Source organism: Lepidochelys kempii, chromosome 3, assembly GCF_965140265.1.
Source record: "Lepidochelys kempii isolate rLepKem1 chromosome 3, rLepKem1.hap2, whole genome shotgun sequence".
In the NCBI taxonomy this organism is placed as follows: domain Eukaryota; kingdom Metazoa; phylum Chordata; order Testudines; family Cheloniidae; genus Lepidochelys; species Lepidochelys kempii.
This window is the reverse complement of record NC_133258.1, coordinates 147,911,426-147,983,001: the sequence shown is the minus strand read 5'-3', so window position 1 is coordinate 147,983,001 and position 71,576 is coordinate 147,911,426. Positions and strand designations below refer to the sequence as shown.

At 47.2% G+C, this 71,576-nt stretch overlaps 1 protein-coding gene and 1 long non-coding RNA gene across 7 annotated transcripts; one reads left to right on the top strand and one right to left on the bottom strand.

The window, feature by feature from the left end:
* Positions 1-13,948: 13,948 nt before the first annotated feature.
* VEGFA (vascular endothelial growth factor A) lies at positions 13,949-38,815 on the bottom strand. Of its 6 annotated transcripts, none has more exons than XM_073338480.1 (8): positions 37,814-38,815; positions 31,096-31,147; positions 25,766-25,962; positions 23,578-23,654; positions 23,054-23,086; positions 19,924-19,995; positions 18,688-18,819; positions 13,949-16,377 (listed from the first exon to the last, which is right to left on the bottom strand). In XM_073338480.1, the coding sequence occupies exons 1-8, from the start codon at positions 37,877-37,879 to the stop codon at positions 16,356-16,358; spliced, it is 651 nt and encodes a 216-aa protein (XP_073194581.1). In that variant the 5' UTR covers positions 37,880-38,815; the 3' UTR covers positions 13,949-16,355. The 6 variants fall into 6 exon arrangements, with proteins under 6 accessions (XP_073194581.1, XP_073194582.1, XP_073194584.1 ...); XM_073338481.1 differs by having other exon boundaries at positions 19,942-19,995; XM_073338483.1 differs by lacking the exon at positions 18,688-18,819.
* LOC140909366 (uncharacterized) lies at positions 37,839-67,083 on the top strand. Its single transcript, XR_012158187.1, has 2 exons — positions 37,839-38,264; positions 66,436-67,083. It is a non-coding gene; the product is annotated as an uncharacterized lncRNA (long non-coding RNA).
* The last annotated feature ends 4,493 nt before the right edge of the window (positions 67,084-71,576 follow it).

The window sequence follows — 71,576 nt, the reverse complement described above, 5'->3', positions numbered from 1 at the left end:
CCTACTTCAACCTTCTTTTCTGACCCTTCAGTGTGTGAGACGCACACTTTACACCTGCCAAATGCAGAGGTGATGTGTAAGTGGCGGAGGTGTAGGTTATACATTGGTAAGTTATGTGTAAGTGAATTAATCTAAGCTGGTGTAACATACTCTAACAGGGTGGAAGTAGAGCAGGGTGAAATTTTTTGGCCACAACTTTTCTCAGCAAAAAATGCAGATGTAGCAACACCAAAATGTTTCTTGAATTTGTTGTATACAGTGTTGTAGCCATGTCGCACCCAGAACAGCAGAGAGACAAGGTGGGTGAGATAATATCTTTTATTGGACCAACTTCTGTGGTCGAAGAAGAGCTCTGTGTGGCTCCAAAGCTTGTCTCCCTCCCCAACAGAAGTTGGTCCAATAAAAGATATTACCTTGCCCACCTTGTCTCTCGAAATTATGTCTGTTTTGCCCAACTGTTCCTGTTGAAAACAAAAAAATGTCAAAAAAGGTAAAACCTTTCATTTCAACATTTTCTAAAGGTTCTAATTTTTCATTTTGAAGTGACTTTTTGGTTTGAAATTTCCTTATGTTTTATCTTTTAAAAATGCAGAAATATTTTTTGAAAGCTTCAAATCTGAATGGAACATTTTGTTCAACCTGAAACAAACATTTTTTTAAAACTTTTCGATTCACCAAACGTTTACAGGTATTCATTTTCAGTTTGACCCAAAACAAAGTTTTTCTCCCCAATTTTTCAGAATTGCCAGCCAACTGAAAAAAGCATTGTTTACATAGCTCTAGTTCAGATTCCAGTACCCTGCATAAGAATTCGTGGCTCCCCGGTCAATTCAGACTAATGCCAGCTGCCTCATGACTAACATGGTTTTTGCTGCCCTAGACTAACACACCCCTGTGTAGACATGCAGAGTTATGTTGCTGACTCTTGCTAGCTGGTGGATTCTCTTAGCTCAAATGCAGAACATAAGAGTGTTTGGAGGATCTCTGTGAGGCACAGGGAATTGGGGGAAAGTGTCCCGCATGAGTCCTCTAATTTACGTTGTTGTGGAAGTTAACAATAAAGGAAACCCCAGATAACCTTGGACCACATCTAATACGTAGTTACTCTTTGCAGAGCAAGATGGGAACTCCACTTGGTACCACATACACACTGTGGGGGCTGGAGAGGGGTTACCCCAATTTAGACTCACTGCTGAATCTGGCCTTCAGTCTCTGAGTGGATCGCCATAGCAGGGCCTGGGTTCATGGTTTCATTGCTATTGTTTCATTCTCCAAAGTGAGGCTCCCCCATCTTTAGAACAAGATGCAAAGTCAGGAGACGAGCAGATGGTAGGCTCTGACCCAATGAGAGGAGCTCCCTGCTGCCAGGTGATGGTTTACAAAAGTGGCTCACCTAAGCAGTGAATACATTTTAATAGACAGGGAGGTGCCACTGACTTTGGAACGGTGACCTATGTAACATACAGTAGCTCTGTGATTAGAGGGTGGAGCACCCTCAGGCACCCAAAGGTGAGTATCTCCTTTCTTGTAATTGCCCAAGATTGTAGACTGCACCAGGATAGGATGCTGAGGGATCTTAGCCATCATTATTGAAGGACCAGCTGCTTCCTATGAGGAGTTGTGGGCCTTCCTGTAGTTGATTCTGGTCACAACGTTTCTCCTGAGACCAGCAATACTGCTGCTATTCCAACCCTGCAAATGCTTTTCACTCCTGATCTGAAGCTGCCTGCTATCCCAGCCCTGGGCTCCGCACACACAGCTCTGCCAGCGCCCCTCACCCCTGACCTGCAGCCCTCTTCATTCTCAGTCCTGGACTCCTGCTATTTCAGCCCTGGGCTCTCCACACTGCTCTGTTGATGCCCCTCTCTCCTCACTTCTGAATCCAGTTCTCCAAAAATGAAAGGCTAACCCTGAAACTCATTGCATCCTTGAACCTGTGCTTTTAAAACCCCAAAGATCCCGAAAGCCACTTTGGGCTCCATCTTGTTTCACAGGAAGAAAGTAACAATAGGATGGATATTTCATCCTGACACCACAGAGCTTGTCAGGCAGCTAGAAAAAATGTAACAGAACTGCCAAGCCTTAATCAAGGGAGAAACTTCCTTTCCAAAGCAACGTTGAGGAGAGTAATGATTCAGGAGAGTTTATTAATTCAGGCAACAGTTGCACATCACATGCATTTGAGGTCGTTATCTTACTATTCTAAGATACACCATACGTCATCTCAAAGCATTTTACAAACATTATTAATTAAGCTTTAACAATTATTCATTAATTTTCCCTTTAACCCAGTGGGGTAGATGAGTATCACCATCCCCATTTTACACTTACGGAAACAGACACAGAGTGGGGATGGCCCAGATCCTCAAAGCTAACTAGGCTTCTAACTTCCATTGAAATCTGCACCAAAGTGACCTGCCCAAGATGACACAGCAAGTCAGTGGCCAGAGCTGGGAATAGAGCTGCAGAATTCCAGTGCTGTCCCCTGCTCTAGCCACCAGCTCCTACTCCTTGCCTGAGTTAGAGGAGCCCACTGAAATCTTCTCTTTGTATCCGGAGACAGGGTCTTCTTGGTTACCTCAGGGCAAGTTTTCTTGTGCTGTTTTGCTGTCCCTAGTACCCTTTTGTGAGTGAGAGGTAGCTCAGTGTATGCACCAGGCCCAGAGCTTGCACTAGTATGTGTGTAGTCATTGAGTGGTGTAGAACAGTGGTTCTCAACCAGGGGTATGTACCCCTGGGGGCACACAGTGGTCTTCAAGGCGGTAAATCAACTCATCTAGATATTTGCCTAGTTTTACAACAGGCAACATAAAAAGCACCAGCAAAGTCAGTACAAACTAAAGTTTAATGACTTCTTTGTACTGCTCTATAGACTATACTTTGAAATGTAAGTACAATATTTATATTCTAATTGATTGATATTATAACTATATGGTAACAATGAGAAAGTAAGCCATTTTTCAGTAATCGTGTGCTTTTGTATTTTGATGTCTGATTCTGTAAGCAAGTAGTTTTTAAGTGAGGTGAAACTTGGGGTACGCAAGACAAATCAGCCTCCTGAAAGGGGTCCAGTAGTCTGGAAAGGTTGAGAGCCATTGATGTAGAGTTCGATCTGCTTTGCTACCTGGTCCCAGTTCTGAGACATCTGTGGACTGCTTTGGTCATTAACATTCTTGATGTTGTAATTTGAATGAGAATGAAGGATGCACTTCAGTCTGTGGGTGTACATGAACATATGTCCCAGAGCGAGTCTGAGCATCTCGGCAGATATATGGTGTGTGATTCCATGGACGTGGAGGCAAGAAGTATTCGTACATTCAAGAACAATATCATTTGGTAGTGATCAAATAACTTGACATTTCACACAGTGAGCTCACAGGGGACAATGCAATTAGTCTGGGAAATGTTTCGACACTGGATCTTGTGATACAGCCTATTAGCAGAGTGACTAACGTTAGGTTTATAGCTGCTTTATGTCACTGAAGAGGCACAAAACAGCCAGAGTGTGTACCTGTGAATTCTGCCTTGAATTATTTAGAGTAGAAAAATCTTGGTTCTGGTTTTCTTCTTACAGGCAATTAAAACTAACAATCAGTAAAAACAAAAACACTCTTTGTCCCTACTCTGCCTGAAGGAGTAATGAAATAGCTGTAATATTAATATGAGGTATATACACACACACATTTCCTTTTAATTAACATAACAAAAAACAGCTGTATAGATTTTTGCTGCCACACTTGCACCCAGCTGCCCCCTCTTTAAAGTGCTAATCTTACTGAAAAGACTGAATTGGCAGCCCTAAATCAGTTCCTGATTCAGCAGGGTGACATGAAGCAGCCCAGTTGGCTGAAGTAAGCCGCAGTTTCTCTCTGATGCATCATCTCCTGCGCTTCTCTAGAAACAACCCACCGCTTCCTCTGCAGCCAAAACTCCAGCTCTCAGTAGTGCTAGATGTAGCCGGGCTGCTTAACTACGCCAGCCTGAATAAGAAAGCACTTCAAGGCTTCTGATTCACCTCTTCAGTTGAGATTAATAACACATTATAGGAGCCTGTCTGTTTGCAACAAGGGCAGCTGGGCATTCCATTGGCTAGCAGCCCATGCTGGTCATGTGACAGGATATTGACCTTTGTGACTGGGGCCAGGTTATAAAGTTTAGTCTCTTAGCAGTGTTTACATGTGCCCCACCTTTAGAATCATAGAATATCAGGGTTGGAAGGGACCTCAGGAGGTCATCTAGTCCAACCCCCTGCTGAAAGCAGGACCAATCCCCAACTAAATCATCCCAGCCAGGGCTTTGTCAAGCCTGACCTTGAAAACCTCTAAGGAAGGAGATTCCACCACCTCCCTAGGTAACCCATTCCAGTGCTTCACCACCCTCCTCGTGAAAAAGTTTTTCCTAACATCCAGCCTAAACCTCCCCCACTGCACAGTCTAGATCCGTCCTCTTTGGAACCCCCTTTCAGGTAGTTGAAAGCAGCTATCAAATGCCCCCTCATTCTTCTCTTCTGCAGACTAAACAATCCCAGTTCCCTCTGCCTCTCCTTTTAAGTCATGTGTTCCAGCCCCTTAATCATTTTTGTTGCCCTCCACTGGACTCTTTCCAATTTTTCCACATCCTTCTTGTAGTGTGGGGCCCAAAACGGGACACAGTACTCCAGATGAGGCCTCATCAATGTCAAATAGAGAGAGGGGAATGATCACGTCCCTCGATCTGCTGGCAATGCCCCTACTTATACAGCCCAAAATGCCATTTGCCTTCTTGGCAACGAGGGCACACAGTTGACTCATATCCAGCTTCTCTTCCACTGTAACCCCTACGTCCTTTTCTACAGAACTGCTGCCTAGCCATTTGGTCCCTAGTCTGTAGCAGTGCATGGGATTCTTCCGTCCTAAGTGCAGGACTCTGCACTTGTCATCAGATTTCTTTGGCCCAATCCTCTAATTTGTCTAGGTCCCTCTGTATCCTATCCCTACCCTCCAGTGTATCTACCACTCCTCCCAGTTTAGTGTCATCCGCGAACTTGCTGAGGGTGCAGTCCATACCATCCTCCAGATCATTAATGAAGATATTGAACAAAACCAGCCCCAGGACCGACCCTTGGGGCACTCTGCTTGATACTGGCTGCCAACTAGACAAGGAGCCATTGATCACTACCCATTGAGCCTGATGATCTAGCCAGCTTTCTATCCACCTTATAGTCCATTCATCCAGCCCATACTTCTTTAACTTGCTGGCAAGAATACTGTGGGAGACCATATCAAAAGCTTTGCTAAAGTCAAGGAATAACATGTCCACTGATTTCCCCTCATCCACAGAGCCAGTTATCTCACCATAGAAGGCAATTAAGTTAGTCAGGCATGACTTGCCCTTGGTGAATCCATGCTGACTGTTCTGGATCCTGATCACTTTCCTCTCCTCTAAGTGTTTCCTAATTGATTCCTTGAGGACCTGCTCCATGATTTTTCCAGGGGATTAGTATGTGGAATTATAGATTTTGGCTTCTTTCTCAGCTTTAAAGCCTATATAACACTGTAAATAGCTAAAATTCGGGGAGGGAGATGCAAACTTTTTTATCTCCTCTTTCCTCCTAAGCTTTCCACACACATGATCATTAAGCATTAACCCCACTGAAATCAGTGGCAGTTTTGCCCTTGACTTCCGTGGGGCCAGGATTTCACCCGTGTGTGTAGGGATTGATTGGAAAGTATCCAGATCTGTTGAGAGTTAATTGTGCCCTGCTGTGAATGCTCCTCTCCTGTAAAGAAGAAAAGGCCGTCTAATCTTCAAGGCCCTTTGTTGGAAAAAGTTAGTCAGATAGTAAATAAAACTAACCTGATGGATGTGATTCGTTTGCATTTTCAAAAGCTTTTTTATAAGACTTGTCACAAAAGGCTGTTAAGGCTAATTAATAGCCTCTGTATGAGGGGCAAAGTCTTGTTGTACATTAAAAGCTGGCAAAGTGATTAAAGAATCCTAGTCAAAGGCTGGTCCTCAGAGCAGACAGAGCCAAACAGTCAGGTGCCCCAGAAGTCTGATGGTGCCCCAGGACTGGAGTGTGATGACGGTTATTTAAAGTTTTTATTAACGCTCTTGCGAAGGAAGGGGCAGAATCTCAAGTAGGAGCAGAGAGGTTATTGTACCTTTGGATTTGGCACTGGTGCGACTGCTGCTGGAATGCTGTGTCCCATTCTGGTGCCCACCATTCAAGAAGGATGTGGATAAATCCAAGAGGGCTGGGGGAAGAGCCACAAGAATGACTGAAAGATTAGAAACCATTATTTATAGTGATAGACTCAAGGAGCTTAAGCTATTTCGCTTAACAGAGACGTTACGGGGAGACTTGATTCCATAAGAACCTACATGGGGAAAAAACATTTGATAATTGGCTCTTCGGCCTGAGCAGAAAAAGGTGCAACACACTCCAATGGCTGGAAGTCAACACTCGACAAATTCAGACTAGAAATTAGATGTACATTTTTTGATAATGAGAGTAATTAACCACTGGAACTATTTACCAAGGGGTTGTGGTGGATCCTCCAGCACTGACAATCTTTAAACCAAGACTGGGTGTTTTTCTAACAAATCGGCTCTGGGAATTATTCTGGGGCCATTCTCTGGCCTGTGCTATACAGGAGGGCAGACTAGATGGTCACAATGGTCCCTTCTGGCCCGGGAATCTCTGAATCTGGGAACTTTATTGTTGGGATTCAGTGGTCTGAGCAGTTTGAAATGGACTGAAAAGCATGGGGGACAAAGCAACCTGATGCGCTTTGAAATGCACCACAGCTAGGTGCAAGGGGACATTCCCTGGCACAAAATAACCTATTTTTTTCCTATCCGTCAAAGTACAGTGAATCTCCTCTGAGGAAAAAATTGGTGCCTGCCCTGAGTATAGAGTCCATCCAAAAAACAAAGTAGGGGCTTGAGTGCATTAAAAACAGGACAGGAAATAAGCAAGAAATGTTTCTGATGGCACTAGGGTACATTGAACAACCCTCTTTTGTCCTTCAGAAAGCTCGAAGTGTGACGAAAGGCAAGACAGATGGTTAGAAGTGGAGCGAGATTACACATGAAGGGACACAACAGAAAAACTAGGATTTCATAGCCTGAAAAGGGTTGGATAGGATTTAGAGGAGGAATTTAAGAGTGTGACAGAAGCTAAGGATTGCGAACCCAAGCATTCAAAGAGCATGTACCAGGCCTCAAAATATTGTGGGCTTGGCTTAATCATAAAAGTTGGGTTTTTTGTTTTGGTTTTTGCCTCCTTGCTGCTGAGCCTCCAGGGCACCCTGTGGTCACATTGTCAAGCTTTTCTCTGCAACCATGAGGGCTACACACTCCCCCCCTCCACCTCAACATCTAAGATGTTCATCTAATCACATGACTCCAGGAGTCAAAGCTTTCAGAAGAACACCAAATAGCACGAGACTCACAGTAAAGTCATGAGAGTTGGCAACACTGGAAGCAGATTAGTGCCTGCTTTTATAAGTAGTACCATGAGTTAAGAACATGGGGTGACTCAGTGAAATCAATACCCAGGAGTGTGTCAGTGGAGAATCTGAGCGCATGTGGGACCTTTCCTTTGAGGACCAGGTCTTGCAGATTTTGACCCAAGATATGGTGTGCTGAGACTTCAAGGCAACTGCCCCGTGCGAGCTCAGAGGCTGGTAAATGTCACTGAGTGCCTGGGAGTTCAAACATTCCTGCAAAACCTAACTGGCAGTTTCCAGCTCTCAGAGCAATTTACTCAAATGATAGATCTCTCCATGATACTGGAAGAGATTTCATAACTGCACATGGGGTGGGGTTCCTTGTGCCCCATGGCGGACAGATTATCTCACGATCGCCACACCCTGCTTCTGAGACAGTCACCCTACGCCGTCTCCTCTCAACATCACAGGTCACCTCTCTCTCCCTTCACCTGCCCTCTTATTGTTTCTTCTGCCACCGCCCTCCCTAGCCAGGCCAGAATGGACTCTCCTGAACTGTGCGTCACACAGAGGGGTTTGTCTCCCCTGACATTTCCTCCCCTCCCTCTCCCTTTCCTGTCACCCACACTTCATTCTATCCAGGAAACCGGAGTGCAAGCGTTACCCCTGGACTCACAGTGATCACGCTAGTGGAGATTGCCCTGGCAATCATGTCTCCCCTCCCACACCTGAGTCAGGCAGCAGAGCATCACCAGATCAGGGCGCAATAGCAATACTGTACAATTCCAAGGAATCACAATGTGCTTTACAAACAAAGGCCCTAATCTGGCAAGTTACAAGACCCAGGCAGCCTGCTGCTCCTTGCGTTTCCCATCCATACATGTGCATTGCAGGATCCACTTTGCCCACCGCAGCCTCATACGGGGTGGAATGTGTAGACATTTGAAAGTGGAACAGTTGAGGACTGAAAGTGCAAGCACATCCTCTCTGCAGCATGGAATTACCTGAGCTGGACTGTGGCCACGCAATGGGAATTAACTAGTGTGAAAAGTGCTGTGGCATCTTCAGTGATTACAACTGGCCAGGAGGGCATCTCTCTTGAAATATAATAAAACCAAGAATAAGCAACACAGAGCCTTTCATCGGCACATCGAAGTGCTCGACCGAGGTGAGGATTATTCTTATTTTAAGAAAAGAGCTTCCCACAGCTAACATGCTCCAGATTTATCACACCCTTTTCCTGGTGTCAGCAGGTTCCCACAGCTTTTTACTTCCCATGTGACCCTGGATTGGTGGATTCCCAGTCACTTCTGAGTTTTCAGTCAAGACTGGTTGTCTGTCTAAAAGCTATTCTGTAACTCGCCCAGAAGTGACGGGTTTGGTGCAGAGATTACTGGGGGAAGTTCTTTGACTTGTGTTATACAGTAGGCCAGATTAGACTATCACAATGATCTCTTCAGGTCTTAACACTTATGAATCTATTAAGAGTTGATGGAACCATAACGTTTGTTGACCCAGGGACCATTGCAGGGTACAGCGTACAACTACTGAGAGGAGGGAACCTCTGCGGCCTCACGCTGCCTCTCCTGAGCTGTTCTACAGGGACTGCAGCTAAGGGGGCAGGAGCCTGCCCTTTGAGTTGCATGTGCACCTTACACTCACCTTTGAGTGAGTTCTGTCAGGAGTGTGGGGAACTGCACCTTTAAGGGACTTCTGTTGTGTAATGTAGAGGCAGTTGGTGCTGGGACACTGAATGAAGCAGACCTCTGTCAAACACTTTGTCTCTGAGTACTTACTGCACACTGCAGAGGGGTAAAGGGCCCAAGGGAGGTTTCTGAGACAGTCCCTTTATGCTCTATCAACCAGTTTGGCTGAGTCTTTGTGATGATGCCGTCTGTATCCATGTTTCTCAGCTGTATCCATGTTTCTCAGCTGCATAGGTGCAGAGTGCCCCAGAGGCAGGATTTCAACGTGTCATCATCCATAGTCCCAGAATGTTTTAAGGAAGCCCCTGCAATGTTTTAGGTGTCTCCCAAATGGTGGGAGAGCTGAATGCTCAGTCAACATCAGGTCCTGGCACCAGTTTTATGTCACTCTCTCAGCTTGGCAAATCAAGGGACCTTTGCCAAACTGGACCTTCTGTCCTCACCAAGAGGCCCAAAGCAGGTGAGGAAACTCTTCCAGTGCACATGGAAATAGTGCCAGGAAGAGCTGGGGGAGAAAGGCTTGAAATAGCAGAGCTGAGCCCTTTCCGTGTGGTCATCAGCCCTGTACCTCAACACCTGGTATCTGCAGTATGAAAAGCACAGGTTTTGCCATCAGCCCAACCCGGAGTGCGGTTGGAGTGCACCTTCCCCTGCACTGTATGCTGTATGCTGGGCGCACACCTTCAGACTGAAATCCTGGAGGTGTCTGTCTATAGCTTGTTGCACCAGGCCACTTCTGGAGTTTGCATGTGATCTGGATGCTGAGGAGTCATTCGAATCTTGTGTTTCTGATGTCACATCCAAAAGGGCAGGGTTCACATTGTCAAAATAGACTCTTAAAGAGTTTCAACCAATAAGATTACATCATGCAGGTAGAGTTGTGTAACTCAACCCAAGAGCACGGGTACTTCATAGTAAGTCCCCATGTGATGCAGGTGTGTTATGTACCCGGAACTACATACACACCACAATCATCAATCAGAACTGAACACTTCTGCTACCACTCTGTTAGCTGTAAGTGGTAGGCTTTTATAATCCCTGGGGCAAGCCCCTAGCAGTGACATGTGCTAAGGCAGTATATTAGCCAGTTTTGCCTGCATAACCTCATAAGCAGTACAGGTATCCTTACATAGGTGGGCCGCAGCTTGAGAAGGTGTCATAGCATCCACCATGCCAATGCGTGAACCCTGCAATATTGACAAAGCATCAGAGGGGCCATTAGCACACAGCCTCAGAGTGCATGAAAATCCCTGAGGAACCTCAGTATCCACACAAAAAGAAAAGGAGGACTTGTGGCACCTTAGAGACTAACCAATTTATTTGAGCATAAGCTTTCTTGAGCTACAGCTCACTTCATCGGATGCATACTGTGGAAAGTGTAGAAGATCTTTTTATATACACACAAAGCATGAAAAAATACCTCCTCCCACCCCACTCTCCTGCTGGTAATAGCTTATCTAAAGTGATCACTCTCCTTACAATGTGTATGATAATCAAGTTGGGCCATTTCCAGCACAAATCCAGGTTTTCTCACACACACCCCTCCTAACACACACACACAAACCCACTCTCCTGCTGGTAATAGCTTATCTAAAGTGACCACTCTCCTTACAATGTGTATGATAATCAAGGTGGGCCATTTCCAGCACAAATCCAGGGTTTAACAAGAACGTCTGAGGAGGTGGGGGGTAGGAAAAAACAAGGGGAAATAGGTTACCTTGCATCATACACATTGTAAGGAGAGAGATCATTTTAGATAAGCTATTACCAGCAGGAGAGTGGGGTGGGAGGAGGTATTTTTTCATGCTTTGTGTGTATATAAAAAGATCTTCTACATTTTCCACAGTATGCATCCGATGAAGTGAACTGTAGCTCACAAAAGCTTATGCTCAAATAAATTGGGTAGTCTCTTAGGTGCCACAAGTCCTCCTTTTCTTTTTGCGAATACAGACTAACACGGCTGCTACTCTGAAACCTGTCAGTATCCACACACAGTTCCTTAGTCCTACAGCATAGCATCAGATCCCGATCCATGTCCCCTCCATGGTGCAAAGCCCTCAGGACCCTCTCAGTCGAACCAAGGTCCATGCTCATTGAACAGGAAGCAAATCCTGAAGGAGGGTCATTCAAAATACTACTGCTAGGATCACCATCACTCTGACCTCATCCTCTGCCCCTCTGAGGATCCCTCCCTCATCTCTTCACCGTTCTCTGCATGGTACACCAACTTCTTGTTCTTATCTTCTAGGCCTTTCACATTTTAGCCCATCATGTCTATTTCTCCTATTACCTTATGGTAAGGCACTGGACTGGGACACTTGGCAGGCATTCAGTCCTGAAAACTCCCTCTGTGACCTCAGGAAAATCACTCATCTCTTCACCTCAGTTCCCAATTCTTTGTCTGGCTTGTTTATTTAGACTGTAAGATCTTCAGGGCCTGGACTGTCTCTTCCTCTGGGTTTGTACAGTGTTTAGTGCAATGGGATCCTGAATTCGGGGGGAGGGTCTAGGTGCTACTCTAAGACAAATAAATAGTAATAATAAATTTATTACCATGCAGAGGACCAGCATAACGCCTATGAACTACTTAAATCCTAATGCTTACATGGGACTGTAGTGCATAGGTCTTGTGCCTATGCACTAAATTTACCCACAGTGAATAGGAATTTGCCCATGGGCCTGATCCCTTTCTCAGCAGCACAGTGGAGGGGCAGGGATCACTTGTGCTATAACATCCATCCTAAATCTGGTAGCATGGTCCTAGCTGAGCTCGGTTCAAGGTCATCCCAATCTAACCTTTCACCAACACACCAAAGCTCTCTCCTTCCTTCCATTCATGGGTGGGCAAGCTGCCCCCAAAGCGCCAGGTGTTAGCAAAGTCTAGTAACTGTCCAGTGGTTAAAGCAGCTGCAGGGTGGCAACCAAAGGAAGATTGTGAATGAGTTTAAAACATCTTGGCATGAGCTTGATTTTTATCACAAGTCCTATGCTGAATGTGCCCTTCCTACCTTCTTCAGGTACCTCAGCTCATTTAATACTGCCGCGTAAATGAAAGGGGCATCAAATGCATGGACGAGCTCCATGATGCTGCACAAAGGCAGCCTTTAATTTACTAGTGAGCACCATACGGAATCCTCACGACAAAATCCCATTGTGGGGAATGAAATATTGTACTCCTAAATTTGAGTGCAAACCCTCAAATCCAGCCTCCCAATCATAGTCTTTACTTAGGGAGTCACCCGATTGAGCTGCGTGGGATCAGGCTTGTACCGATGGGGATAAGCCATCCCAGGGAACGGGAACTTTAGCTGCCCTCCAAAGGGCGCTCTGATGGCACCATTCCCTCAGGGGTCTCTTATCTCATGAAGGGATCATTCCTCAGCCACACTATGGCTGCGGCATAGTCTCTGAACATGTGTGCATCTGAGGCAGCTGCAAAAGTTCTTTTGCACCCAGACTCGGAGAAGACGCAAAGGAGACCTCCAATGATCAGAAAACCTTGGTGGGAAGACATGGGATCTTGCCAAACAGAGCCGGTTCGCTCAAAGAGCAGCAGGACACCAGCATTCCCTAGCTTTGTAAATGTGCTAGTTCTCCAGTCCCCTAGTGAAGTTTAACATTAGGGGCACGTTCCCATTCCCCTCCTCACCAAGCCCCGCACACAGCCAATGGCTAATGAAGAGCAGAGTGGGTAATAGTCTGGGTTTGTCATGCAGCTTCCCTAAGCAGGGCTTTGGTTCTTCATCTTGGAGAAAGCCAGTTGGGTTCCTTCATGCTGAGATTTCACTTTCCAAAGTGCCCCTAGAAGCAGCGTGGAAGCATGGCAGAGGGCACCTTCTTGGTAGCCAGGTGGGCAGTCTCCGCATCTTACACATATGGGAGCATCCACCCCATTGCTGAACGTACAAGATGCTTGTGAATGAAATCAGTGCAGCCTCCTAAAATAATTGCTCCCCTTCCCCTCCCCATCTGCAGCCCAATTTATGTTCAGTGAGCTCCGTTAATACCCTCAGTGCTAGCATGTCATGTCAAATATGCCCACACTCATGGGTGACAACCCACATCCAATACACTCACCTCCAGGACAACCAGAGGATTAAGTTCATCTGATATGCCCACCTCCATGGCTGAGGAAGAATGGAAGAAGGACGCTGGTGGTTTAGCACATTACTTGGCATGTGCTAAGTGCTTTTAATCGGTGGATACCAAAGGTGTGTCAGTATCATTCTCCCATTTTACAAAGGGATAAAGTGAGACACTGAGAGGTGCCAGAACATCACGACCATGGCTTGGCTGAGCCATTGCTGATAGTGTTGTGTTGATGTAATACAATAAAACGTTTATTAAAATGTGCACAATGATCGTCTCCCTCTCTCCTCATCTTCTTAAATAGTAAGTTCATTGAGGACCATTAGGATCACATCTGCCTCTGTGTTTCTACTCCACCAGTACAATGGGGCTTCAATCCTGATACTAGTGGCAGAGTTAGAAGTAGACTGCTGGGCTCCTGACTCCCAGTCCTGTGCTCTAACCATTTAGACAACTCTCCTCTACCAGAGCCCGGAAGAGAATCCAAGAGTCCTGACCCCTAGTCTCCTTTGCTCAAACCCACCAGACAACAGTCTCCTCTTAAAGCTGGGAACAAAATCACAGAATCCAACCATTGAATCCCAGGTGCTCTCTCACCTCGAGGCAACACGAGAGGGTCTGTTTACACACTAGAAGAACAATAGGATGCAAAGCAGAAGGAGAAGCCAAAGAAAATCAAGATCAGAATTAAATTCTTTAATACAAAAAAAAGTTTGTTTATCATCGTTGTAGCTGTTTTTTAAGATATATCTGTACTTTTGTGTTGGTTTGTTTAAAAATAAATATGTACTACGGAATATCTTGAAAAAATTCACTAGACACAATATGTATTGTTAATATCTTTTTCCCCGCAATTATTACAGATAAACAGTAGCACCAATAAATAAAATGATAACAAATATTAAAATTAAAAAAGGAGAAATTCAGGATGTAGAATTTTCTATTGTTCCTTTTTTTTTTACATATATAAAAAAAATCGTAGCGTCTATTTAATCCGAATCACACATATACATAGACATATATATATATATATACACACACACACAGCCAAATATATATATAGTATGTAGATGTATATCTAACCCTTGTCTCAATAGGAATGTGTAGGGGTGTCTGTTAGAGAAACTCAATTAAATAACTACCTAGAACATGCTACTGAGTCTGCCAACAATTGGGGAGATGGGTTGGGGCATAGAAGGGTTAAACTTATACACAATCAGTTAAAAAAAAAGGAGGTATGGTTTATAAATAGTTGAAATTAAATATTAACAAGAAATACTGAAAAATCCCTACTCTTTAATTAAATTATGTTTAATTTCTAATTTAAAAAGGGATATTAAATAAGTATATAAAACACTTTCTCTTCCCGCCTCAGAAGCTTCTGTCTTGAGCACGACGCAGCGTGACTATATACATGATGGATGCAGGCACACCCGCGTGTCTTCCTCCTCCTGAAAGCCATCAGCGGGCCGGGGAATTCCTAGTGGTTAGTAGTCACTTGTGGGGAGTCTGTTTTTATACCGCCTTGTCTCTTGGGACGCTTTCATTTGGTACATTATTAGGCGTTGAAAGTTCAATTGCAGGTGGTGGCTGGCAGCATTCTAACACAAACCAAGTATCCTTTTGATTATTGTTTTTTTAATCACAGAACTGGATTATATATATCCACATAGACATACAAACACTCATTGGTGTGCGGGGGGGGTGTGTGTGTGTGTGCATACTGGTGCATATTACAGATATAGAGAGAGATGGCCAAGATTTCAAAAGAGACTAGTGATTTGAGGTGATGGGTACCCAACGTGAGCCTCCTTAAAGAGGCCTGGTGTTTTGAGAAGAGGTGAAAAATCAGGCCTCAGATGAAGCACCCAAAAAATGAAAGCACCCCAAATCACTAGGCACGTTTGAAAATCTTTACTGTATATATATAATAAGTACAGATAATTAGATATACAGACACACACACACACACACACACCCCTACTGTGTATATACTTTTGATTAATATCCCTTTCCAGAAATGTTCCATCCGCATCTTGGACGCTCTTCAGTGGCAGCACTGTGCATGAGGAGAGCAGACCGTGCTGTCTGGCTATGCACGGGTCCCCATTCTTGCTTCAGCGCCCTGCAGGCCCATCTGTCGTTTTGCAGCCATCAGGGTGAGAAATCTAGTTTCTTGGGATACTTCCTCAAGGGGAACGGTTCGTGCGTCAGCTGCCCACCATCCTTAAGGCCAGGCTCTACCCTCGGCAGAGTTCCTACAGCAAGTCAAATCAACGCAAAACGTACACTGACATCCCGTGTCCCAGCAAGGCAGGTCGTGAGACGAGTAGGGGCGAAGGTTGGAGGGAAGGAGGGGGAAAAGAATCCTCAACCACGTAGAGGGCCCAGCGTGCCAATCCGTTTCCTTGACCTTTGACCCATAAAACCCCAAGGCACCGCTCTCTGGAATCCCCTGCCCCTCCTCTCTGGCTCTTCTCCTCCTCGGCACAAGGGAAGAGAAGGGGCTTTGTGGAACGGCCCACGCAACACAGAAACAGCGGCGGCCGCACGAGTCAGTCAGAGTTAAGAAGGCTACACCCAGCGCTTTCGTTAAAGTCCCGTCTCAGCTTGTTTCTTATGCCCCAAGTAGCCCGCTTGTGTCCACAGCAGTCGAGTATATCCAGTGAAGACACCAATAACATTAGCAATGTTAAAAAAATTCAGTGTGTGTACGTACACACACACACGCACACGCACACATACAGATGTGGTTAAAATATATATACATATATAGATGTATGTATGTATGTATATATATATTTATACCTACATATACGTCTGTATGGGAATCCCATAAAATACACCCCTATAGTCTTCCTGGCTCTGTTATTTAGCAGCATGAAAAGAAAAAAAAAAAATAAAATAAAACAGGTCAAAACCCAAAGGTGAATCCTGTGCGGCGGGTGCCTCGGGGAATGTTCCTTCCGGAGTCCATCGTCCGTACTGAAAGTGCTGTGCTCTACCGATCCTTCATTTTAGGGTGCATTTGGATTAGGGTTTTTGTTTTTTTCCTTTCTTTCTTTTCCCATCCAGGCAAGAAATCAAGCTCCAGAAACAGGGCTGCTCCCCCCTTCTTCTCCGCTGCTCACCGTCTCGGCTTTTCACATCTGCTGGGCAGGAGAGGGAGAAAAGAGGTTACATTTGTGTGGCAGGGAGGGCAGTGACAAGTTCAAGACCGCACTGCGGCTCTGTGGGGATAAGCCAAAGGCACCACAGGGACCCAGGTAGTGATTCGTCCCGTACTGGAAGAGGGAGAAAATCACTGAGAATATCAACCCAGCCGAATCACAGTCCCCTGGGTTCTTAGGTTGGGGGTGAGTTAGGAACAGAATTACAGCTGAAAAGCACCTTCTCCCTCCTCAGCCTTAAAACCCACCCTGCTTCCCATCTGCCCCTTCTCACACTCCCACACCAACTCATGTGCACAGAGACTGGCCGACCCATGCAGAGACACTCCCCACAGCCCAGCTCCCAACTTCGCCTGTGGTTCCTGTTGGAAGCAGTGCAGCCAAAACAGCCTCATGCAGGCAAGAAGATGAAAGGAAAGCGCGTCTCATTCCACTAGCTGCTGCGAGCAGGGGTTAGTGCCAGAGAACAGCGGCAGCCACTTGTGGAAGCAGCAGGAGAAACGAGAGCTGGCCCTGCCCCGTAGGGCCCAACTTCAGAAACTCCAGCGGGGAGAGAGGGAGGAACTTCAGCTTAACCAGCTTTAAATCCGGAAACAGCTAAATCACCCGCTCCCATGGCTCCATCCTGCGCTCCCGGCCAATGCACTGACTCTGGAAACCTCTAACCATGCCACTCACCCCACCACAGGGAGGGCTTGGCAAGAAAGACTAATAATCCCTCGAGCCAGGAAGGGTTTTTTGTTTTGTTTTTTTCACTTGGGAATATTTCCCACCCTTGAATTCTGAGGGGATGATTTCCAGCTGCTCCTGGGAGGGGGAGAGAGGTGGTGGGAGATAAAGGTCAAGGGCAGGGAGCTGTCTGGTCTCACTCTCTGTAACTCAAGAAGAGCTGGCTCAGCTCTGCCCATAGCACCAGTCACTCTCCCGCTCAGGTTACACCTCCCCCCTCAAAAAAAAATTTCCTCTGCATTCACAAGCCCTGGCAGCACCAGAAGCCTGGGCTTCCCGGGGTTTGGCACAAAGCAGGATGGCACGATGGTTTCGGGATGTAAGCACCTCACTCCCAGGGATGGCTGTAATACACGGACGCTGGTCAACCACAAAACTACCACCAGGCAGGGGACAAGATGCCTCAGCTTCCAGCCTCTAGCCACACAGGACCCTCGTTTTCATAGCCCCTTGCCCTCTTCACCCCCAACAGAAACAGCCTGACACCCTCTTATGGGAACCGAATCTTTGTGAATCGAGGCTGGAGTTTATAGCCACAGGCTGGTCCTTAGCAGTTCCTTTTACACATCTATACAAAGATTCTCTCACACACACCAGCAGGATCCTCAGCTGGTGTCAATCAGCATCGCTCCACTGAAGTCAATGAGGCGACACTGATTTGCACCAGCTGAGGATCTGGCCCACAGTTTCTATGCAGGTCTGTCTCCAGCTATAGCTATGACTGATAGAGAAGACGTAAGTAGGCTGAAGACACTCACGCAGCATAGACAGCTGGATGGACCCAGACCACACTGTCTCTCTGTAGTCCTATCATACATGCAGCCAGAAACAGTGACCCTGCCTTGTGTACACTATAGACAGGTACTCCTTTTCTTTTTGCAACTATAGACAGACACACCCACAGACACACCAGGTCTCGTGGCACAGCCTCACATGCTCTCATCTCATTGTTAGGGCAGGTAGGGAGCTGTATGCACACCACAGGCCAAGAGTTCTCTCCCTGGCATTTAGGAGCATGAGGGTCAGGAGAACTGCCGGCTCTAGGGGTGCGTGGGGGAGGGCTCAGGGGAAGGGAGGACTTCCTGGACTGTTTCCAGTCTCTCCAGAGGGGTGTGAAAGAGTCACCCTCCAGATATACCAAGGGATACATTGTCTATGCAAAAGGGGGAGTCTAATCAAAGTGCGAAAGAGGAGCCATGTGCCTTCCCTAAACCAACCAATGGGCAGTATGTACACTGGGATGTATGTGGGGTTACAGGCTCGTTCTCTGCTTAACACAGCAACACAAAATCCACCAGGGTGTCCTGCTAGTGGGTACGCTGGCCCCAAACGCCCCGTCTGTGGGAGCGTCCCATCCGATCCCTGCCAGCACATTCGAAGCTCACAGCAGGCCTGTGACAAACGGTAAACGCTGTCCCCTTTCCATTGCAAGGTGGCCCTTAGTACAGAGGAAAGGAGTGACCACAGAGCATTGGTGCCAGAAGCCAGCAGGAAGCAAGCTCCCTCTCTCTCTCTTTCTCTCTCTTTGGGTGTTTCTCTTTCATCCTTCAGGACACAAACCTGCAAGTGCGCTCGTTTAACTCAAGCTGCCTCGACTTGCAACGTGAGTCTGTGAATTTGCAGGAACATTTACAGGTCTGGGGATCTTGTACAAACAAGTGCTTTCTCCTCTCTGAGCAAGGCTCACAGTGACTGCAAAAAGGCAAAAGGAAAGAAGTCTAAGCTACAGCGCTTCAGCAGGAAGAAAATACACATGCAACACCCTACACATCCAAGCAATCCCCTGCCCCCTCCCCGCAGCTCCCACACGGCCCCATTGGAGCGTCGCTGGCTGACGGATTCGCACGGCAGCGCTCTGACAGGCCCGCAACCTAGTTGCGACAACACCCACTTGCATTAGTGTAAAGAGACAGAAAACAGGCTCTCAGCACGGTATTCACCAATCCCGCATTGGGTCCAATCCGCACGGGGGACAGGGAGGCGAGAGAACCTCCCTGACCACGGCTGTGTTAGCAACGGGCCCCTGAAATGGAATGTCCACGCTACAAAGAGGCCAGCAGCTAGTCGGTTAAACCCCTGTGGTCTCTCCTCCCCTGGAGAGGCAGGCAGGGCTCAACTGTGCAGTGAGGGGAGAGAAGACCCCTGCCCCTTGCTGCTACAGTCGAGTTTTGTCTTGTCCTTCCTTGGGGACTGGGGGATTTAATTCATTCTTTAAGCCCCCAGCCCACTCCAGACCTGCCACCTGAGAGACTATCAAGAGAAAGGGTGTGAATTTACAATGCAGAATTGTGTGAATCAGAGTGAGAGAGAGAGAGCAAGAGAGAGAGAGAAGCCACCAAATCCAGCAGATGCAGAGAGCCCCCCTAAGTTACCCAGCGCTTCCACTGCTCCCCTAGGCTCGTGTTTTCATCAGACACACACGCACATGCACAGCTGAGGCCAGCCTCCTGTTGCCCGCCTTGCCGCAGGGACTGGCGGAGGACAGAAGCCAAGGTGGGAAGGGGGATCACACAGGCGCATTATAAGGAGCGACTGCAGTGCAACGAGCCCGCCCAGCCACCACGTTCCTGTGCCCTCGGAAACGACCACAGCTGCTCGTCAAAGAGAGGAGGTGCCAAGCAAGCAAAAGCCACCTGCCCTGAGCTGTGCTACCCCTGCCCAGTGCCACCACCAGTGCTTCCCCGCAGGACTAGGAGCCCACCAGTGATTCGGAGGGGAAGGGGGGAGATTTTGAGTGTGCTGCAAGCGGGCTGATTGGTTTGGGACAGAGTCTACGAGCACATGACACAAACGTACAAGCTGAGCGGTTTGTACCGGCTTTTCTTGCGCTTTCTCTTTTGCCCCTTCCCCATTCCTCGCTTTGATTTTCTGGAAGAAAAACCAAAAAAAAAAAAAAAACCAGAAGAGAGAGAGAGAGAGAGAGAGAGAGAGAGAGAACGGAAGAAAACCGAAAGGAAAAAATACAGCCATGTGTGTCCATTGGGGGGAGGGGGAAACACCCAGGGCAGGGCTGGAGAACTGGTCTCTGGGATGATGTGCTCATCACACCATTTGCACTGGCTTTCTCACGCTCCCCACCACAACCACAGGGGCAAAGAGCCCTTCAAATCAAAGGCTGCCTGGACCCAGTCCCAGCATCCTATTGCCCTGCTGCTACCGCCTCAAGGGTAAGAGGGCTTTCCGGGCGGAGGAGGGGCGCAGAGAGACTCAGTAAGCGTGGCCCAAACTTTGGGAGGGCCGGCAACAGAGTGTCCATCACTGACTGACAAGAAGGAATCAGAACAGAGCAACTCCCCTCCTCCTTGATAAACTAAAGCACTGGGTCCAGACATGCCCAGATGTGCAAGGCAAACTGCATCGCCAGTATTCCAAAGGGAACGTCGGTGCGGCAGAGAATTCCACCGCGGTGACCAGCCGGGTCAGGGTTAATACGTGCTGGGACAGGGTGTGGAAGCTGCCCCGTGAGGGCAGGGGGGTTTCCCTGAGGGAAGGGGCCCTGTGTTAATGCTTTGCCATGCGAGCCTCGCTACTGAGGGGTAACGAGTTGGAAGTGTTTGGTCAAAGCTCTCCCAGCCCTTCGCCCCGCACCCACTGCCCTCATGGCAGCCAGGGGCAGCCTGGCATAGGCAGTAGCCTGCTTACTTGCGGGGGCAGGACCCTGCAGCACTAAGCACGTCGGGCACCCAACCTGTTTCCCTTTGCTGCGGCAGCTGCATGGGCAGATCGAGTGAGTGATTCCTGCAGGCAGGTGAGCAGCGGGGCAGGAGGAGTCAGAACCTGAGTCACTCACTTGCTCATCCTTGCTGCTGGCTGGCTCCTGACTGTCAGCCCATGGCTGGGAGCTCCAGGGCTCCCACCCACTGGCAGCTTCCTACCGGCTCTGCATGAAGGAGGAAGAGGCCTACCCTAGTTCTGACACCTGGGAGGGGAAAGAGACCTCTCTTTGCCAGCCAAGCAGTTTCCAAACCTCCCCCTCCCCATTTCACCTGGCGCTGCCCAAGAGAGGAGCGGACGGAGCCAAGAGACTGACTCATTTTACACCTTCTTCTTCGAAATCCATCCATCGCTTGTGGTTGGCAGGCGGGTCTGGGAGGAGCCGGCACCGATCGGGCTGCCGACGGCAGAGCAGGGGAACAGCCTGCTCTGCCCCTCCAGCTGCACTAGCACCAGTGCAAGGGACACATGTGACACGGAGACACTAGACAAAGTCCCAGGGTTTGTCAGTCGAGTGAGTCCTTGCACCGAAGCCCTCCTCCTCCCCAGCTCTGCCTCCTCCCTCCCTTCCCCAGCTCAGTCCACCTTGGCTGGGTGGAGAAGGGCGAGGAGAGGGGGTGGGAGGACCCTGAGGGTAACTGGCAGGGCGTTTCTTGGGCCCTGTTCAAGCCTGTTTGCTGGCACCAGCAACTGAGTGTTCATTTCCTTCCAAACTCTCTCCTAGCTGCGAGCAAAGAGAGCGTCCCAGGAACACAAGGAGAGTCGTGGGGTGGGGGGGGGTGGGGGGAGGGAAATGTCCTTTGGGGGAGATTTCCATGCCTTGCAGACTACAGAGAGACATTAAGGACAAATGTACTTGGGGGGTGGGGGGAGGGATGGAAGCATCAAGCACAACAGAGACTTCAGTCCGATCCAAACCAAACTGTCGCTAGCGTGCAGGAATGGCATAGAGAAGGGGAGGTGCTGTGGGTCAGGTTAGCGGAGAGGGAATGCTGCACAAACACAGGGGAGCAGGCCGGCTGCTTCGCCCACCCCGTACGGCACCAGCGCTCACACGGCCCCAGCTCTCTCACACCTTCAAAGCACAAAGTCACTCGGACTGAACCACCACTGCACACACTAGTCCAGAGAGAAGGAACCTCGGGAACGTCAGCCTGATGGAACCATGAGCCGAACTCCAGGGAAGGAGGGAAGCAACTCTGGCTGCACAGCTGACCAGGAGGGTGTTCTCTCTCGTTCTCTCTCTTTCTGCCTCACCTCCCCAAGCCCCAGCTCCATCACTTCCCTCGCTGGCACTGTGCAGAGCCGCTACCCCAGCCACGTGCAGTCCAGCTCTCCCGCTCCCAGGGAGGGGTCGTGCTTTCCTCTTTATGTATTGATTTGTGCTGGGTGAGCGCAGGATCGTTCATTCCTCCCTGTCTGTTATCGTCGCTGAGAGCAGATGGCGTCAGGGTAATTTTCGTGACCGTTTTTGGAAAGGTTCTACCCTGACCCCTTCTGTGCAAATCACCTGCCCAAGCAAATCCATAAGTTTGACCGAGATTCTACCTCTCGCTAAAGCCTCTGCCAGGAACATTCCCACATGCTGCTAGGCAAGCTAAAGTGGCTCCTTTCCTTCTCCCACCCGCCTTTCAATGAGCAGTGTCCAACCCCATATAGTGTTCGCCTTCCCTCCACCAGGCCTCGAGTGCAATCTCTTCCTGAGGCCAAGCGCGGCTCTTGTTCAGAGAGAGAGAGAGGCCCTGCCAGGAACCAAAGCTGAGATGGATAGTCTGGCTGCTGAAAGAGTCTCTATGCAAGCTGATGCGAAAGAAGCCAGCAAGCTCTCACCAAAACAGCGGGAAAAAGAAAGGCAGCGATTGCCAGTGACCACAGCAACACCCGGGTGCTGCACCAGAATCCATTCCTGAGTGGCACTTAACTCCATTCCAGGATTTCTCTGATGCTCTATGTAATGTGTCAGGGAGCCACTGTCATGGGGGGTCAGGCAGGGAGCAGACTCCTGCAGTCTAGAATAAGGAAGAACCACCACAACTGGATTTCTGTGCCCTCCTGGAATGGATTCAGGATACAACCCCCTAACAGCACCACTTGTTTATTAAAGAAACAGTGCCTAAATCTGAGCATCTCCTGCTGTCAAAGGAGCAAAGAGGGGGAAATAAACCACCAGCCAACCACCAAAAGAAAAAGGAGGAAAAGGCTCGTCACTTACTTTTCTTGTTTAGCTTTGACGTCTTTCTTTGGTCTGCAGGGCAAGAGAGAACAAATGCTGGCTTAGAAGGGAGCCAGTGGCAGGCCCTTACTGTACTGTCCTCCCCTTCACCATCCCAGCCCCGCCTTATCCCCCCAAGGACAGCAGTCCCACCACTGTGCCCTCGGCACATAGGCCCCATCTATCCTGACTGGCTGAGCGGCCTCCCTGGAGGGGTTTGTCCTCCATTTGCAACCCGTTGGCAGCCACGGGGCTCCATGGGACATGGGCTATCATCAGCCCTCCCCCGTACTCTCCTCCAGCCCCCCAGCAGTCTCTAGAAAGGTGGTGACGTCATTAGCGAAGGACCCTTTCCTCCCCAGCCCAGCTGCCCCTCTGCGAACCAGCTTGGAGCAGACCTGCAGCCCCAGGCCAGGGTCCCTAACCCCCAATGCCAGTAAAAAAGAAAGGCCGGCTCCCCGTGGGCAGGTGCATTCTGAGGGCAGCTGGTGCTCTGGAGATCCCCAGCGTGGCTCCATCCTCACCTGCATTCACATTTACTGTGCTGTAAGAAGCTCATGTGCACTATGTGCTGACTCTGATGGGGTTTAATTCTCATTATCTGGAAGGAAAGACACAGAGAGTCACAATCATGGGCCAGTCGGGGCGGATCGGCATCTCTGCCAAGAAGCACAGACAGAAGAAACATTCCCAGCCCCCCCCCCCCCCCCCCCGCTGTCTCTCTGAGGAGGGCACCAAAGCTCCTAATGGTGCTTCCAGGCGCATCCCCCTGGTCAGTGGAGCCCTTTGCTTGCCTGGCAGGAAGCAGCACCAAGCTCAGCCTAGGGCTTTATTTTTTCAGATGTGAAGTGGAGCTGGTGCTGGTGAAAAGTGCAGAGTGACAGCCCTGGATGCTGGTACAGGAGCAAGGGCAGCTGTGCAAGCTTCCCCCATGCTGCCCTGTCCATAGATTTCTCCCCTAGTGACACTTCTAAAGGCCGACACTTGCTTTGTCAGTACCAGGCCCCTCTAAGACCGACAAGAAAACAGCCGATTTCACAGCAGCCACAAAACTGCCCTCAGCTGGAGACAAACTTCAGTCCCTACCAACAAGAGAGGCATTTAAACCAAGATGCCACAGCCCACTCCTGAGCTCCTGCCCCATCCTGAATTCAAACTGGTGCCTTCCAGGTGTAAGGCCCTGGGAGCAAACTCTTGATCCCCTGAGTCGCCCACTCCACCCAGGCTGCTCGCGCAGAATAAAAGCCACTGCGTATCAAGACGTGAACCATTCAGTGCTGCAGAGCCAGGATTCCTGCACTCAGTACTAGAATCATCCCTGCAGGGCCAGCTTTTGAGCTGGTGTCAATCAGTGCAGCTCCAGCGAAGTCACTTAAGCCACGGATCTGACCCTCTGTATTTATACTGCACTCATCATGAACCCAGCTGGGACGCTAGCACTGGTGCTTCCGGCAGAGATCTGCTGATGTGCTCCTGCCCTCAATGCATGTGCACATCGGTCAGCTCTGGTGAGTCCAGTGTGAAGGGGCAGGAAGAAACATGCATCCCTATTTACAGCACCCAGCATAACGGGTCATCGATCCCGACTGGAACCTGAGCTGCTGCGCAAATATAAATAATAATGCAAGGTTCTCAACACACAATGTCAAATTTGGCTCAGGTCATGAGCATAATGAGTGTGTTTGGTGTCAACATAGTCCCGTATGGTCTCTTGTCCATACCACAAAGCCACTGCAATATTTACAGTCTCTGCTTGAGGGGTCCAGGGCTGGAACGGGGGTGGGGGAAGGCTGCAGGTCAGGAGTGAGGAGCTGTGTATGGGGAGCCCAGGACTGGAAGAGCAGAGGCAGTGCTGGTCAGGCTCAGGGCCTCAGCGTTGCTGCGTGGGGGAGAGGCGGGAACCCGGCCAGTGCGGAGCTGCAGTGGCTGATCGATATGGGGAATGCTTTCACAGAGAGCTTCCTGCCGTACGCCTGGCCTTCACCCACACGGCCAGCCTCTGACCTTCCTGAGCACTAAATTCAGCAGCTTCAGAACAAAAGCACAGAGACTTTTCCACTTGACACTGCAGCAGCAGCATTTCTTAGAGCCCCTTCCCACCCCTGCTGGGCCATTGGCGCTAACGGCCCAAATCCCCAGCTCCGCGGGTAAAGGCTGGCCTGACACACTCTCCAGGGGAGAGAGATCAGAGAGGGCATCCTCTTTCACACTACACGCAGCCGCCTTATGAGCAAGTGCTGCCTGATACAAATACCAAAGCAAGAGTTAATGTGGCACAAGGGGCTGGGAAGATTCCCTACCCGGCCTCCGAGATCACACCAGGAAGTCATTTGAAGCGCTCCCTTTATAATGCAGCTTCTCTGTCTGTGGCTAGCAAGTTAACTCCACTGACCCAGAAAATGGATTCTCCCCTTAACCTTAAATGGAAGCAACTCCTGTTAAATCTGCTTGGTGCGGCCATGGGAGATCAGACCCCCGAAGCAATGTCTCATCACACCAGCCTTTGGCTAAAAACGAGACTGACCACCCCCCTTTCCCCTCCCCAAGACTCCAGGGGAGGCCCATCTGCCTTCTTTGTAGAGGCCTCCCTCCCAGACAAGGCTTCTCCTCCTCGGCTGCCTCAGAGCGAGCAAGTTACAGTGACTCAGGGGATGCCCAAGGGCAGGAGGCGTCCTCCCCTCCGCTACCCCCATTCTCCAGCCATGCCCTCACCTCCATGGTGACGTTGTGCACTTCCACGGGGACACATTCTAGGCCCTCGTCACCACAGCAGCCCGCACACCTCAGCAGGGGTACGCAGGACGGCTTGAAGATGTACTCCACCTCATCAGGGTACTCCTGGAAAATGTCCACCAGGGTCTCAATTGTCCTGCAGAAGCTGCGCTCATAGACCTCCAGGAACTTGATAACTATGAGGCGGGAGGGAGGGATGGAGAGAGAGAGAGAGAGGGAATGAATTAACAGCAGCTCGGCCTGGGAACACTCACACCTTCCCCTTAAAATGAGAGAAGCAGTTGCAATTACTGATCCCTCTGCCCTTTGCTGGGGCCCCTGCTGCCCTGATCTGCCTCTGCAGTACAGAGTCCCTCATCTTCACCCCACCAAGCTGAGGGGGCCCCACACTGGTGCAAATTAACTTCCCAGATAACCTGTTAACTCAGTAGGGGAAGAGGGGCTCTTGCCTGAATTAGACGCTGCTTCTGAGTAGAAGTGGGAAGATAACTGTCTAGGCTGATCTAAGTCACCTGGCCCCGATGCCTCCTCTACCTGCCTCCCCCGTTATCTGACACATTCCATCGGATGCCCTGCCACTAAATGCCTTAGCTCAGCCAAAAAGCACCTGACACTGAAACAGATGGTTTTGGGTAGGGGTGAGTCATTGGTAGGATTTATCTTTCACCCCGTTCAAAGTGTCAAATTCTCATCCAATGGACACTGGGAATGCCATAAGCTAATGTGGGAAGTGACTCCCAAAAGGTCAGAAGAGAGGGGACAGACTCCACCCCTGACGATCTTTGGGAACAGAAGCTCCCTTGGGGTGAAGGAGAATGGGTGTGAATCATTAAAAGTGCATTCCCACTCCTCCGTGCTGTCCCTCCCCCAGTCTACCCTCCTGTCCACCCACCCAGAGCGTGCCTGTCAGATCCAGAGCATCCGTTCCAATATGCCACCTTCTGCAGCACTACACTGCCTGTTAACGACATTTGCCAGAGTGTCAGTCCCTAATTCCCCGGAACCTCTCAGCAATGCCACAGTTTCTCAGTCCAGGAAATCCAGGGTCGGCCATGGAGTGGAGGAATCAATGACTCTCAGCATCCAGGGTAATAACTGGGCCACATACCAGAATGAGGTGGAGTGTGGTGCAGATCTGCCTTTACTTCCTCCCTTTCACTCTCAGTACCCAAGCGAACTAAACATCAGGTGCTGGGACCCTCTCTGATTTCACAAGTGTTTCCCAGTGCTCCCCTATCGGGTGCCAAAGACTGATCTCATCGCTTGGTCAAGGAGTGGAGAGATTTAAAGAGATGATAGATGAATACACGTACAAAGCCCTGTTCTGCGGATAGCAAATGCACGGCACCCTATAGTCCAGCATGCATTCTAGAGAGGAAGTTTCAAAGAGCAGAGGGAGAGTGTATGCATAGGAAGACAGTGGCTGGCCTGTGCTGTTCTCCATTAGAATGATACGCCTGCACTGTATGCACACAGTCCTGTAATGGTGAGGTCGATAACCCCATGTGATAAGCACAAACTGCTTGCATCATGGAAAAAATGGTCTCTACTAAGCATTTCTGGAGTGGCCTGAACCTGTGACAAACTAGCATAAAGGTTATTTTGCCACAAAAATATAAAAGCTGCAGGGCTCTGAGCTCAGGGCCCACAGTTAATTGTTGAAAGTTAATTCTAGGTCATGCAGAGCTGAGAGTGTCACAGTACTGCTGGCAGCGGGTGCGAGTGGGAGGAGTATCTGTTTAGGAATTGAACATGTCAGAGAGCACAAGCACCTATTAAAAGGGAAAGTGGCTCAGGGAAGGGAAATGTGACCGGCAAGACAGGGACTGGTTGCTAGCATTCTTCCTCCAGAAGAGTCATTCCCCCTCTCCTTGGCAAGCCTGCCTCTCATCTCCTTCCCTGTCTTGTCTCTGTCACTTCCTTCTTCTTGTTCCCTTTCAGGGTGACCTTAACCTTAAAAAGAGACTACCTCTATACGGTAGATTTAAACAATTTAGCCCCTGGGAAATTACGCAGGCCCAGAGACAGGCATGGAGGCGCACTGCTGATTATTCACACCCTCCGAACGTTAAGGATCTGGGAACTGTCGCAATACAAATAAGTCCAGGATAAAAATGCGGATGGATCTGTGCGGGGGTGGGGGAGTGGGGGAGGGATTGGCTACATGTGCCAACCAAACACTACTGCATGTGCTAGTCTAGTCATGACAGGCAGAAACTGAAACTGACTGGAAACTAAAGTGAAACTGACCAGCCTGCTTCCATTGTCCAAACTGAGTGTGTCAGAAGGGAAAACCAACAGCATAAATGGTGAAAAAATACACTTGGCTTTTAAAAATTCATTTGTTTTTTTTATAACCTAAGGGGTTATTAGCAACATAAGGAAGGCGATTCCATTTCTAAGGCCAGGTTTATTGGTGGACTCCAAATACACTGCTTTGCCAGAACAGTACCAAGCAGCTGGATCATGCCAGTGACTGCGGTCTATAGTTTGGTTTCAGAACTGCATTTGTAGTTTCCTTTGCAGAGTCTTTTGTTTCATTTGTAAAGTCTCCAGTCCTTACACGTTCAGCAGTGCCCTGACCATAGTGCTGGGGATTCAGGGTGCTGCCAAACCCAGAATGTTCGCAGAAGAAATCTCCAATAGAAGCCGCAGCCTTTACTTGCTGCTGTTTTGGGTGTTTGAATATGAAAGATTATTTTCAGGAGCATGTGTCAGCTTCTGAAGAGGGGGAGGGGAATCTGTACCCAAATTTAAATCAGAATATCCTGCCCACAAAGGGGCTGATCTCGCTAGATGCATTGATTTATTTGAGTTTAAGGTGCTCAATACTTAGCAGGATCAAGCCCAAATTTGGAGCTGAGTGGTGGAGAGAAACATGCTAAAAAGAGGGTGGTGCTCAAAGAATGGGTCTGTGATTGGTTCACTGCTGTGCCCATCGCTGGCTGAGCAGCTATATATACATACTGTTCTTTTAAAAATAAAAAGCGCAGCCACAAGAGCTGGTGGCTTCCTTTATTTATACCAGAAAAATCTTTTCTCGTGGAGCAAACAAAGAGTGTTTGTCTGGCTTCTCTACAATGGCCTGTGCCACAAAATCATGTGGAAGGATAGCGGAGCAGCAGGGGGCTAGGTCTACCATTACGGATAGTCCCCAAATTGGATCAGGTCCCCAGATGTAATCCTGGCTGAAGTGGGTGGGTCAGTGAAGAAGCCAAAGAAACAAAATGACCTTTCGTCCCAGGACCTTTATGAAATATGAAGCTGTATGACTCCCCTTGTGGAGTAGCTGAGTATTATCACCCCATTGCATTGAGGGGGAAACAGAGGCACAGGGAGGGAGCAAGGGGGAAGGAATGGGAACTGACTTCCCAAGGTGTCGGAGCAAATCAGAAGCAGAGCTAGGAAGATAACATACGACTCATGATTTCTAGTACCCTGAGCTAACCATAGACATATTTGCATCACAGAACTAGGAATAGAACCTATGAGTCCTGATTCCTAGTCCCCCTGCTCCAATCAATAGACCAATCTCTCTTCCCTTCCCATCACCATTCTTGTGATGTGGAACCAGGAGTGGGTGGAAAGTAAGAACCCTCCAGGACAATAGGCACCGTTGAACTCCTCCTCTCACCAGTAAGATGGATGGGAGCACAAAGGGGGCACAGACCAGGGTATTAGCTGCCACTCATTTCTACTACTAGCAGAGGGTCTGGGTACGAAAATGAGCCTTGCAGTGGGCTCAATCCTGCTTCCTCTGAAGTCAATGAGACTTTCACTGTTCACGGGGCAGTCTGCCAGCAAACCAGAAATGGATGACAATGCAAAATGGACACCATGTGACAAATCCAGCCTGCTGGAAATCTCTGGCAACTCTCCTATGGCTTGTCATGCCAATAAAGTTATTGAAATTGAAACTGAGTGTGGCAGGGAGGGGTTCAGTCCCTAGGTGCACTGCTAGAGCCCCCTGCTGCCCTTCTGTGGGAATAACACCAAGGGTCACAACCTGCCAGGCCATGCCAATCAAGATGAGGATAAAGACAAACTAGGGCCATGGATGACCATTGCCAGCGTGACAGTGGCTTTCTCCAGCATGAAGGTGGAAAAGAATGGTAACCCTGTCTGAGATGTGGCACAGAAGGTCACTTCACCCTACTGCTCCAAAGTCCACAGCACTGTAATCCCCAGTCTGAATCAAGAACTACAGAGAGAAAGCTGAGCCATTAAAATATAAGGGGTCCCACAAGTCAGAAGTGGGCTACCAAAGCTTGCCATCTGATAGCTTGGTGCCTACTGCAGTTCTAGTCTATACCCAGATTTATTCAGCCCTCCGTCCAAACACCTGATTTACTGCCCATTATAGTCTTCGAGCAGCTGGAGTTATCTGAGATAGCAATGACTTGAGAAGCACCAAGGTCTCACTTCCTTTTATCTAGTACCCCCACAGGTACTAGACTGCCAGCAATGAACCCAATTGAATTAACTGGGCTATGGTACCACTAATACACTCTCTAGGCCTGCTAGCTCAAACAGAGCAAAAGGGAATGTGTTTTAGGTTTGTCACTATATAGTGCAACCCTCTCCTCCTTCCAAGAGATCTGGCTGAGAGTCTGGAAAATTAGCCCTCGCTTCTTCTTCTTCTTCTTCTTTTTTAAGATGAGCTATCTTACTGGCTCAGGAAGATCCAGGTGCTGATTGGTCCTTTGTCTGATGATCAGATCTTATCACTGAGCAGGGCACAGTGAGTGCGCATGGGAAAGAGAAGAGGGAGACAGGCAGCAAAGATGACAAACTCCTTCCTGTGACATTAGGGAACTATTCATAGCCACTCAGCTTTTGGTAAATTGTGGGGGTTTTTTTGTTTGTTTGTTTGGGGGCATTCTGGGAAATTTGCAACGGGTTCATAAGGATCTCCGCAATATGTTCCATTGGACTGATACAGCCAGTGTCCCTCTATGTCTCCAGAAAAGATGAAGGAAGGGAAAAGTCTGCTCTTCAGACAGGCCTACCTGTTTCGCAAAAGGGCTTTCCAAATTAAAGAGCAGTTCTGACTAGTATGAAGCCACAAAAGGGTTAAATCTGGGGTCTCACATTTCAAGTCCTATTCTCTCCTCCCCCCCCCCCCCCCCCCATATGCACACGTTGCTCCTGCTTTCCAGAAGGTGGCAGTATTGGTCCTCAGGATCTTCCCAGCAGCTTGGCTCAATGTCTCCCCCAAAGCACCCCATTCCCCACCTCCCAGAGCTTCTGCTCTTCCTAATTGCTTGTAAGCCCTGTAGCTGTTGAGAAGAAAGAGGCAAGCCGCTTACCTTCATTGGGTTTCCTCTCCCCATCCCCAAGGGTCGGAGCGGCCTGCGACAACTGCAAAGATAATAGAAAATTAGTCAAAACCCAAAGTAATTATCCTGTCCCCAGGGGCGGTTAGGGAGCTGAACCGCTTCCCAGGGTTCTACCCTCCAGCTCCAGAATGATGCGGTAACAATGCCACTGGAAGCAACAGTGTTTCGGAGCATTAGTGTAGCCTTTGGATGCATTCCAGCCCCCCTAGTTCCATCCCAACCCTCTTCTCCCCTCGGAAAATAAAGCAGCCACAAAGGAGCATGTCTGACTTCCCTGTTACAACCTTACAGGGAGAAGTGTTGCATGCGGAGAGAAGTTATTAGTAAAGGCTTTTGCCGGCTTTGAGGGGAAGTGTTCCCCCCCTCCCCCCACCCCATGTGACCGCAAGACAAGCACAGAGAAACCTTTGTCTTCTCTTTCCTCCAGAGCAGAAGAAAATGAAATAAAAATAACACCTTGGGCCTGGGCTTAAAAAGGAGTGTGGGGGGCAGAGACACAGCATCCAGGCAAAGGCAATTCACCCCAGCATGTGTATGCGTGAGAAAGCCAGAGAGGGCACTTGGGAGTGGAGTGGGTGGAGATCTGGTTTAGTGCAACATCACTTTAAAAAAGAACACAGAGAAATTAACTGCTCAAAGGCATTTCGAATTATTAAGGTCAAAAAACAGAGCGGGAATCTGGGCGGGGGAGAAAAACAACATTGGTGACCTTCTAACGCTGACATGACAAATACGCTAGGAGATTTGTCCACGTTCATGTTCCAAGGAAAGTTAGTGGAAGGTATTTCAAAAAGGGGCCTAGGTTACAAAGCAGGCTAGCAAGTGCAGACGGATTGGGTACTGCTTTTAAAGGGACAACAGCCCTATTTTTTCTACCTCCCCTCTCGCTCCTAAATTAGTCTCTGTTATAAAGGTAAATCATTTGAGCTGGCATTATGTGGCGGGGAGAAGGAGGGTGAGAAAAGTCTCATGGTTTGAAAGGTCATCTCTGCTCTTACCATGTTTGCCGCTGAGTGGTGGCGATGGTTGGCTGTCGATATTTGGCTTTCTGCCAGAGTGATTAACTGTTACATCACTCTCTCACATAGTAACTGCCCAAAACTACCCTTGCGCACTCCCACTCCCCCTGGCATGAAGGACATTGCACACCTCAGCACAGTGGGGGCACAGATCTGGGCCATAGCCTCTGTGCTACAGAACCAAGACTAGGCCCCTGAGCTCCCTCTGTCACACTTTCCTAATCAAAAAAATCCCCCTCCTGCTGTTTTTGTAGTGACAAGAGACACTTCTGAGTAGCTGACACAGGCACTAATGGAATTAACTAACCTGCCCCCCAACCAGAGGGAGAGCTGGAGAGAAAGCATTACAGTGTTTTATTAGAAAACCGTTTTACATTTCAGGTGAGACCTTAAAAACCCAGCTCCTGTCTGCTCCGTGTGAGCATTATAACTCTGATGGCATTTTCCATAAGGCAGACTTCACCCTGCTGTCCTTGACCAAAAACACCCACTCACTATTTGTGCAATGTGCTGCCATCTACATGTCCTCCACTCCAGAGACAGCTGCATTTCAGTGGAGCTGTATTAAAGTGCTTTGGGATGAGTGGTGGTATAGAAACGCAATATATTATTTATCACTGATCGTATTAGGCTTTTAAAAAAAATAATCACTGTCATCTCACAAATGACCAGGTACGGGACTGGAGCCAGCCAGCCCAGGACAATGTCAGGCCTGCCAAACAGATCAGCTACCTATATGCTTCCACACAGACCCACACACAACCTAGCACCACCAGCTTTAAGAGGAGGGAGGAGATGGAGCTTCCAAAGCAGGAGAAGAAGCCCCTCTGCCAATTATTCCCTAGGGCCTGTGTATAGCTCCTTCTAGCTAAGGTTCTGCTGATCTGCCTCCCAACGCCATTGAAGCACATAAGCTCCTGGCCCTAGGTATAATATGCAAATCCAGCCTTCAGTCACCCAGTTAAGGGTCTATTCCCCACTGGGGAAGAGACGCTATCTGCCCTCGCTCGGCGTTAGGGCTGTGATATCAGCTTTAAAAGAGGACTCCCAGGAACACTGTCATTCCTGAAGGGTGAAGGTCACTGCAACAGTACAAACAAAATGGAGGAGGCAGAGGCTGCAGCAGCCCTCCAGAACCAGCCCATGCCTGAAGACCAAGGGCCAAAAGGGACAGAAAAGCATCAGCTGTGCCCTAGCAAAGGAAGGAAATCACCAGCCAGATCAGTCTGTTCAATCTACAAGGCACAGAAGTACTGTTAGGGTAGGGTTTGGAATCAGGCAGAACATGACCATTGGCTGCTACTGAGAACTGCCTTGGAAACACCTTTACAGCTCAGCTGTGCCTACTCGCTTTCTGGGGCCACTGGCCTCCCCTGCCACATGCCCCCCACGTCACTGGCAGGTGTCAGGAAACAGGTGTAAGCAGCACATTTTCACTCCTCACCTGCAACACAGCCCACAGCTCGTTCTTCAGCAGAACCCACCATCCCACAACCAGCACCTGGAGCAGCAGCTATTCTACCCATTCTAGGAAGTAACCAAACTCTAACCCATGATTTTACTGTGATCAAGGTGTGGGAGCGCATGTGCAAACTGCTAGCTAACGAAGTCTGCAAACATGTTAAAAGTCATACAACAGTCTGGGAATTCACCTGAACTGGATTGCTGTGCGTGCCTGAAATCAACCCCAGATGCCACTCCTGACTACCAACTGGCCCGGAAAGAAGGTGATTTCACAGCAGGCCCTCCACTCCTTGCCTTTGGATCTAGGAGGGCTTCTGGAATTATTAATAATACAATGTCTCCCTAGAGGCCCTGCTCCACTCTCACGTATTTCTCTCACTCCTTTTCCCTTTCCAATCACTGCTACCCATGGAGACTGTCTGTTGAGGCAGCATTGCTTGGATGGAAGGCAGCTTGCCTCATATTAGACCAGGTGGCTATGTATCACAGAAGGGGCAACTGGAAAACAAAAGCAGAAGAGCCCTTCAGGGGACAACAAGGCCCAGTGCCCTTCGGTGGGAGCCTGAAGGTCATGCTGCCTGGGCTCTCTCTCCTCTACTGGCTTTTGGAACTACTCATCATTTCCGTAATATGATTGCTTTCCATGTTTTTCTGTGGCATGGATGCAGTCCCTGAGTTAGTGGCAGGTATATCGCCTTGAGGTAGGGGTTGTATAAGAAGAAGCTTCTGTGCTATTTGCAGGTTGTTGAGAACTTGTGGTCTGAAATCAGAGAAACACTCCCCAACACAGAGTCAGCTCCTGACTCACCCTGTCTGTATTTGCACCTTCTCTGTCTCCTGTCTGCTTTGCTGAGGGATCCAGTTCTAATGCGAAGCAAGTTATTCTCTTGAGGAAGAGAAAAGGTTAATTCAATCGTTCCCCCCACCACAACCCTTTCTCTTCCTTCCCCTCCCCCTAATCTCTGCAGGCTCATTAAAAGAGCTTTGTAACTGTTTGGGGCTGGAACAAACAATCCAGCCACTTTGGGAGGGACTCTGGGACGGGAGTTAAGGCACTTTCAGTCTTAGGCGCTAGAAATTCTTCTCAGAGGTTTCTACGCAAGGGGGAGGCTTTACTGCAACCTTTCCCCATTGTACATGCAGAGAGAGGTCAGTAATCCTGCAAGCTGCCGGCAGACAGCATGGGGACCTCTGAAACAGAGCAGAATGGGGCAAGAGAATCTGGGTTTGTCCAAGAATTAGAGATCCTCTGGGATGGCAGTGCGGAATCCCCCTTTTTGCTCCCAAGACTTGCTCCTGTTAGTTTGTTCTCAGAGCAAGAGCGAAAAGCAGCTTTGGGGAAGATGACCCGCTGTGGCCTGTCTACTCAGTGTGGAAGGGGCTGGGGAAGTTAGTTCTCCTGGTGTTTCCAGTGTGGCCTGGCTCATAGACACACCAAAAGCAGGAGCCTGGTCGGTGTGAGATCATTAACAGTCTAGTCACAGGCTCTCTTTCCCTCCCTCCCTCAGTGTCTGATCACTGCCGGACCCCTATGGCAACACAGCTGGTGTACCCAAGGCTCTCCACATTCCACGACAGGAAGGGAAGAGCTCGGGCTCCCAGGATATTCTCTCCCTGGGGTCACTCCTAGGAGGCTGCAGTTTAGAATCAAACCCATCGAACAAAGAAATGATGGGGCCGGTCTGTGCTTCCCTGTTTTCAAGGGGAAAGGGGCTGTGGGGAAGTCAGTGTACCCTCTCCCAAAACCCACTGGCCACACCTGACCCTGAGAGCAGTGGGGACAGGGTGGCAGGGCCAGGGCTGGCTAACATTTGAGGAGGGTGGTATTCTAACTGCATTCTCCCCCCCCCCCCCCCCCATTACAAAGGATACTCCCTGCAAGTAAAGCAGGACACCTGCAGCAGCACCGCCCATCCCAAGCCACCAACTCACAATTTCCCACTGTCCCAGCCTCCCTGCAAGTCGTGATAATATTACTAACAGCCTCAAGAATGAGTAATTATAACTCTGCCTTTACTAAAGCGGCACTGGAATACCAGCCTCTCTCCTCTGCATTTATTAAAGCAGCACTGCATTACCTGTACCTTGCTTTTCCTGGGAGCCGGGGCCAAGGCTTTATTTAATTCTCCCCTGCATGCCTGGCTAGGTAGATAAGTTTATTCAGCACCACTGCCTGATAAACAGTGGAGATAAAATATTATCATCAAAGCGCGAACCTCGGGTCCTGACACAGAGTAATGCTTTATGCCAGGCCCACGATCATCGCAATGCTGCCTACGTGAGATCTGTCTAGCACCAGTATTTCTAATGTTCCCACCACCGTAGTATGTAGGCGACCGACAAACAAATAAGGGCAGAACTCACGTCTGTCTGCAGGAACCTGGCGGTCTGTCTGTCTAGGCACTTATCTGGCTCCCACGTCTGTACTATCGCAGGAGCATCTCACAATCTTTAATGCCTTAATCCTCACAACACTCTGTGAGGCAGGGATGCCTCTTCCCTGCCACTCTGTTATTCCTCCTTATTTGTTCCTACCTTTCCCCTCTGTCTCTTTCATTCCTTGTCATTATTCTCCTCTGGTGAGGAGAGACTTTTGCGGAAGGCTTTTTGCACTGTGTTCTGAAAATGGCCAGACTTGGGTTCCGTCTGATTTGCCGGCCTCAAAGTTTTTTTGTTTTTGTTTTTTTTTAAACCACCTTAACATGAGACTAGCCAAGGACAGGCCAGTGATATCACCATAACTTAGCACATGACACTCTCCAATAGGAGGGAAGCCTGGTTTCCTATCAAGTGCAGGCTAATCTGCTGCTGTCACCTAGAAAGTGGCACTATAACAGGCTAGCAACAAAGCATGTGATGCCTGCCAGACTTCAGTTACATCTGAAATGGCTTCTAATTGAGGAGTTACCTTCTAGTGCCAGTGCTGAGCAAACAATGTGAACAGCAGGTTAGTTTACAAATGGTATTTATTCTCACACTGGAGGGCCTGGCCCTCAGTGAGGGCCTCCCCAAATTCCTGAAGACAAATGGTAGAAGAAAACTAACTTCTTCTTATCCTTCCAATTATAATATATGCCTACCTAGCCAACCTATACCATATCACCTGGACGCTCAATCTAACCCGTTTAAAAACTTGGCAACACATCCCACTTGACTCCCTTAAAAAGAGACAGGGTTTGTACAAAGAGGTGTATTTTTTTAAGGAGGCCAAACCGATTTCTGATCCTTGGGAATGCCATGGAGGCTGGGGTAAAAGTAGGGAGAGAAGGGGGAAATCGGAGTTTTGAAATCTCAACGGGGACATGTATTTTGCAAATCAGTCTGGATGAAATACAGAATCCATTCTGTCCCCTTTGATCTCTATTTGTTTTTCCAGCAGCGAGGTGTTCTCGGAGCGCCGGGCAGTAACATGCCCGAGAGATCTAACTAAAGACAAATAGGGCAAAACAGCCTTTTGCAATGTCAGGAGACAGAGGACGAGGCTTACAGCCCAGGCACGGTGCTTCCAGAAGCTGATGCAAGAAGTCAGCGTGCCGCTTACATGCCCGGGGAGGGATGACGGGGCCAAGCACGGGGATCATGTCCGCCTGTGAATTTCAAATAAAGCTCCCAACTTCTACGAAACTCCACAGGCAACAAATCCGTCCCATTCCCAGGAGGAAGAGGAGAGTGGGCACAGGCTGAGCAGCGAGTGGGAACCGGGACTCCTTCAGGAACTCATAAAATCCCGGACCTCCCCCCGCAAGTACAAGGGTGCCTGATGGCCACTACACTCAAAGTGCATGTGTGTGTTCACGGTAGCTCACACACCTTTCTCTAAAAAAAGAGCAGGAGGACTTGTGGCACCTTAGAGACTAACCAATTTATTTGAGCATGAGCTCTCCTGAGCTACAGCTCACTTCATCGGATGCCTGTCTGTCTGTGTCTGAGGGCGTGCGGCGCCTAGGGATACTTCTGCAGGAGACACACGGCACTGCACACACTCGTGCCCTTGCACACGCACGCGGAGACAGCTGCACACGTGAATTCCATACACCTAGCCTGGGCACGGGGCAGGCGAGGGGTGCTCGCTCTGCCACCGGCATCCCTGAGTTCCCAGCCTCGAGGCACGGTCGGTGGCAGCCGCAGGCGGGGGGAAAGACCACGCCGGGCGGGGGAAGGCGCCCCCTACACACACACAAAGCCCCCCACTTACCCCCCCTTACCTTGGCGTTGTGGAGATAGAGCAGCGCCGCCAGCCCCCAGTGGATCCAAGTGAGCAGAAAGTTCATGATTCCTGGAGCAGGTCGGGGGAGGGGGGTGGCTTGCTGAGCTTTTGCTGTGTCTCTCTCTGGCCGCCTGTCTCCTTCCCTTTCTCTCTACCCCTCCGTGCCCTCGTCCTCCCTCTCCTGGAGCCGCTCTCCTGGGTGATTTCTGCAAAGCTTGCGGCCAGGGGGAACTCTTCAGTCTCGGGTTTCACCCCTCCATGAGCCCGGCTCTCTAACCGCCAAAGAAACAGACACCCTCCCCGCTTTTTTTTTTTTCCTCTCTCTCTCTCTCTCTCGTTCCCTGCACAAAGCTCAGCCTCCTCCGTCCGGCCCGGTTCCGATCCGACCCCCGGAGGGACAATCCAAGCTCCAAACGGCACCGATTTGTAACAGATTTCCCCTCGGAGAGGTAAGAAAAACCCACGCGCGCGCACACAAAAAAAGTTTGCCCGAAAGTTTTCAATGCATTTTCCAGTCTTCGGGTTGGTTTCCTGCGGCTGCTCCCAAGCTGGAGTTTCCTTTCAGGGGAGGGGGGCTGATCCCCGCTTTGGATCCCTGGCTCGGCCCGGTTCGGTTCTCCCTGCAACTGGGAGGGATCGGGGGGTGGGGATTGGATCCCTTTCCTTCTTTCCACCGCTTTCAAAATCCAAAGTGGCCGGGGAGTGGAGGGAAAATCCAAGCCGGTAAGAGTGGGGGCGGGGGGAATAAATTAATGAGTGGGTAAAAATAATAATTAATACCAATAGCAAATCCCACCGCACAGGGAGAGCTGCTCCTCCTAGTCTGCTCTGCTCCCTCCTGTGCTGATCTGGCTCGCTCGCTCTCCTTTCTTGGCGGAGAGTCTGGCTGCACTTTGCTGTCGCTCGCTCGTGAACGTCAGGCAAGAGCCACAGCCCAGCGCTCTCTTTCTCTCCCTGCCTCGCTTCGCCCTCCCTCTGCAACTGGAACTGCACTGCTCGGCTAGCTCCGCTCCTGACTCAGAAGAGCTTACTAAGCCCCGCCCAGCTCCACCCTCCTCCCCTCCCTCCTCGGCCAGGGGGCCCAATTCTGCAGCCGGGGGAGAGGGGGGGGGACGACGACGTTGCGATTGGCACACATCCTGCTCCTTCCGAAAGCCCGCTGCAGAGTCGTGTGGTGCTGGCAATCGCTTGCAGCCAGAGGAACTGGGGATCCGTTCCAGGGCCCCCAGCCGCTTTCATTTTCCCTCCCCCCCCCAGCCCCAAGTCACGATTGCGTTCCCCCTTTTGTCAGCCCCTGTGGGAACGTGTTCAAAAAATCAGAATTCACCTTGTGAACGGGGCTGGCTCCAAACCAAAGCCAAATGCATGGGGGCGTGGGGGGGCACTATCTCCTCCTTGCTAATCCCCAAAGGGCCTCTGACCCCAACATCCTATGATCTCTTAGCATCTAGGTAAGGGAGCATTCTCTCCTCGCCCATAGGTTTGACTTCCCTCCGGCCTGTGTGATTTCGTGTCAGCTCAAAGGACCTGTGGGTGCACACTGGTGTGCTGTGGGGACCCTTCTGACAGACAAACCTCAATCTGCTTCCTGGGGGTTAAAAATCTGTGTAGACTAAATGTGGACCCCACACACATTCCCCAGTCAAGATCCTTCACTCCTGCCACCCACAATATTTCATCCTTTGGAGAATACTGTTTTTATCCTTCCTTTTTCTTGCAACAATTTGCATGTGTTAAACTATAGATCTCCTGCCTCCTGGCACTGGGGTAGATTGCATGTTCAACCTGGGCAAATTCCTTGACTTCACCACAGAGTGCAGAAAGGGGAAGGGGGTGGAAATGGGGAAGGACATATTAGAAAGCAGTTTATTTCCAGTACCGTGCCACTAGGCCTGCAATGATACAGAGAAGCATTGACTCTATAGAGGCACCTGCTGGTGGAGGAAAACACACACAAAAAATCATTTTATTTCCCTTTGTGGTTCTTCGATTTACACACACAAAAAAATCATTTTATTTCCCTTTGTAGTTCTTCGATTTGCTCTTCCTTTTGTTGTTTTATCTTGGAATCCCTTTTGTGTTGCTGTCTCATGCAGCATTCACCAATTGGGGGCTCAGTCTTGCTGATCCGGTCTAAGACTTGGTCTGAGTAAGGACTGACTCACCTCTAGCAACTGCAGTGGTGGGCTCCTTGTGTGCACTGCAGGATTTGCAGCAGAGGGGGAGAGGTCAGAGCTCTGTAGAAGCCTGAGGAGGGTCCGTGGTCCTGCTTGCAACAGGGCGGGAGGGTTGTTCAAACATTGCAAAAGACTCCCTCCTTTTTTCTAATTGTTACAAAGACCCCTTCCGAGTCAGCAAATTGCTAATGATCTGGACTTTCCCTTAAATGTCGCTGCCAAAAATTGCCTCAGGGAGCACAGAGGCTGACAAGCCCACAGGAAGGGGGTAGGATATTTCTCTAAATAAAGCTAAAATAAAAGGTCCCGCATTCTGGACCTTTTCCAACAATGTTTTGTGCAGATTCCTATATGCAGTCCCATCCTCCTGTCCTGGCCCCTGCATCGCTCTTCATGGACATCAGACAGCTGGGCCTATGGGGAGGGAGACCTGCACAGTTTTCCTTATTCTGTGTAAAGTTCAACAGACTTTTTTTAATTAGCTTTTTTATGGATGAATGTTGTTGTGAATCAAACAATCCATAACTTTAACAATCCTGGGTTTGGGTGAAATTGACAAAGCCTATGCATCACAGTAATCTATCAAAATAATTTTCAATCCACCAATGGGTCATATCCCCATAAAGCTACAATGTACTGTAAATAATGTACAGCATCCTCACTTCTAAAATTATCCCTATAACATTGCTCACCTGGTCTTACATTTCACCTGGATTTTTATACTGGCCAACATCCTTTTACCAAAAAAGCAGCCAAATTGAAATCTGACTAAATGTTCATGTATCTGCATGAATTCAGGCACAAGCGAGAAGACTCACGTGCCTTCCCATGTTAAGGTTTTACTGCAACTAATGTGAGGCAATAGCTGTAAGGATTTCTATGGTGCCTAGAATGTTTATTAGAGGTGCCATACATCAACAAAGAAACTAAACAAACGTTCATGCCATATTTCCTGTATGGTTCTTATTCTTTTACTCATGATAACAAGTCATACGTAGCTAGAGGATGGGAGGAAGAAATTAATGGCCAAGATGTTAAATAATGGGTACCTAAAAATCCTAAATCCATATTTAGGCTCTTAAGTTAGTGGCCTGGTTTTTAAAATGGCTGAGCCGTGACTTATTTGGTAGCTGCTAGGTGCTGAGTACTTTTATAACCAGGCCATTTAGGACTTATTCTTGCACCATTGAAGTCAATGGGAGATTTGCTCTTGACTTCAATGGGCACAAAATCAAGCCCATAGGTGCTTAAATATTAATTTAAAGTGGTCTGAAAAAACAGGGGTGTCTATCATAATCTGGGAGCAGGAGGTTCGCTAAGACAGTGCTTGAACTGCATCCCTCAGTGATCTGGCACAAATTTTAAATATTTATTTTTGCCAGATCTGCGACTCCCTCCTTCACACACACACACATACTGTAAGCATAACTTTGGGCCTCCATGCTAGTATTCCCTTCAGTTAATCACTCGATTAACCCTGAAAACATGCAGAAATATCAAGCCATTTTCAGTTGCATTTCACATTGCACTGATGTGTTTGGAAGAGCTGGCAGTTTGTAGGCTGGAAAGTCAGGTTTCCAAGAACTGCATTCTCATTGTCGTGTCCGTCCCCCCCCCCCCCCCCGTCCTCCCGCTTTCTAATTCCTGAAGGAACAAACGGAACAATTCTAAGGGATCCCTAAGCAAATTTAAAAATGGAATGGGAAGTCTGAGAAAAGTGGACATTAAAAAACAAACAAAAGAGTGTTTTCTTAGAATTCCATCTCATGGGCAAGTCTGATGGAATCTGGATTTGGATAATCTAAATTGGGAGAGAAGTCAGGGAAACAAAGAATAATTTTAAACATTCTAGTGCCAGAGCTATTTCTTAATACACAAATCATTCTCTGATTTCATGTGAAGTCCCCCAATGCCAAGCCTGGAGCATAGCACCAGAAAAAGAAGTCCGTTGGTCAGTTCTCCCAGCAGGTCTGAAAAAAGAGCCAAAAAACAGTATTGTACCATACTGGGAAAAGCTGTGAATTGACAGTTCTGAATCCTAATGATTCAAATATGTTTCAGTTGATCATTTTTCCTAAAGAAATCACAGCTATGCAATATATAGTAGCTTAACTATGGTATAGTCAATTGCTAAACCGTGCGTGGGTGGATAGATAGATCAGTAAATCATTCAATCCTTTTTTTTTTTTTTTTTTAATTTCTTCACTTGCACGAACAGAAGCAACTCTAGGTGTAACAAAAGGTTTTCTCTCTGTGATGCTTTGCCAACGCTCCCTCTGGTGTGGTATAAATAGAATACATGTAGCGGGCAACGTTAATACAGTTTGTATTTGCAGTCATTAGAGATGCCCATGCACCACCCACTGGCAGCTTCTCTTGCCTCTGCCATTCAGGAATTTATGTGGAAATGCTCAGTTTCTGGAAATAAAAAATGCAGGGTACACTGTACACCATCACACATTCTGTCACTGTATATTACTTCTACATCTCAGGTGGCTTCTTCCACTGTCAGATGCTAAATCAGGCACATCTGGAGACCTGAAGAAGAGCTCTGAGTAGCTCAAAAGCTTGTCTCGCCGATAGACATTGATCCAAAGAAAGTTATGACCTCACCTGCCTTGTCTCTCTTGTGCACTGGGACCAACACAGCTGCAGCAACACTGCAAACAACATTTACAGATGTCAGCTTTAAGGTTCTTAGGGCTTTTAACCACAGAATACTGCACACACTCCAACGAGTATCTTAGTGAAACTATGTTTAGGACTGTTTAAATCTAGGGAGCTTTCTTAATGATGCCTTCTCCATGTGAACTTGATGGGTGCTCATACACACATGTATATACACAGCCACACTGTAAAACCCATTTAATTAGGAATTAAATGTTGGGATGCTTCCCAGTTAATAAAAACAAAAGATACAAGCAGAAAAAAGGAAAAATGAGACACATAAGGTAACAGGGGGTTGTCAACTATTCAGCTCTCAGCATCTTCTGTACAGGCACTGACTTTTGTTTTTACTGGTGGATGCTCCTTTCCACCTCTTCCCCCCTTACGAGTAGTGGGCAGGGCCTCAAGGAGAAAAGGCTGAGCGGGGGTGGGGCTTTGGGCCTCAGGAAAACCCCAGGTGGGGGCGGGGCCTCAGAGCAGAGCACAGGCAGAGTGGGGTGCGAGGCCCACAAAAGATTAATCTGGGCCTGCGGGTGCTGAGCACCCCCTTTTTTTTTCCGGTGGGTGCTTGAGCCCTGGAACACTCATGGAGTCAGTGCCTATGGTCTTCTGGACTCTCAGGGTACGTCTACACAGCAATTAAACACGTGTGACTAGCCCATGCCGGTTAACTTGGGCTTGCCCATCACAGGCTGTGTGGCTGTAAAACTGCTGTGTAGAGGTTCGGACTCAGGCTGCAGCCTGACTTCCTCTTCCCGCGGCGGCCGGACTTGGAGATTCTGGAAGGTCAGTCTTCCCTCAGATGGCTCATTGACCCAAAAGCTGAGCTTCTGGGCCTTTCTGATTATCCTTATAGTATGCATATTCCAATCACTCTGTCTTTTAGCTCCTCTCTTCAATGTCTTCAGATTAATGAGGTTCAAATGAGGTCATCTTTAGCTAGCATCAGTTCTGGAAAAGTCCACTTTAAATCAGTAATTCAAAAGGATATTTGGGCGTTTGCCTGCCGGCTGCCACAAAAGCTGAAAGTCCAAGTCTCATAAAAAAAAAAAAATGCAGACATGCCACTTTTGAGGAAGTTGGCATAGTCTTCTCTGGGGAAAATATTTTAAGATGTCATGCCACCAGTTTTACAGGAAGGTCAATGTAAAGAAACGCTATAAAAACAGCTGAATGAAAAAACCATCCAGGCAACAGCTATTCACCCAACAGTCATCTATCAGCAACATTAAAAATAAATTCAGACTTATGATCCAGTTCATCTTTTCTCTTTGTTTTCTACTAGTCTAAAAATAGAGTAATGTTCTTTCTGGAACTAGGCTATAGGTCAAACAGCTTTACCTTCCAAAATCTACATCTTGATAGAAAAAATTTACTTTAAAGCTTACCCGGTGAACACCCATTTAAAAATATAAAATGTTATATTTATATCAGGTCTGTATTCCCATATACACAGTATTTCACACACAGAGACTACAATGACTCTTCCAAAACTAGAAGGATAAGAGGAAAGGGACCATAGAGTTACAAGGGACCACAAGGATCATCTTGTCTAACCCCCTGCCGCGATGCAGGATTTGTTGTGTTCACAGTGTGTACATCATGTTAAATTCTACCTGGGAATAAAAATGAATGAAGTTTTGCCCTGTTCCCTTGCTGCACGTTTCATGATGGTTACAGTGTGGGTGAGCTAACATTTTAACTACCCAAATCCCATATATAGTGCAGTGTGTAAATGCACATGCACACAGAGATTCTGGTGGCAATCAAGATCCCCTGAGAGAGCAATGGCAATGGCCTGTTGTTGTTGTTATTATTTATTGTGCTAGTCACCCAAATGGGCTACGTGCTTTCCAACCACAGAGGAGGACACAGTCCCTGCCCTAAAGAATCAATCACATTCTGACAGAATATTTCAATAAACATCTGTCTGTCTGCTTCACTCTCTAGTGAGTTGTACACTACACTTCCACTGACGCATGTTATGCCTCTGATTGTTTGCCTTCCTCCCCAGGAGAGTTTATCCAGTTTGTAAATGCAACAGAGAGAACATTGGGTAAGATGTAATGAACCTGCCTTCACAATTTTGAAATGAAAGTGCCCAATTTTCATTGAATCATAAACACCATTCTGCCCTCTTTCACACAAAACAGTTTTCAAAGGTGCTCAACATACCATCTCAACCAGAGTTTAGGTTCGTAGGCTACTCCGCCACTTAATGTTCTTAAACTTGAAGATTTGGATCCTGAAGTCTATTCCTGTCCCTTTAAACGTCATTACTCTGTTTTATGCTTTGTTAAAGTTTCACTAGTCGCAGAATGATTTTTGCTGGTGGTGTTGATGCTGGGATAATACAGAATTCTAGATGTAGGCTCTGAGTTTGTCCCTATTATTGGGTGAATCAGATTTTCACAAAGAAGTTAACTTGGTTTTTCTGCAAAATCACATCTTAAAATCATAGGGACTTGTCTGCCAAAAAAAGCTGCATTTTACCTTATGGAAAGGGGAATAAGCTACACTGGTATAAGGCAGGTTTGAACCAGTTTAATTGTGCCCACACTATGGGTTGTATCAGTATAACTATATTGGTAGAAGATCAGCCCCCAACTGAAATAGTTAAATTGATACAAAAACCATGGTGTAGACCAGATATAAGATTCCCTTTTATTTTAATCCCTTTCAAATATTTGGCTCTGTGCTGTGGTGTACTCCCCACACCAGCCTTGAAAGCCATGAATTAGGCTAGGTGGGCCCAGTCAACCAATTAAGCTACAAATGGAGGAGATTTAGGCACTAATTAGGAGGAAGCTAGGGTTGCCAGGCATCCAGTTTTTGACCATTAAAAGTCCAGTTGGCGGCGCAGCGGGGGTCCGGGGCTAAGGCAGGCTCCCTATCTGCCCTGGCTCCATGCTGCTCCTGGAAGTGGCCCCCAGGTCCCTGCGGCCCCTAGGTACCACCCCCACCCCAAGTACCGGCTCTGCACCTCCCATTGGCTGGGAACTGCGACCAGTGGGAGCTACAAGGGGTGATGCCTGCAGGTGCGAAGGCAGCATGCATCACGCAGAGCTGCCTGGCTGTGCCTCCGGATAGAGGCCGCAGGGACCTGGCAGCTGCTTCCTCGCAGCCGTGGTAAGCGCCACTGGGACCCCGCGTTCCCCCTTCCCGCACTCCAATTCCTTGGCTCAGCCCAGAGTCCGCTCCTGCACCCCAAACCCCTTATCCCCAGCCCCACCCCAGAGCGTGCATCCCCAGCCCAGAGCCCTCACCCTGCCACACCCCCAACCCCCTACCCCAGCCCAGAGACCATACTCCATCCTGCACCCCAACCCCCTGCCCCAGCCTGATGAAAGTGAGTGAGGGTGGGGAAGAGTGAGCAACGGAGGGAGGGGGTAATGGAGCAAGTGGGGATGGGGCCTTGGAGAAGGGGCAGGGCATGGGCAGGGTAGGGGTGTTCAGTTTTGTGCTATTAGGAAGTTGGCAAACCTAGAGGAAGTTCACCTGTGAGGGAACAGGCAGGGGCTGGCAACAGAGTGGGAGGCTGCAGGAAGGAAGTCTGCAGTATCTCTCCCTGAGGTAAGGGAGAAGGAAGGGGGGAGAGGACGAGTTTACCTAGTAGGCCCAGGAGAGAGGGGCTGTCTAGGAAAGCTGGAGAATGAAAAGCTTGGAGCAGCATGGTAGGAAGTAGTCCAGGGATGAGAGCAGTAAGGTTGGTGTAGCCACAGCCCTTAACTGCTCAGTACAGAGCCCTGGACTGGAACCCACAGGGTAGGCCTGGGTTCCCTTGCCATCCACTGCACAGTGCTACTGCATGGAGCAGCGAATGGGAAGACAGCCTGAGTCACTGCGGGAGTGACATAGTCAGGGCAGTGGGCATGAGCACTGCCTGACCCTGCTTGTGGAGAGAGACCTTGAAAGACTCCCCTGGAAGGTGAAATCACAGTGGGACCTGACCAGAGGGCCGAGTCACAAAGTGGCCGTACTGTGACTACATGAGCAGTAGGTGGAAGAGAAGAAAGAGGGTGCTGAACTGGGTGGAGCTAATCACCAGAAGGAGGCACCACCCAACAGTGAGTAGAGCATTGCACGATGGGCTCATATTCATGCATGTCCCCAGTTTAGTCTCCACTGACTAAAATAGTAGCAATCAAATATGGGCTGAAGTGGGGGGTTGCCAACCTTCCAGGATTGTCCTGAAGTCTCTAGGAATTAAAGATTAATGTTTAATTAAAGATTATGTCATGTGATGAAACCTCCAGGAATACGTCCAAGCTATACTGGCAACCCTAGAGTTGGGGCAGGATCATTTTCTCCACCCCACCGTCGAGATTTATGTCATTGATTTGTATTGGGCTTGTTTTTATGTGTCTCAGTTGCAAGGCATTACACCCTGCTCCGGCCTGGACAGCATTGCCATAGGAACAGTCTAGAGTCAGAGGCAGGACCAAAACACTCCTAGAGAACATTGTGTGCTCGTTTCAACTGCTAGGTACCATCAGATACACGACTTTCACCTCACACATGATGGGCACAGTGGCAAAATAATCCAGGCAGGCTTTTGTTCCCGGCTAAAGTGAATTTCACAATCTAGTGCTATCTAAAAAAAACCTGAAGCCAGCCTTGTGTCTCTCATTGCACGTACCTGTGAGTGTATGTCACATAGAGGCATCCTCATATCAATCACATTGCATAGGGGATTGGGAAGCCTACTCAGTCTGCACCACGAGGTACTGTTTCTAATTCCCTGTTAACATGTCAGGCTGCCTGTACTTTCCCTGCTGTTTTGCCTTACCACTTTCTGGAGATTTCTCTCCTGGCTCTGGGTGGATGGATATTGTGACAGCTGCAACGGACAAAAGCCTCTCCTGAGATGGAGTTTTTCTTTATGTTTTTTAAAAAACAGATTTAAGAGCAGCCTCTAATTTTGGAGGTCGGCATTAATTGTCTGGAAGGAAAACATCTTTGTGGTGACTGGGAGGTTTATTTTGTACCTTATCAGTTCATTTATTGGTTACCATATAGCTAGGTCTCTCTCCAACAGTCCCTGCTGGGTTAATGTTCATGTACTGTGTAGCACCAGATCTGCCCTGGGTAATTATGGGTATACCATGGGGACAGAGCTACCAGTCAGCTTGAGTGTGTAGCGTTTCACTCTGCCACATCACGCCAGTGACCCTTGGAAGCCACTGAGTGCTGAGTGGATTCTGCTGTGCAGGTGCTTTTGTCTGATATTTGAACCATACAGACTCTCTGTGGTATTTTTGAAAGGCCTACCTAGCACTGAAGGGACCCTCTGAAGAGCAGGGTGTATTCCTGGAAGATCTGGGGGCCTTTACGGGCTCTCCCTTGTTTAGTGACGTATGCTAGATCCAAGAGGAACCGCTAAAGTGCATGCAGTTTGCAGTTCTGCTTTGTTGTTGGATTGCATCCTCCGGTACATGGAAGTTGGGACTAGTGGCACGTTTATTCCTTCCTGCAGGGTTTCGCTTGAGGAAGCTGCCTTTTATTTCTTTATGGAGTGGGCGGTAAGACTGGAGTTGACAAGACTCTGGGATGCAAGTTATTTGGGCCTGCTGACAAAGGGACTGTCAACTGGTAAGCAAAGAAACACAAAGTATATGATGCTTATTCCTGGCTGCTCCAGTGTCTCTCAGCTGCAGTCAAACAAAACCAGAGAAAAAGAAAGAACTCAAAGGAGAAGGAGTCTAACAGCGTACAATCCCTTTCCCCAAAACTCAACAGCATGCAAACAAGCCAAGCCGAAGTCCATCCAACCAGGAAAAAGCAGACCCTTCTGCCAGCGCTGCTGATAAAATGAGATTCTTAACACCAGCATTTGCAGCAGACCCATAGACTTCCTGACATCCGCAATACTTCAGCACTGAGATACCCTTCTCTACAGAGCAGCAGGTTATATGACAGGAGGAGTGTTGCTGCTGCATATTGTACTTTGACTTGCTTTGGCAACACCTAGGTTGAGCTAGAAGTAAATGCCACAACAGTTATTACATCACAGTTGCAAAAACGTGTGGCATGCAGGCCTCGTCAGAAAGGGGTGATGAGGGGATACAAAGAGTGCACAGTCTCAGTGTCCCAGGAGAGGCAGCTCTCGCAGCAGAAATCTATTCTATAGTAGACCTCATCTTGGCAGATAGAGGAATTGGTCACAGAACTAAAAATTAGTGATTGCTTAGGTGCAAAGGCTCAACCTAGGTGTTGCCAAAGCAAGTCACAGTACTTATATATAGACTTTATTCTATATAGATATAGATGACATTTGGTGCTTTAAAAAGGCCAATTGCACAAAGCTGAAAACAAGCCTGAGCCAAATCAGGGGGAAGAAAGATAGAATAGAACAAAATAGAAAAATGTGACTGATATTTGGGAACTGTTTAAAATCACTTTACTAGATGTTCAAAAAGCCATAATCTCAAAATTTGAGAAAGAACTGCACACTCATAAAAAAATAGTCTGGCTTAGAGGGGAAGCAAAAGGAGTTAGAAAGAAAATGGGGAAAGGGGAAAGTTTAATAGCAATGAATATAAATTAGAAGCTAGGAATTTTAGAAAGTTTGTAAGGAAAGCAAAAGGACACATGGAGAAACCCATAGCCAATAGAGTTAAGGACAATTGGAAGGAGGGTTTTTTGAGCATATTAGGAACAGAAGGAATCCTAACAATGGTATTGGTCCATTCTGAGATGGAAATGGTAGAATTGTCAATAATAATGCAGAAAAGGCAAAAGTGTTCAATAAATATTTCTATACTGTCTTCGGGAAAAAGTCAGATGAGGTATTTATATCATATGATGATGAAATACTTTCTATTCCTACAGGAACTAAGGAGAATGTTAAATAGTAGCTACTAAAGTCAGACATTTTTAAATCAGCAGGCCCAGATAACTTGCATCCCAAAGTTTTAAAAGAGCTGGCTGAGCAGCTTTCCAGACCATTGATATTGTGTTTTCAATAAGACTTAGAACACTGGGGAAGTTACAGAGGACTGGAAGAAAGCTAATGTGGTGCCAATATTTAAAAAGGGTGAACAGGCTATGAGCCAGGTAGTTGTAACCCTGACAGCTTGACATCGATCCTGGGCAAAATAACAAAACAGTTCATTTGGGACTTGATTAATAGAGAATTAAAACGAGGATAAAAAAATAATGCAAATCAACATGGGTTTATGGAAAATTGATCTTGTCAAACTAACTTGATATCTTTTTTTTATGGGATTACAAGTTTGGATGATAAAAGTAATAGTGTTGATATAAAATAGTAAGACTTCTGTAAGGTATTTGAATTGGTACTGCATGGCATTTTGATTAAGAAACAAGAACAATACAGAATCCCCATGTGCATATTAAATTGATTAAAAATTGGCTAAGTGATAGGTCTCAAAATATAACTGCAAATGGGAAATCATCATCAAGGGTATGTGTTTCTAGGGGTGTCCCATAGGGATCACTTCTTGGCCCTACACTATTTATCAGTAATTTTATGTATCCTTCCAGGTCATTAATAAACATGTTAAAGTTTGCAGATGACACAAAGATTGGGAGAATGGTAAACAATGAAGAGGGCAGGTCACTGATGCAGAGTGAGCTGGATCTCTTAGTAAGCAGTGTGTTTTAATAGGGCCAAATATGAACTTATACATCAAGAAACAAAGAATGTAGGCCATACTTACAGGATGGGTGAGTCTGTTCTGGGAAGCAGTGATTATGAAGGACAAACCAATGTCTTCAGCCCAATGCTTATCCATCTTATGTATATCGAAGGTACTGATCACCTTCATAAAGTATACTTAGCCAATGTTCCCCGTCCAGTGCAACAAACTACTGGTTGGGGTGGGTATGAGATTTCAATAGGGAAATCAGACTTCAGTATTAGGGTTTTTATTAACTATAGGTACAAAAAAGTATTGGTAAGTGGAACAGGATACCATCCTAAAGGAGCTTTAACTGCCATTCCGACTGACACAAACTAACAGCAGGCAGAGAATCCAAAGTTGGGGCTGAAACTGATTCATCTCACAATGACACTGTGAAGCATAGCATGCTGCTCTGATAGTGAATTCCCTGGCTGGTCTCAGGCTGTGTGACAGCCTTAGCAGATTTTTGTGCCCATGGTGTGATTGGAATTCTCATAATTCTATCTAGGTACTTATATCCTCCCTCCTCCCCCATCATCCCCTCCTTGCGATAGTATTTGAGTACCTCATGGTCTTTAAGATAGGGAAGTACTACTATCCCCATGTTATAGATAGGAATCAGAGGCACAAAGAAAGTAAATGACTTTCCCAAGGGAACCTGTGGCAGAATAGGGAATTAAACCCAGATCTCAGTCTCCTAAGTCCCAGACTAGTATTCAGACCACTGGAGCACCTCTTGACTATGGTGCTAGCTCACACTTTCATGCTGTCTATATTTCCTTCCGCCAGGGGAGCAGAGGTTGAGACAAGAGATACTCAACATATGATCAGATCTATACTAGGACATTCCCCATGGGACTATCCATTTGTGATTCTGTTAGTTTTTCTCGTTATCTTTATTTATAGAAGCTAGATATGGAAAAGGCCCATGAGATCAGCTGACACCCCTTCCCACCCCCAAGACTGCAGGAGTAAAATAGCCTTCACACCCACAGTTAGACTGAGTGTGAATTTCAGCCTTGATGAGGATAACTATTAGGATTGGCTGCTTGTTTGGTCAATGCCGTGAGAAAATAGGGACTCTTTGAACATTGCCTTCCTAACCATGTAAGCTGCTGCCTGAAAACTCAATCATAAGACAGGCCCAATGGGCAGAGAACTATACCATCTATCTGCTTCTCGCAACAGGGTAGCTATAGAATGCCATCAAGTAGGGATGTAGACTGGAAATGTCATTAACTTACTGGGAATCAGGGATGTGAGCAATGTTCCCTCTAATTTTTGACAGGCTGTGTGCACAAAAAATATCTTGTGTGCAAATTGTGGTGGTTCTGTGCAAATTTTCATGCATGCGGTGTTTCGCCTTGTGCGCGGGGTTTAGGATCTGTGTCCGCGTGCACACGTGCACAGCTTAGAGGGAACAGTGGATGTGAGTGTTCTTTGGAATGTTTACTCACACTTTGCAATGGCACGTGTCTGGAAGACGGGTGTGATTCCATGACTCGAGTGCCCTGATACCATGCTGATGGGTGCTGCAGAAATGCATCAAGAAGAAGCCAAATCCTGACATTCTTACCTGAAGTCGAAGGGAGTTGTTTGCTTGAAATATGGACTGAGAACAAATGAGTGAGGATTTCAGGATCTGGGAGAGTTATTAAAACTTCATACTTAAGGGCATGTTATTTGACTTTTCAAGGGAGTGTGTACTAGCTGCTGTGGATGGAAACACGCCCATGTGAAATGTACCTCATATTTCCTATACCCCCTAAATCACACTGTGCGACCTGTTCTGTTAAAACCTGTATAGGGCCTTATCCAAAGCCCAGGGTAGTCAATGGGATCATTCACATTAACTTCAAGGGGCTTTGGATTAAGCTTATACAGGGCTGCTAAGCACCCTATCAGAAAAAAGGTACCACTCCCTCAATTCCTGTCGTAGACAGTAGGGAACATAATAAGTCTGAAAACACTCTTGAATCCCATATCTTTAATGCAGTACTTTGTGCCAAAACAACCCTGCCATGTATGGCTAAACTCCCCACACCTCTGCTCTCTCTTTCAGCAGAACTTGGTACAATTGCCTCAGTAGCATTCTCAGCCTTTCATCCAGAAGTGTCCCACAGTGCTTCAAAAACTGTATATACTGTGAGAAATCCAGCACCCGCTACTGACATCCTCTGGGGTGGAGCTGCACTTCTGTCACACTCAGCCAGCAATGCCACACAAACAGAGGAGGCAAAGAGCAACAACCCACAACTGAGAGTTTGACATGTTTATATACAAATAATAAAAAAGGCAGGGACTTTCGCTATCGTTGTTTACTATTGTGTATGCAACAGGTATATCTATAGATAATGTAAGCAAAATAGGGGAGGTCATACAGGCATACAGATTCGGGGGTATTTATATGGGAAGAGATAGTGCAGTGAGGAAGGATAGATAAGGCAGTGTAGGAGGAAAAGAGACAGAGGAATTTTGAGCAGTATATTTGAGAAGACCTTAGGATTGAAGTTAGAACCTTTCAAGACAATATTTTAAATAGCCCTGAAAATGAGAACAGATTTTTCTGCCGATCAGTTGTCTTTTTTTTTCCATGTAAACATAGACAAAGAAAGGATAAATTGACAAAAACTCAATCACATTAACAAATACAGATATCAAGCCAACAAATCCTAACTGAACATCACATTCCAGACCCTCTCTGCAGCCCTCAACAGCCTGAAATGCACAGGGGTAAAGAGAGTAAAGAGCCACTAGTAATTCCAAAACCCAGTCGCCTGTGATTACCGGCCAACCTTTAAACAAAATACCTTCACACACTGTCAACCGTAACTGTAATTCCATTGTCTTTACATTCTGGCCAATGAGCTCCCAGTTGAGAGAACAGTCAAGCAGAACACAGTGTGTAATACAGAAATCGAGAGGACACAAAGAGAAAGTCCATCAGGGAAAGATAAATATTGTTCAGTACAGATCACCAAGCAATATCTACACAAATTCCAGAAGATAAGAATTGTTAATAATTTCCTCCTCTGAGTGGTCGGCCCTGGCCCCTTCTGCAACCTCTTGTTCCCATGAAGATAACATTTTTGAATTAAAAAAATCTTGGCACCATATAGATATATCCATATAGATATATATATAGATATATCTATATGACATAAACTAATGCAGAGTTCCCCTGGATAAAACACTAGAACATTTCTGTCCCTTTGCTAGAAATCTTTGGCTTTAGACAATCGAATCTCTGTTCTCTCTGATGGATTGTATGGGACGTTTGAGGAAATACGGACATGTCTGAAAAGTTAAACTTTCTGCATTTTCTTTCAAGCAAACTCCAAGCTCTGTCTCCAACAGACATACATACAGTACTAAGTGTTCTTGGGATCAGAAAGTGAACCATTAACGCCACCACACAGCGAACACCTGCAGCTGCTCCTGTAATCCAAAATACTGGTTAAGGTCCATCACGTTTTTTTCTTTTGCTTTTCTAAATCAAGCCCTAAAATACTATCTGGATCTTCCAGAGCATTCTATGTCATTTAAACTTTTTGCACATTCCACTACTCAAAGGTTTGTAGTCCCAGTGTTATTTTCCAGTGTTTCCAAGATTGTGTGTGTTTTGGTTTTGGTAACAATGTATTTTCTTAAATAAATTGCTTTTCAGGGACTGGTTTGTGGCTCTCCACCTCTGACTGCAATGTCCTGGATCTGTACTCACTGTTTGTAGACTTTTCGATGCACAGTTCAACAAATCATCCTTCATGTGCTCAATAATCCTGGAGTAAAAGCATCCGTTCCACTTTTGTCAATTCTTTCCATGGCCTGGTGCCGGAAGTCTCATCCTCAGAGACAGCCCCTAGCCAAATCGCCAATTTCAGAAGTGGACTTGCCAGATATGAAGGAATATGGTAAACAGCTTGCATCTCCAGATATGGGAAATGTGACCAATACAATGTACAGAATAATATCATAATTACACAGAGTGTTTGGCTTGTGGGTTGCAAAGTCACTGTAAAAATGGGCTTTTCTTCCTGTGCAGTTCTGGTCCCTTTGCATATTTAGACTCATAGATACTTTACTAACTAAAACACATGTGTATTGCTTTTTGCCTGAGTTAGTTGTCCAAGAGCCATACAACTCTGAGAGAGCAAGCTGGAGTCTGTTCACAAAATCATCAACTTCATTCCAGCTTTATTACTGACTGTCATGAATCATAAAGAATCCAGCTTGACAATCAGATCCCAGACTGAGATTGCGGGGCTGACACTTACTGTAAATAAACCATTGTTTCACTTGTAAACGGAGCAAATTTCATCTGGAGTCAATGGTAACATGGTGTCCCATGGTACCATTTTTACAGGCACCTTTAAAAAGCAATATAAACAGCTTATCCTCTCTTGGAAGGGAAATAGGAAAAGAACATAACCATCATAACTTTGCATATCTACAGCTCCTTCAATTCCAGGATCTTTACAAATATTAATGAATTAAGCTTTATAAGCACCCTCTATAAAAGGTATCATTATCTTCATTTTGCAGATAGGGAAACTCAAGAATATAGAGAAATGATTTTCCTAAAGTCATCCACAGAGTTTGTCACAGGGCTGAGAGCAGAACACCGATCTTCTTGCTCCAAGTCATTTGGTTTTTAACTGTAAGAGCATCCTTCCTCTCATATTTTATACTGTATTTTATAATTCATATATAAAACATATAGCTAGAACAATTCTTTCTCTCTGTCTGTCTATCTATCACATTTATATTGTTTCTCCTTACAATAGCTGAATAGCTAATTACTGCAGCAAAAATCAATAAGAAATATATGGCTATATATAAGCAGTCTCTAGTGATGTTCTGTTTGGGGCAAGTGCCACTAAAACTAAAGTTTGAAGAGGTGAAAAGAATGTGGTATCTGTGTGATGGCAGAACAGAGGAAGGTGAGGTTGCGGGGAAAAAAGGAATAAAAATTTTTTCAAGTACTCAGCAAGCACATAAGAAAGCCAAATCTCTCATGGAGTAATAGCACATGGCTCCTTTATTGGTATGAGCTGACAAAGGAAGTGTGTTCTTTGCTTGCACACCACCTAGTACTGTCTCTATCTAGGAATGCCATTTGTTCATAAATCCCAAGCCTCTAGCCCCTTGGCCATGTTTATTCTAGAGGATTTTGCTTCTCTTGTGTGTTTATTCTAGAGGATTTTGCTTCTCTTGTGAATGAGGAGAGAGAGTCTTCACTGGAGCCATGATTTGCTTTTCTTTTGGAATGCCATGTTATTTTCTTATTATTATTTTTGACAGCATCCAAAAGTATGCTAGGTACGTCACACGTAACAGTTCGTGCTGTAGTTTCAGAAAACTGGAATTTTTAAGTACATAATGTGGTGAACTAATTTGCATATGATTCTTTAGCGACAATAAAAAAAACCTCCACCTTAGATGCAACAAGCCATTTGTGCAAAATTATACAACTGAGGCACAGTGGATTTCATTCCTGATCCCCACATACACGATCAGTTTAAGCCTTGAAACATGAGGATGATAATCTGTGCCCCTGAGAGAGAAACACATATAACTTTTATATGAAATATCACCTCACCACATTGCTGATAAATGCCTACAATGATCATCATAAGTGTGTTATTGTCACCTATCTCATATATATATATATTGTGTGTACACCCACACACACCCATGCACCCGGGAAGTACTGTATGCCATGCTTTGTACCTCCCTCCCTCTCCCATGAGAAGGAAACCCAAGACTTACTCCTAACACATTGAGGACCAGATCCAATCTTTCCATTGACCTCAGTGGAGCTGAGTAGCAGAAGGAGGATGGTTTCACAGAAATCTCACCTTAATAGGAAATATCACACTTTTTAAAAAGGTTGCTTCTGATTGTTCTTTACATGACAAATCTAGGTCTGGTCTTGTCTTGTCTGGCACTCTATGGATGGCTGTAAATCTACTGGCATTATTACCTCACAAGAAAGTGAAAAATGCAGAGAGAGGTAGGGATCTTTTTAGTCACAGTGTTTAAAATTTTTGGGGTTTTGTTTGTTTTTGTTAACACCTAGAGACACAGTAAAAAAAAAAAAAAAAAAAAAGCCCTAATAAACACTTGGGGGAAAGGCCTGAGATCCCCACTTCAGTTAAGGCATAAGAAAACTCACAAAACACAACTGAGACATCAATGAGGTTTTCCTCCAAGGAAGACCAGACTTGAAATCCCTGCTATTTCTAAGGTCAGAAACAAGCCTCAAACACTTCTGCCTCCTGTTTTTTTTTTGTTTGTTTTTGTTTTTTTAAGCCCAATTTTCAGGCCTTTTTTATGCAACAAAAACAAACAAAAAGGCTACAAACCCAATTTTATTTTTCCTTTGCAGGGTACCTGTAACATGTTTGTTATTACACCTATGTACAGTATACATACAAACCCCATGTCATGGAGCACTTCTGGGAGTTCATTGGGTCATGGGGAATTCGTAGTCAAATTTGTTGCTCTTTTTTTTATTCTGCAGTTTGATGACATCTTTCTGATATCAGGATGCCCAAAGCTGTACACAATATTCTAGACCTCATCTTCCAAGTGCTTCTGAGGGTGCTATGCTGCCAGGGAGATCATTGCAGAGGGGAAGGCTCTCCCTGTGGAGGCTGAGGGATCAGTGAGCTGAGGGGCAAAGTTTCCCGCAGATCCGCAGTCTACATGAGTTTAAGTGCTCACATGTCTCTTACATGGCCCCCAGTGTTCTCTGCCCCATGAGGGGAGAATTTGAGGAGACTTTGTATGATAAATGTCATGGAGTTTCCTGAAACCCATGGGAGAATTCAGAATGGCCTTTTGTAATCTGAGCATTGTCTAGAAGGATGTGTTCTTTATAATGCCCCCCCCCCATGCTGCTTACACTGAAGAGTCCTGTCTGTGGTAGCATAATTCCTGATGACTGAGAAAGGGTGCAGCTGAACCTCCTCTGAACACAGCCGAATTGCAAGAGCAGCCCAAGATGAGGTGTTCAGTACCATGTTCAGTACTGTTTCAGGAACCACAGCTATCCTTTTGCTGCAGGATAGCACTTTGTTCTCATTATTCCAGTTGGAAGCATAGGCCAGATTTTTTTTTGACTCAAGCAAAACTTCTCTCTTTTCTTGCTACCTGTTCAAAGCTCTAACAAGCCCTGCTGGTTTGGTACCTCGTTTAACTAGAGACTGTTTCATCCAGACATTTGCCTGTTACTGCAGAAAGCTCTGATGCTCCATGAATCCCAAACCTCTCGGCACCTTCCCTACATCCATTCGTTGGTCTCTGTCATGTACTTCTAGTACACTCTAGGTTGCAGGGCTGCTAATAGCAGGTCATGCTCTTGTACCAGATATGTACTGGCTACAGATATTCCTTTATAGAGAGAGATACTAGAGATTTGTCCCTGAGATCTTTTAATGCACTGCTAGGAATAGCTGCTGTGTGCTTAAGTATACTATAATAGTATAATATATTATAATTAACAATATAGTACAGTTTAACATTTTATTACATCTCCCTCATTACATTTTAAATTCCTAGCATTTACAAATTTGACACTATCATGCTATCTTTAAAGTTCAGTACAGATCAGTCTGCTAAGTGTCTCTGAATCACACTGGTTTTCTAATCACCCAAAGCAGCCCAAATATGTAACAGCTTGGTCATCTAGCTGTCCATTAGTTGCAACCACTGCCTGTAGTCAGTTTCAAATCTTTGAGTCTTTGTCTTCTTCTGCACCAGCCATCTGTAGTGTTTGCTCTGTTGATTGTTCTTTCTGAGAAAAAAAATGTAGGCATTGATGGTTTTTGTGAACTCTCCACTGTCAGTCTTGATCACATATGATCTGGGCACTGAATTATTTTTCTTTATGACAGCTGGCATTCTCCATCCCTTTTCCCCATCCAGTTTGACACAAACATGGTCACCAGGTTCTAGACCCTGAACTATATTCAGTAGCTGTTAGTGTTAATCTGTAGTTCAGAAGAGCAAGGAAAGGAACTTCCTGCTGTAGGATTTTCTTGGCTGTCTGTACAACTCTCTCAGCCTCTCCATTTACTTGTGGGTAATGTAAGCTGCTAGTAACATGATCAAAATCATATTTTGTTCAGAATGATTTAAATTCTGCTGCAGTGAATTGTGGTCCGTTTTCCATCACTAGTTGTTCTGGAATACCAAGATGAGCAAAATAACACTTCAGTTTCTCAATAATACTGCAAAATGTTATGTCTTTCAAGTACCTTACTTCTATATACACAGAAAAATAGTCCACTATGATCCGGGCATGATGTCCTCTGAATTTGCATAAATCTGCAGCTAGTCTCTTCCAAGGTCTGTCTTGTATGGTTCATCATTGTCTCTTGATGATCTCTTGTACTAGATCTCCTTTCAAAAGTCCAATGTCACCAAATTCTCCATGGAGTTCTTCCACTTTTCTCACTAGGCCCATCATGGCTTCCATGCTGCAGCTGAGAAGGATGTTGGCATTTGAGCTTTTGATCACATGTACTCTGAATGCAAAGCTTTTGTCTTTGTAAATTGTTTCTGTGGTGAACTGGTCCATACAGATCAGAATACCCCCAGGGCTAATCAGGGCTGTGTCAGGTGATTTCACTTCTGGGAGGGTTGAAGGTCATTGTCAATCCCTCCTGAGATGACTGTCATTTTTGTTCCTGAGTCAATTTTAAAGACAACAATCTTTCCATGAATACTCAGTTTCACTCTCCTGGCAGGCGCTGTGTCATTATATGTGATAAATACCAGAGACAATGGCCCTTGATTGTCTGTAATATTAGTCAACTTCCTGACTGCCTTGATATGGCAAACAGCTGCAAAATGTCCATATTTTGTGCATTTATAACACCTTGTGCCTTTGGCTAAATATTCATCTGTTGGGCTATGAATTTTTCCACATCTTGTATATTTAGAATTGAAGGCTTTGTAATTTGCCTTGGACTCCCTCACGGATTCAGGGCTTTTATGGTAATGACTTTTAGCTCTCATGCTGTGTCTATTTACAACTTCTAAGTTAGTTTCAGGTTTTTCAAGCTGCTCCTGTCTTTTGTTCTGCTGTTTGACTAGTTCAGACTGCTTTCCTATCTGTATAGTTGTGAGCAGATGTAAGTTTGTCTTTAATTGTAGTTGCTGTAGGAGGTTCTTGTCTGATAACCCAATAACCACTCTATCTCTAACATTTTCACTTTTTGCAGAGCAAAAATCACAGTTTTCAGCCAATGTATGCAGAGCTCTTACAAAAGATTAAACATTTTCTCTTGGTTCTTAAATTCTCTGACGAAACCATTCTCTTTCATAAACCACATTTCTCTGAGGTATAAAGTGTGCATCAGACCTAGCCAGAACCCTTTCATAGTCATCTTTGTGACTGTCTTCAGTAACGGCAAAAGATTTAAAGACATGTTCTAGCTGCTTCCCCATAACACAAATTAAAGAAGTTACCTGAATATCTCCAGTTTCAAGGTGCGAGTTTTGTAACAATGTAAAATCTTGAAAAATACTTCTTCCAGTCTGTCCATTCTGAAGGTGTATCAAAGCTGAAGTTCTCTAGGGCATTGAAGAGTGGCATGTTGATGAGATCTGCATCCTTTGTTACTTTGTTCCTGCTGTTCCTGCTCTCCACTGGCAACAGTTAGGTTGCCCTTACTTCTGACACCATGTCATGTACTCCTTGTACACAGTAGGTTCCATGGCTGCTGCTAGCAGACATGGACTAGCTACAGAGCTTCTTTCCCAGAGAGAGCTATACCAGATGTCTTCAGTCTAAGATCCTTGAATGCACTGCCAAGAATGCATTTGTTGATGGAAGGATCTCAGACAGTATCCCTTGCAGTCCATCTCCAATTCTCTTCCCAGGTCTTTGATTTTATCCCTTCACCCATTCCCCTGAATCTGTACCTCTGGCCTTGGCTCCTAGGAAACATCATACAATCCTGTTTGGATTACAGGGTATCTCTCTTCTGTAGAATGGTTGGCTTGGTTGGGTCAGCATAAAGAGGCTTCTTTGGAGTAGAATGTAGAGAAGGCTTTTATTAGTGGAAAAGTGGGTGTGGACAGATCAGCATAGGCTGTGCACTTGTGGCTTGGCTAATGTGGTGTATCAAGAGACAGAGCAAGAGTTATGCCCCTGGAAAGTGGCATGTGGTTTCATCACAGAAAGCAGCACCATTAGAATATCACTCTGAACTCATTTTTTTACACAATCACAATGCTTCCCCTAAACCCAGTGTTCCTGTTGTGTGCTTATGAGCACAAATCTATTACTTCCTCTTCCTTAGACTATTATGTAAGCGTGAATAATCATTTTCAGAAGTTACAGTTGAGCACATCATTACTGAGAGACTGAATCAGACAGGGCCCAAATTAACTTCAATCACGTCTTCAGCTTCCACACGTGCACAACCACATTCTCTCTCTTCCTCCATTCTCTCCATCTCCCATCTCTCCCTCCTCCTTGCTTTCCCTCTCAGCCTTCTCCTCTCTCTCTTTCGCAGTTTCTCTTCAGATCCCATTTCATTTTCTGCCCTATTCTATGTCCCTCAACTCTTACCAGCCTCTCCCCTATCAGGCTCAGCAGTTCAGGGCATTGTCACTCTTCCCTCCACTGATTTTTAAATATACCTGAACAACAGAAAAGAACGAGGAGTCCTTGTGGCACCTTAGAGACTAACAAATTTATTTGAGCTTAAGCTTTCGTAGGCTAAAACCCACTTCATCGGATGCATGCAGTGGAAAATACAGTAGGAAGATATATATATATACACAGAAAACATGAAACAATGGGTGTTATCATACACACTGTAATGAGAGTGATCAGTTAAGGTGAGCTATTACCAGCAGGAGAGAAAAAAAACCTTTTGTAGTGATAATCAAGTTGCGCCATTTCCAGCAGTTGACAAGAACGTGTGAGGAACAGTGGGGGGGAATAAACATGAGGAAATAGTTTTACTTTGTGTAAAGAAAAGGAATACTTGTGGCACCTTAATTTATTTGAGCATAAGCTTTCGTGAGCTATAGCTCACTTCATCAGATGCATTACTTTGTGTAATGACACATCCACTCCCAGTCTTTATTCAACAACACCTTGTCTAAATCATACCAGAGCTACAGTAGAGACAGCGGGGGTTGCTCAGGGGAAAGAAATGGCCGCACAAACTCAAAAGCCACTACAACAGATCCTGAAGCCCTACTCTCTTTGATGGGTGAAAACCAAGCAAGGACCTCAGGATTTACCTCAAAAGGCCTGTAGCTCGCTGATAGAGAAACTGAACCTGTGCCATTGAGCAAGCTAAACTAGGACTGTTAAGTGGGACATTTTCCTATCAATCTCCCATGTAAAACCCTCCTTCTAAGTTTGTGGGTGACCTTGAAGTAGATTGTTAGAGTTCCCTTTGGAGAATAAGAGGATCAGCTGGGTCAGGGGAGGGCAGGGAAGACCCGTAGCTGGTGGCTCCTTGTTTGCCTGCCTCACTGAGCTTTGTGATGACCACTTTAATCACAGCTGCACTGACCCAAGTGTCTGGTTCATCAAAAGAAACCCGAGCTCAGTGTCTATTCTGGGAAATTCAGTGAGAAGGGAAGGGGGTGGAGGTGGGGTGGGGGGTGGGAGTTTGATAGGAAGATACCGTTTCCATGGTTTCAGGCCTCTTTCTTTCTCAGTGCTCCCTCCCTCCTCTTCAGCAGCTAATTCCTCCTGCCCAGGGCTCAGGCCCAGCTCTCTGCCTCCTCACTGGGATTCACCTTTCCAGGCTAGGCACTGGCTCACAACACGACTCATCAAATCCTTCACTGTTGGAACAAGGGGGCAAATTCATCCCTGGCATTGACGTCAATTCATTTGCATTTGCTTACACCATGGCTGATTGTGACCCCGCCCCCTCCCGGTGTCTATTATTTGTTGTTCTTCCCACTGAGCTTTCAGGTTGTGCTTCCTGCTGCCAGCCTCCTCTTTCCCTCCAAATTGTGCTGCCCTCTCACATGGGTGAGGCCTGGCTAGATACACAAATTCACTGTTCAGAGACTTGCAAGAACACGGGGGAAAACCACTCCGTCACTAGCAAGGACAAAGCCTTCTCTCTCCTGTTCTTTCTCTTGGGGCAGGGAGTTCTCCAAGTTCACTCCATTTCCCTCTCTGAGCTCCCACTTCAAAGCCCCCCTCCTCCACCCCCCACTGCAGCAACCTTCTATCTGTTTTGGAGGAGAAGTGGACATGGACCCAGCTCTGCTCCAGGTCAGACGCAGAACGGGGTCACTGTGGTGGAAATTCCTTCCCAAGGGACTGAACACAGTCACAGCAGAGCTCCCAGCCCCTGTCAGCCTGGAGAGCAAGCGGCCAGGTGCAGGTCATTCTCTCTCACTCTCTTTCTCTCCTTCCCTAACTCGTTCCCCCCTGCCCACCCCCAGCTCCCATTCCTAGCAGGCCCTTTCCACAGAACACAAGAAGCAGCAGAATTCCCGGCCAGAGTCTGTTACGGCAAAGAGTCCATTCAGAGGTCTAGCCTCTTTTCACTGGGAACACCCCGGCCCCTTTTCCTGTGAAGGAGTGAGCGCAGCAGAGCTTAGAAACAGGCTCATGGATACAAGTCCCAACACAAGAGAGGGGGAAATGGGCCTGTAAAGCAGTCTACCCTGTCATTAAAATATGAAAAGGATTAAGCTTATCATCTGCTTAGGAAACAGAGGAGAAGTGGGAAGTGGCAGTGTAAGGGGCCTAAAGCTTAGTTTGCTTTTTATCCCTGGCGGGGAGAACTAAGCAGTGTTTACAAATATGCTGACAGCCCAGCACGGATCATGCTCCAAAAACACAACGTCTCTGCTCCAGGCCTGTCTTCAAGCCTCGGCATCGCCTCCCTACAGCCAGCAAGGACTAATAAATAAGAGCAGCGATCCAAAACATGACACAACTTTTGAGTGACAGTTTGCTGTGCCTGGTGGCACAGAGCGTGTCCACACATCCCACTGGCAATTGCTCTGGTAAAAAAATATTATTGTCTGTTCTGCAGTGGGATATTAAAGACCGCAAGGCACTTTGTGTAACAGTTGGGATTTAGCCAGAGCTCTGTGTTCCCCGTCTCTAAATGCTGTGATGCAATAGCTCTGCCATGGCCTGGGCACCCATTAGCTCCCATCCAGTAGGTATTTAGACCCTGTAAATGAGCATGATGCATGAGCTGGCCCCTCTGCACAGGAATGAATTACACCCAGAGAGCGTTTTGAAATCCTTTGGGATGAAAGGCGCTATATAAAGAATTACAATTTGTTATGATTAAAGATAACCTTGCCCTCTCCTCTCCTTCCCATGTACTCAGCCTGACTCGTACTTACTGGAAATTCACTCCTCCCACTGCCACTAGTTCCTAAGACCTGTTTATTTTGATCTCTAGAGGGTGCTAGAGAGCAATGTTTAACTTCCCTGACTAACAGACTATTTACTTGTGGTCCCTGTTGAGCATCTTTGTTAAACTAAGAAGTACCTTGGGGTAAGGGTCCCATTACACAGGTGGCTCTCCCATTCCTCATCACTCTCAAACTGAACACAAGTGGGGATTAGCCAGGGGCAGAGAGAGTGCTAGGGTACTCTTTGCCAGTCAGAGGCTATGGGGATCTGGGATGAGAGTGGAGGGGCCTTGGCACGGACACCTGTCAGCAACATCCACACTCTACATGCTGCTAGTCGACCCTTTAGTATTGCCCACTTCAATACCTCTGCAACACATATGCCTGGAAATTAGGTGCTCAGGTGCCAGGATGATGGGCATAGTATAAGAACCAGAATACAACAGCGGACAAGAAACTATTTTCTGTAATTGTGTTCTTCCAAGCCTTGGAGCAATGAACTGCTGTATCCAGTCAGGCAGGGTAGCACGGAGTGAGCCTTCGGCTACATCTACACTGGGACCTGGGGGTGCAATTCCCAGCGAATGTAGACATATCTGTACTCACTCTCATTGAGCTAGGGTACTAAAAATAGTAGTGTAGTTGCAGTAGCATGGGCAGCAGCGAGCAGCAGCATGGTCGAACCACCCCAAGAGGAAACTCACCTGGATCCCATGGGCGGCTAGCCGGTGCCACCACTCACCACTGCCCGTGCTACCATGGCTATGCTACTGTTTTTAGCCTGCTAGCTCAACGGCTACATGAGCTGGGAGTCACACCCCCAGCTCCAAGTGTAGATGTAGCCCTAGCATGAACACGCGCGCACACACACACACACAGCCTGTAATCTTTTCCAAAAATTGGATCATCCTGAACCTACCCAACTAGGAATTTATGCAAACTTCAGGCACTCTGCATGTTCAAACATAAAAGAAACATTTTTGCCCTTTACGCTTCCCCCGGGATGAGAATGAACAGCTGAGACCAGGCAGAAATGCCGGCCAGATTGATTATCTGAAAAATGACCAGCCCTGGTGGTGTTCATTCTCCTTTCTGTGTCAGGACCCAGGTAGAGTCGTGAAGCTTAGGAAAACCCTTCTGCTTCCAGCGAGAGGTGTTCCTCATTTTATTCCTTGACACGTTTTTCCTGAAGGTCACGGGTGCCCAATATTGTCAATGCTAAGGGGATGCGTTGGCATTTTGCCAAGTCTTCGAGGCCTGCATATTAACTAATATAAATGTACATAAGATTTTAATCAGAGCTAAATGTTCATAGTTATTATTTTTTCTTTGGACAGTAAAAGCACACTGCCCCTTCCAAAATACAGAGGAGAACAAACTAGGCTTTGAGAATGGCAAGGGAAGTAACAAGAGAAACTGGCCCAGCTTCTTTGCAACCAGCTTCATCCCCACTTTCACCTTGGGTGTGGTGACATGCACTATGCACTTCACAGTCAGTCAGGTAGACAGGAAAAGGCCCGCGAACTTTTGAATTTCAATTTCCTGTTTGGCCAGGGTGGCAAGCTGCAGGTGACCATGCAGAGCTCATCAGCAGAGGTGATCATGCAGAGCTCATCAGCAGAGGTGACCATGATGGAGTCCCAGAATTGCAAAAGAGCTCCAGCATGGACCAAACGGGAGGTACGGGATCTGATCGCTGTATGGGGAGAGGAATCCGTGCTTTCAGAACTCCATTCCAGTTTTCGAAATGCCAAAACATTTGTCAAAATCTCCCAGGGCATGAAGGACAGAGGCCATAACAGGGACCCGAAGCAGTGCCGCGTGAAACTTAAGGAGCTGAGGCAAGCCTACCAGAAAACCAGAGGTGAACAGCCGCTCCGGGTCAGAGCCCAAAATATGCCACTTCTATGATGAGCTGCATGCCATTTTAGGGTGTTCAGCCACCACTACCCCAGCCAGGTTGTTTGACTCCTTCAATGGAGATAGAAGCAACACAGAAGCAGGTTTTGGGGATGAGGAAGATGATGATGATGGGGTTGTAGATAGCTCACAGCAAGGAAGCGGAGAAACTGGTTTTCCCAACAGCCAGGAACTGTTTCTCACCCTGGACCTGGAGCCAGTACCCTCCAAACCCACCCAAGGCTGCCTCCTGGACCCACCAGGCGAAGAAGGAACCTCTGGTAGTGGACCTTTTAAAATACTATACATGGTTTAAAAGCAAGCATGTTTAATGATTAATTTGCCCTGGCATTCGCGGCTCTCCTGGATGTACTCCCAAAGCCTTTGCAAAAGGGGAGGGCAGCCTTATTCCATCCACCATGAAAGGACACTTTACCACTCCAGGCCAGTAGCACGTACTCGGGAATCACTGTAGAACAAAGCATTGCAGTGTATGATTGCTGGCGTTCAAACAACATCCGTTCTTTATGTCTCTGTGTTATCCTCAGGAGAGTGATATCATTCATGGTCACCTGGTTGAAATAGGGTGCTTTTCTTAAGGGGACATTCAGAGGTGCCCGTTCCTGCTGGGCTGTTTGCCTGTAGCTGAACAGAAATGTTCCCCGCTGTTAGCCATGGGGAGGGGGAAGGGTGGAGGAGCTAGCCACGCGCTGAGGGGAGGCAAAATGAGACCTTGGAACGAAAGCACATGTGCTATGTATGTAATGTTAACAGCAAGGTTTACCGTGAAAGAGTGTACCCATTGTTCTATAAAATGTGTCTTTTTAAATACCACTGTCCCTTTTTTATTTCTCCACCAGCTGCATGTGTTTCAGGGATCACAGGATCTTCTCCTTCCCAGAGGCTAGCGAAGATTAGAAGGCGAAGAAAATGCACTCGCGATGAAATGTTCTCTGAGCTCATGCTGTCCTCCCACACTGAAAGAGCACAGACGAACGCATGGAGGCAGACAATGTCAGAGTTCAGAAAAGCACAAAATGACTGGGAGGATAGGTGGTGGGCTGAAGAGAGTAAGTGGTGGGCTGAAGAAAGGGCTGAAGCTGAAAGGTGGTGGCAGCATGATGAGAGGAGGCAGGATTCAATGCTGAGGCTGCTGGAGGATTAAACTAATAAGCTCCAGCCTATGGTTGAGCTGCAGGAAAGGCAGCAGGAGCACAGACCACCGCTACAGCCACTGTGTAACCAACCACCCTCCTCCCCAAGTTCCATAGCCTCCTCACCCAGATGCCTGAGAACATGGTGCGGGGGCCTCCAGCCACCCAGCTCAGCCACTCCACTTCAGAGGATTGCCCAAGCAACAGAAGGCTGGCATTCAATAAGTTTTAAAGTTTTAAACTTTTAAAGTGCTGTGTAGCCTTTTCCTTCTCTCCTCCACCACCCCTCCTGGGCTACCTTGGTAGTTATCCCCCTATTTGTGTGATGAATTAATAAAGAATGCATGAATGTGAGGCAACAATGACTTTATTGCCTCTGCAAGCAGTGATCGAAGGGAGGAGGGGAGGGTGGTTAGCTTACAGGGAAGTAGAGTGAACCAAGGGGCGGGGGGGGGGGGTTTCATCAAGGAGAAACAAACAGAACTTTCACACCGTACCCTGTCCAGTCATGAAACTGGTTTTCAAAGCTTCTCTGATGCGCACCGCACTCTCCTGTGCTCTTCTAACTGCCCTGCTGTCTGGCTGTGAGTAACCAGCAGCCAGGCGATTTGCCTCAACCTCCCACCCCACCATAAACGTCTCCCCCTTACTCTCACAGATATTGTGGAGCGCACAGCAAGCAGTAATAACAGTGGGAATACTGGTTTCGCTGAGGTCTAACCGAGTCAGTAAACTGCACCAGCGCACTTTTAAACATCCAAATGCACATTCTACCACCATTCTGCACTTGCTCAGCCTGTAGTTAAACAGCTCCTGACTACTGTCCAGGCTGCCTGTGTATGGCTTCATAAGCCATGGCATTAACGGGTAGGCTGGGTCCCCAAGGATAACTATAGGCATTTCAACATTTTATTTATTTTCGGTTATTTTCTGGTCTGGGAATAAAGTCCCTTCCTGCAGCTCTTGAAACAGACCAGAGTTCCTGAAGATGCGAGCATCATGTACCTTTCCCAGCCATCCCACACTGATGTTGGTGAAACATCCCTTGTGATCCACCAGTGCTTGCAGCACTATTAAAAAGTACCCCTTGTGGTTTATGTACTCGCCAGCTTGGTGCTCCAGTGCCAAGTTAGGGATATGGGTTCCGTCTATGGCCCCACCACAGATAGGGAATCCCATTGCAGCAAAGCCATCCATTATGACCTCCACATTTCCTAGGGTCACTACCCTTGATAGCAGCAGATCTTTGATTGTGTTGGCTACTTGCATCACAGCAGCCCCCACAGTAGATTTGCCCACTCCAAATTGATTCCCGACTGACTGGTAGCTGTCTGACATTGCAAGCTTCCACAGGGCTATCACCACTCGCTTCTCAACTGTGAGGGCTGCTCTCATCTTGGTATTCATGCGCTTCAGGGCAGGGGAAAGCAAGTCACAAAGTTCCATGAAAGTGCCCTTACGCATGCGAAAGTTTCGCAGCCACTGGGAATCGTCCCAGACCTGCAACACTATGCTGTCCCACCAGTCTGTGCTTGTTTCCCGAGCCCAGAATCAGCGTTCCACCACATGAACCTGCCCCATTAGCACCATGATGCCCACATTGCCAGGGCCCATGCTTTGAGAGAAGTCTGTGTCCATGTCCTCATCACTCTCGTCACCACGCTGACGTAGCCTACTCGCCTGGTTTCGCTTTGCCAGGTTCTGGTGCTGCATATATTGCTGGATAATGCGTATGGTGTTTAATGTGCTCCCAATTGCCAAAGTGATCTGAGCGGGCTCCATGCTTGCCGTGGTATGGCGTCTGCACAGAAAAAAGGCGCGGAACAATTGTCTGCCATTACCCTGACAGAGGGAGGGGCGACTGACGACATGGCTTACAGGGTTGGCTTACAGGGAATTAAAATCAACAAAGGGGGTGGCTTAGCAAGAAACAGAATGGCCCCCTCAAGGTTAGAACTCAAAACTGGGTTTAGCAGGCTGTTGGGAGGAGAAAATGAATAAAAGACAAATCTGGTCTATTTCTTGTTTTGATCCACTTCATCTATCTTTATACATCTTGCTGGCAGCAGACTGTGCAGTATGACCGCTAGCCATCGTCATCTCCTGGGTGCTCGGCAGAAGACGGTGTAGTATGACTGCTGGCCATCATCTTCTGCTGGCTGCTGATTAAAAGACAGTGCACTGCCAGTAGGACTGAATTGTCATGAGACGAAACTTGAAAGGGAAATGACCTGGCTGAGTCACTCCCATGTTTGCCCAGGTGCCCCTGACCTCATCAAGGTCAGTTAAAAGAGCACCCAGGACTACGTCGACGACAACTACCAGTCATGCTGCACTGTCTGTTTCCAAAAGGCAATAAACTGCTGCTGTGCAGCAATGCAGTACCGCGTCTGCCAGCACCCAGGAGACATACAGTGATGGTTAGCTGAGCGGGCTCCATGGTTACCGTGGTATGGCGTCTGCACAGGTAACTCAAGAAAAAAGGCGCAAAATGCTTGTCTGCCCTTGCTTTCACGGAAGGAGGGAGGGAAGGGGGGCCTGACGACATGTACCCAGAACCACCCGCGACAATGTTTTAGCCCCATCAGGCACTGGGATTTCTACCCAGAATTCAAATGGGCGGCGGAGACTGTGGGAACTGTGGGTTAGCTACCGACAGTGCAACGCTCCGGAAGTCGATGGTTGCCTCAATACTGTGGACACACTCCGCCGACTACATGCACTTAGAGTATTTGTGTGGGGACACACACAATCGACTGTATAAAAACGCTTTCTACAAAACCGACTTCTATAAAATTGACCTAATTTCATAGTATAGACATACCCTCAATTCATCATTGGGTAACTTTATTCAGGGCAACAGTTTTTACTTAGTCCTGGTCTACACTATGTGTTTAGGTCAAATTTAGCAGCATTAGGTCGATTTAACCCTGCACCCGTCCACATGACCAAGTCTGTTTTGTCAACTTAAAGGGCTCTTAAAATCGATTTCTGTACTTCTCCCCAGCAAGGGAAGTAGCACTAAAATTGACCTCACTGAGTCGAATTTGGGGTAGTGTGGACGCAATTCAATGGTATTGGCCTCCGGGAGCTATCCCAGAGTGCTCCATTGTGACCGCTTTGGACAGCACTCTCAGCTCGGATGCACTGGCCAGGTAGACAGAAAAAGCCCTGGGAACTTTTGAATTTCATTTCCTGTTTGGCCAGCGTGGTGAGCTGATCAGCATAGGTGACTATGCAGAGCTCATCAGCACAGGTGACCATGGAGTCCCAGAATTGCAAAAGAGCTCCAGCATGGACCGAACGGGAGGTACTGGATCTGGTCACTGTATGGGGAGAAGAATCCGTGCAGGCAGAACTCCATTCCAAAAGATGAAATGCCAATATATTTGCCAAAATCTCCAAGGGCATGATGGACAGAGGCTACAACAGGGACACACAGCAGTGCCATGTGAAAGTTAAGGAGCTGAGGCAAGCCTACCAAAAAACAAAGGATGCAAAGAGTCAATCCAGGTCAGAGCCCCATACATGCCGCTTCTATGATGAGCTGCATGCAATTCTAGGGGGAGCCCCACCACGGTCCGTGGACACCTGCAAGGGGGGAGTCTCACGCAACAGGGATGAGGATTTTGTGGATGAGGAAGATGAGGAGGAGGAGGAGGTTGAGGATAGCACACAGCAGGCAAGTGGAGAATCCCTTCTCCCCGGCAGCCAGGAACTATTCATCGCCCTGGAGCCAATACCCTCCCAACCCTCCCAAGGCAGGCTCCTGGACCACGAAGCCGGAGAAGGCACCTCTGGTGATTGTACCTTTGTAAATATAATACAGGGGTTTAAAGCAAGCGTATTTAATGATTAATTTGCTCTGAAGACTTGGGATGCATTCGCGGCCAGTATAGTTACTGGAAAAGTCTGTTAATGTGTCTGGGGATGGAGCAGAAATCCTCTAGGGACATCTCCATGAAGCTGTCCTGGAGGTACTTTCTGTGTTAGCCTCAGGAGAGTGATATCATTCATGGTCACCTGGTTGAAATTGGGAAATTTGTTTAAGGGGACATTCAGAGATGCCCGTTCCTGCTGGGCTGTTTGCCTTTGGGTGAAAAGAAATCATCCCCGCTGTTAGCCACGCGGGGGGGGGGGCATTCATGCTGAGCTGTTCACATTTGGCTGACAGGGATCTTCCCTGATACTAGCCACATGGTGAGGGGCGGGGTGAAGCGATCATCCCAGAGAATTGAGTGGGGGGGGGATTTGGGTTCTGCTGCACATTCACCCTAGAACCACAGCCCCTCCTTTTAAATGGCCAACCCAACGGGCTTTGCTTGGTATGGGAAAGGAAGGTGCTGCTGTTTGAAACCATTCCTACATATTATGAAGGTTGAAGAAGCTGAAACCCTTTGCCTGACCATGGCTGCCTCAACCTGAATTCTCTTGCCCAGCCGAGTGTGCATGATGTCCCACACCAAACTGGCAGGCACTCAATATAAGAGGCAAAATGTGACCTTGTACCCAAAGTACATGTGCTATATAATGTGAATCGCTTGATTCAGTGTGAAATAGTCTTTCCTTTGTTCTCTAAAATGTATCTTTTTAAATACTACTCTCCCTTTTTTTCCTCCTGCAGCTGAAAATGTTTCTACACTCCCCCTATCATCTCCATCCCAGAGGCTAGCGCAGATTAGAAGGCGAAAAAAACACACTTGTAATGAAATGTTCTCAGAGCTCATGCAGTCCTCCCACACTGAAAGAGCTCAGCAGAATGCATGAAGGCAAACAATGGCAGAGTCTAGAAAAGCATTAAATGAACGCAATGAGAGGAGGGAGGAGCATGATGAAAGGAAGCAGGA

Excerpts from the sequence above, each read along its gene's own strand:
- VEGFA (XM_073338480.1), bottom strand. The coding sequence starts at position 37,879 with ATGAACTTTCTGCTCACTTGGATCCACTGGGGGCTGGCGGCGCTGCTC. Across the intron at positions 31,148-37,813 it reads TCTATCTCCACAACGCCAAG|TTGTCGCAGGCCGCTCCGAC; the intron begins GTAAGGGGGGGT and ends TTATCTTTGCAG. Across the intron at positions 16,378-18,687 it reads TTAAACGAGCGCACTTGCAG|ATGTGAAAAGCCGAGACGGT; the intron begins GTTTGTGTCCTG and ends CCTGCCCAGCAG.